Consider the following 72,089-nt stretch of genomic DNA (forward strand, 5'->3'; position numbering starts at 1 on the left):
ATCAAAGGCAGAAATGGCATCTGTGGGGAATTTCTGAAATGTTTTAGGCAAGTCAATTAAAAAATTGTGTCTTTTTGGCTCAACAAAAAAGCTCAGCGGTGGTTTCCTTTAAAAAAAGCTCAATGATTTTCAGGGTGTCCTACCTTTCAGGGTGTCCTACAATGTGTTACTTTGCATTTTGTTCTTGTACCTAGATTTAAGACTCTTGTGCAGTAAAGCTTTGGAATTCATTCTTGGGATGGAAATTACTGAGAAATGCTTGCACATTCAAAAAGCACTGCAAAGTATTATTGTTTCATTAAATTATTGCTCTATGTGTGCTGTAAACACTTCTCTGGATATTTGCAGAATGACCACACCAGCAACTGAGCTGGTCTGGTGTAGGAATCTCAAGCAGATTTAGATTTAGCTTTGTTTATCCATGCATAATTGCCCCCTCTCATAAGAGGACAGCTCAGGATCACCAAATCAAACTAATTGCCAACAAATTCAAACAAGATACAACTACAGTGGTACCTCAGGTTAAGTACTTAATTCGTTCCAGAGGTCCATTCTTAACCTGAAACTGTTCTTAACCTGAAGCACCACTTTAGCTAATGGGGCCTCCTGCTGCCGCCGCACTGCTGCTGCGTGATTTCTGTTCTCATCCTGAAGCAAAGTTCTTAACCTGAGGTAATAATAATAATAATAATAATTTTTTATTTATACCCCTCCCTCCCCAGCCAAGGCCGGGCTCAGAGCGGTACTATTTATGGGTTAGCGGAGTCTGTAACCTGAAGCATATGTAACCTGAAGCGTCTGTAACCCGAAGTACCACTGTAATCTATGGGGCTTCCTACTGTAAGATGTAGTGGCACCCACTAACTTTAATGACTTTAAGTGGATATTGTACAATTTCACAGAGGATGGAGCTACCCACAGTGATAACAGCCATAATAGTTGTATGGAACCTAAAGGGAATAGTATACCTCGGGACACCAACTTTGTACTTTGTACACATAGATGTATGCAACCCACAAAACAAGCCAGATTAAATTAAGCAACTCTCTTTTAAGTGCTGTCTGAATCCAGCTGCCCAACTTTAGTGGAACTGATCCACACTGACCTGGTTAAAGTGAAATTCTTGGCCCAAAGGTAGTTCAGGCCCATCACTGAAGTTAAGCCAAGCACTTCAGCTTCACTGGATTATGGAACAGGCTGTACATTAGTTTTGAACAGCGACAACTATTTTGCTTTAATCTTTTGCTACATTAAGTCTTGAACATTAATTGGAGCAGGCAGTTGCTGTGAAGTTGCTGGAAACAAATCCACTAACCAATGTATTGGTGTGGGAGAATTGTTCCATTTTAAAAATAAGAGAGAGAGAAATGATAAAGCATTGGTGTAGTGGAAGGAAATGACGGCTTCTGGACTTTTTCCCTGAGCAGGAGTAATTATGGCGTCTGCTGGTTGGTGGGCCCTCCTTGAAATAGGTGACAGTGAGGCTTCCAAATATGTTTGCTTTCTGATTGGTTGGCATCCATCTGTCTCAGGAGACAATGGAGGCAAACATCTTTGGTGGTGAAGTCAAACTGTTACGGTTGCAGTGCCTGCTGTGGCTGTAGAGACTGATATGGGAGAGACATGTTTTGTTGCAGCAGGAGCAGATGAAGGCATCCATTTGTCCTAATGGAGGTGCACCATGGCATTTCTTCTCTCTGCACTCCTCCCAACAGTCATTCCTCCTCTAGTCACTGCTATGGATACATGACCTGAATGTGTTTCCTGCTTGGCAGGGGGTTGGACTCGATGGCCCTTGTGGTCTCTTCCAACTCTATGATTCTATGATTCTATGTCACGTTTGCTACAGGTTAACATAAAATAAGTTGAAGAATGAGAAATATAAGCAAACAGAAACAGGAAACTTATTTCCTTTTCTCTGATGTGGTTCCCACCTCATACTAGCAATTTAAATAGTAACACTTTTTTTTTTTTTTTGCAAAATGGTTTGCATTTCTAATTAAGAGCCACAGATTATACTTCAGGTGCCTGAAGCTCTTTTGTTAAAGCTCAGTGTATTTTACAAGCTGAACCTATGCAGTTAGAAGCAATACTGAGTTAAATTGAGTTTACTCCCAGAAAACTAAGCATGTCATGCTGATCTTAATAAATTGGATATTATGCTGTTTTGCCATCTCTCTCTCTCTCCCTCCCTCTGTCTCTGTCTCTGTCTCTGTCTCTGTCTCTCTGTGTGTGTATGTGTTTGAGAGAGAGAGAATGCACATCAGCATGGCAGCCTACATTTTGAGTCTCTCCTTGAGGACATTGGAAGCTGTCATGATGAGACCCATTCACTTCAAAATTTACAATGTGTTGGTACTATAAGACCCCTACTCAAATTCAAGGTTGTCCCTTCAATCCCAGATATGTGTGAACACGTTGTGGTCACTTAGGGCTACATGGTAGCAGGGGCGCCTACTTGCCCCCCACATTTGGGGGGGCCGCATCATGTGACACATCATGTGATGTCACGTGACATGTTCCACTGAGGAATGGGGAAAGCAGAGCTGTTCCATGCTAGGCCTCCTTCTCTGCATGCGGCATCAGGCAGGGAGGAGGAAGCAGAGAGCAGAGCCCAGCTGCCGTGCACTGGGCCCGGGTGGGACATGCGGAGGTCGATCTTTGCCCTTGCTCATCCCAGCCCCCTCCTGGCTTCCGGATGGGGGCTGGGGTGCACAGAGGGTGCCCGGAGGCAGCAGGGGATGTCAGCCCCCTCAATATTGGGGGGGATGAGCCCCATGCTTCAAAATATTTAGGGGGCTTGAGCCCCTTGCACCCCTATTCCCGGTACTGGTGCATGGTAGAAAACCTGGGTTCCTCTCCAAGCATACACTTGGGAGTGCTATAGCCAACCTGGCTTTCTGATATGTGTGGCCTATACATGATGGCATCTTTCAATATGTGTCTTGTCTGGTCATTCAATATATGTCTGACCAGGGCCAGATTTAGGTTTGATGAGGCCCTAAGCTCCTGAAGGTAATGGGGCCCTTTATATGTCCAGCTGTCCTTTGTCAACAACAAATTGTTGCTGTTTTTTGTGTTGAATATATGCTATATAGTAATTTATGGACCTAATGGGTATCTAAAGCCATTTGCACATAACAAAATATGTATTTTATCAAAGTAATTGGGTTTTTTTATGATATTTATTAAAGTTTCAAATAAACACATATAAACACAAACACAAACAACAATAAAAACATACATGAACCAACAAACAAAACAAAAACAAGTATAAATTCAAACCTTATTTTCTAAACCTAATTTCACAGACCTCCTCACACCTCCCCCTTCTGTATTCTAATCTCATTTATCTTATCAGCAAATCCATTCCCATTTTTCCCATAGTTTTTGATAATTCTATTCTTTTTCCTTAATCAACGCCCCTGCAAACCACTAATTTTTAAACCCATATCTTTTTAGCCTTCATTAATTTTATAATGTTTATTAAGATAGTCTTTGAACTTCTTCCAATCTTCTTCCACTGTCTCTTTGTCCTGGTCTCGGATTCTGCCAGTCATCTCTGCCAGTCCCATATAGTCTGTCATCTTCATCTGCCATTCTTCCAGAGTGGGTAGATCTGGTGTCTTCCAATACTTTGCGATAAGAATCCTTGCTGCTGTAGTAGCATACATAAAAAAAGTTCTGTCCTTCTTTAACACCACATGGCTTACCATACCCAGGAGAAAAGCCTCTGGTTTCTTCAGGAAGGTATATTTAAATACCTTTTTCATTTCATTATATATCATTTCCCAGAAAGCTTTAATCCTTGGGCATGTCCACCAGAGGTGAAAAAATGTCCCTTCATTTTCTTTACATTTCCAACATTTGTTGTCTGATAAGTGGTAAATTTTTGCAAGCTTGACTGGGGTCATGTACCACCTATAGATCATTTTCATAATATTCTCTCTCAAGGCATTACATGCCGTGAATTTCATACCGGTGGTCCACAACCTTTCCCAGTCAGCAAACATAATGTTATGACCAATATCTTGTGCCCACTTAATCATAGCTGATTTGACTGTTTCATCCTGTGTATTCCATTTCAACAGCAAGTTATACATTTTTGACAAATTCTTAGTTTTGGATTCTAACAGCTCTGTTTCCAGTTTTGATTTTTCCACCTGAAAGCCAATTTTCCTGTCCAACTTATAGACCTCCAGTATTTGATAATAATGAAGCCAGTCTCGCACTTTATCTTTTAGGTTCTCAAAACTCTGCAATTTCCACTTATCACCCTCCTGTTCTAGAATTTCACAATACTTTGGCCATTTAGCCTCCATATTGTTTTTTCAAAGCTTTTGCCTCCATTGGTGACAGCCACCTTGGAGTTTTGTTCTCCAGCAAGTCTTTATATTTAATCCAGACATTAAACAATGCTTTCCTGACAATATGGTTTTTAAAACCTTTATGAACCTTAAACTTGTCGTACCACAAATATGCATGCCACCCAAAGAAATTGTTAAATCCTTCCAAATCCAAAATGTCTGTATTCTCGAGAAGCAGCCAGTCCTTTAGCCAGCAGAAAGCTGCTGATTTATCAAAGTAATTGTTGAACTGAAATACAATTAAGAAGAAGTATATTAATTGTGAAATAATTATTAATACATAATGTTGCTGTATGTAGGTTTTATTTTATTTGTTTTTTTATCTCATATTTTGGAAATATGCATCCAGGTTTTTTTGCCTTCAAATTTTTTTGGGGCCCCCAAGAGAGTGAGGCCCTAAGCTATAGCTTTTTTAGCTTATATGTAAATCCGGCACTGTGTCAGACTCATACCCCACTTCAGATACGATTGGGACAGACCACATTTAAGTTTGGCTCTGTATAATCAACCTCCCTGGTCTCCTTTGGGAGGAAAGGCAGGAAATAAATGTGATAAATTAATTAATTTTAACAAACACGTGTCCCAATGCACTTGGAAGGTGCATTTTTCATGGGCAGCTAGACCTCAGACGTGCAGACGCCATGGCAAGGCCAAGTGTGAAGCATACGAAAGGCGAGGAGCCCATTCTCCGAGGGCAGCTTGGGCACAGACCAGGGACATGACCATGATATGGGGGGGGGGCGCAGGCTTTTGTTAAGAGGGGGTAGAACCTCGAATTTGTATTGATTTGTACTGATGGGGGGCAGCTGCTCCCCCAGCCCCCTCGGCTACGCCCAGGGCACAAACCCCCTTCTTCTCCCCTACAACTGTTCCACGGAATTGCTCCGTGCCTGAGATATGGGGCTGAACAAGGGACCTGCGACCCAGCCCCGCTCAGCTTGGAGCGCACCAGTCGGAAAGCAACCAAGCAGGGCTAGCCAGGCAGGCGAAGAAGGGGATCAGGGGTACCAACTTGAGTAAAATACTGGGGGTGGCCAGGTAAGCGCCACCCCACAGAATCGATCGCAAGAAGCAGCACACCCACACCCTGTGAATGGCAACACCCATCAACTTGCGGGGGGGGGGCAGCCCCTTACAATATTTAGGGGGCTCCCATGCCTGGGATGCAAGGGGGCTCCTTTCTTCCTCTTCTTCCCGCCCCCGTTTCGAGGGCTCCCCAAGAATTAAGAGGCCCCGCTCCAGATGCCCGGAGCCCGAAGCCTCCTCTCGCTGGACCAGCACTGCCCTCGAGCGCATCCACACGTGCACCTCGTCTTCTGGCGCGCTACTTTCATCCGAAGTCGCTAAGGCCAGCGGGTGGCTATTGGCCCCGTCTCCCGCTCCTTCCTTTGGGGCTCCTCTCTTCGCGTCTTGGGTCCCCGCCCGGAAAGCGGAGGGAGGAGAAGCCGCTCAAACCTCCGCCCCGCGCCCAGCAGCCGGAGACTCCCGAGGCGGCTCCGGAGCGAGGGCCAGCCGGCCTGGGAAAGAAGGGCGCCCAGGCTGCGGAGCGCGGCGCGGCGCGGCGGGCAGGGGAGGCGCGTGCAAGCGGCGCGGCAGGAGAAGCGGAGCGGAGCGGAGCGCCCGCCCGCCCGGGGGTTAATTGAGCGCCCCGCGAGGCGATTGGCTGGAGTCCGGGAGGCATTTGCATGAGCGCCAGAGCCGGCGCGGGAGGCAGGGCGGGCGGGCGGGCGGCTCTCCCGGTTTCTCTTCCCGTCCCCGGCGCGCCTCCCTCCCTCCTCCCTCCCTCCCTCCCTCCCTTCCCCGCGCGGGGAGCCTCCATGCCCGCATTTGGAATGAGCAGCCGAGGGAATGAGAGGCGGCGCCGCTCGCCCCCGGCCCTAGGATCCCGCGGGCTCCCGGCGAAGAGGCACCGGCCGCTGGCTATGGGGCAGCGATCCAGCCCTGGGAGCAGCACCAGCGCCGCGCAGAGGAACCTGCCGGTACGCTAAGCGGGGGCGGGGGGGGCGGAAGGGGGGTCTGGAGGCTGCGCTGCCTGTCTGTCTGCACTTCTTTGGGATCGTTTTGGAGGAAAGGTGCGCAAGATGGGACGCTTCGAGCCTCTCGACCAGGAAGTGGGGCGGGAGCGAGCAAGGAAACTTCGCCCGTGGGGAAGCGGCACGACAAATGTAGCACTTTAGGAGTGTAGAAATGATGGTCAAAGGGGGTGGGAGGCGCTGGAGCAGGTGTCAAAAGAGAGGCGGCAGAAGCAACAGTTTCGGGAGGCGAGGCTGCTAGTTCTGCAGCTGTCTTTTAACGGCGCGATCCTCTAGCTATCCACAGTAAGTCACGATGGTGATGAGCGGAGGATTGATAACAACAGCTCAAGGCTGCAATCCTGTGCATTTTTGGGGGAGGTGGTGATGCAGGAGGATCAGATTATGCTGATTGACTTAGAAGTGTGTGCGCACTGGGTAAAGACCCTCAGCGAGCCCTTCTTGAGAGTCAGCGGGCACACAATCAGAGCTGTGCATGAGAAAAAGCAGATGAGGCCAGGAGGACCACTGTGTGTGCTCAAAGGAACTCAGAAAAGGATTCCCGCCCCCCGCCCCCGCTTCACCGAGTCCTCAAATTAAGGTCCGCTAGCTCCAAGAAGTGTGATAGTTCTAACAGAGAATGAAAGGGACCATGTGTGACAAAATTCTTCCAGTATTGTGGCTTTAAAAGGGAGCGAGGAGGATGCACACGTGTGGCCATTCCTAGTCACACATACTTGCTTATTTCAGTGGATCTTATTCTCAAGAAATTGTTCTTTGGGTTGAAGACATGTTTCTTTAACTTCAGGGGAAGGACCCATGAAGTCAAAGCAGCAGTGGCTAACATTTCTGTCAGTGCACAGGAGGCAGCGATGAGCTGTGGCTGCATATGGTTTTGTGTCATCTCCCAGTAGGGAAGGTGAAAGGGTTAATTTGTGGCAAAGGCATCTTAGATGACCATATCTGGCAAAGGACAGCCGTTCCTAGATGGGCTGGACAAACGGAGCCAACTCTATTACTAATCTGAAGAAGAGAGGATGGTACCTGCAGTCTTGCATAATCAAAAGCAATGTTTTTATATATATATATACAGTATATTGTATTTTTCACTTCTCTCTATATATATATGGAAGTGAAAAATACAAAATTAAACAGTGATGCATTTTATGCAGAGAACGATGGTTTATGCTTTTGTTCCTAGATGGCTGCCCACTGTTTTGTTTTCACTCACAATCTGTTTATGGCTTGACAAAGATGCTAATACATTTGAGATAGTGAGGAAACTGAAGATGAAGTTTAAATATGCTTCTGTTTCTCCCAGCCTTTATGGCATTGTATAGTGATCTAGACTGCAGCATGGGGATTTATAGGCACAAACATATGTGGTTTTGAGCATATACATATACTGCTTCTTTTTAACGAATTCTTTATGACTGTTTTATTGAGGAAACTAATAGTTAAGGGTAAACAGGATGACAACTCTTCATTTATTGATGGTGAGTTTGGGGACTTCATGTTTCAGGGCTGGTGGTTGTGTGCAACAGAAGGAGATGGTGATCTATTTAGACTGAAGACTGAAGACTGGCACTAAGTATTGGGAGGCTGTAGAGGTCAAAAATATGAGGCAGGTGGAAATTTTTCAGGAGGATGTACTCAGATGGTGGATTTGTTAATTCGGTAGGAATTCTGAAGATAATGGTCCAATGCAAATTCTTGCACAGAAAGACCTCTTTTGGGGGGCAAAATGGAGAGGGGGTGATTAAACTGATGCTCTCAGATGGACATGCCATTCGCTAACCTCACATGCATCTCTTTCCTCAGAACTTAATCATTTTCCTGCTCTTCCTTGGACCTTTCAACTGCTTTGCAAGCTATAGTCGTGCCACTGAACTTTTCTACAGCATCAATGAAGGGCTGCCCTCCGGGTTCCTGATCGGGAATCTAGCCCAGGATTTACAGGTCCAGGCAACATCAGAGGGAGAGGGAGAGGCCACAATAGAGGGGAAGCAGCAGCCTCAGCAATGGGGGAAAACCCCTCTCTCCTTCAGCCTTGCCTCCCAGGGATTAGGAGGTCAGTATGTGAACCTAGACAACCAGACTGGAGAACTGAGCACCTCCACAAAGGAGATTGACCGGGAGGCGCTATGCACAGAGGATAATGTTGGCTCTAGTGTGGTTGCCTCCTCCTCCTCCTCCCCAGTACCATCTTCTGAGTCGTGCTTGCTGTTGCTGGATGTTATGGTGTTGCCTCAGGAGTATTTCCGCCTTGTCAAGGTGAAGATTGCCATCCACGATGTCAATGACAATGCCCCGTGCTTTCCAATGCCACAGATCCACCTCTTTGTGCCTGAGAACTCACCAGTCAACACCCGTTTAGCTATAGAGCACCCAGCAGTTGACCCAGACATGGGGAGCAACGGGGTCCAGACATACCACCTGCAAGATGACTTTGGGGTTTTTACATTGGATGTGGAGGAAAATGAAAGTGGGGAAAGAACGCCTTACCTGATTGTCATGGGTGCCTTGGACAGAGAGGCCAGAGACAAATATATTACCCTCATAACTGCAGAGGATGGAGGAGTCCCTCCACTGGTGGGCAGTGCCACCCTCACTATTGGCATCAGTGACATCAACGACAACTGCCCACAGTTCAATGAGACCCAGATCAATGTCACAGTTTTTGGGAATTCTAGTATTGGGTTGCCCATAGCCTCTGTCCATGCTGTGGATGTGGATCAGGGAATCAATGCAGAGATCACATATTCCTACAGCCAGAAGGTTTCTCAGTCATCCCGCACTTTGTTTTACCTTGATGAAAGCACAGGTGTTATCAAGCTCTCCAAGAGGATTAATGGTGACACTCCTCGTCTCCATCGGTTGAGCGTATTAGCCAACGGTCCCGGTTGTATCCCTGCAGTGATCACTGTGTTAATATCCATCATCAAAGTCACAATGAGACCTCCTGAAGTGATTCCTCGTTTTATAGCTAATGAAGTAGAAGGGGTGGTTTACCTGAGGGAATTAGAGCCTGTTAACACACCGATAGCATTTTTTACCATAAAAGATCCAGACGAAAAATACAAAGTGGATTGCTATTTGGATGGTGACGGCCCATTCAGGTTGACACCATACAAACCATATCACAATGAGTACTTGCTGGAGACTACAAAACCATTGGATTATGAGGCTCAACAGTTCTATGAAGTATCAGTGATCGCATGGAATACTGAAGGATTCCATGTCAATAAAATAGTGAAAGTGCAGGTTCTGGATGATAATGACAATTCACCTGTTTTTTCTCAAACACTGATAGAATTATCAATTGAAGAAAATAATGTCCCCAATGCTTTTTTGACCAAGCTACATGCAACCGATGCTGACAGTGGAGAAAGAGGGCAAGTGTCTTATTTCCTAGGGCCTGAAGCCCCTTCATATTTTGCTTTAGATAAAGTCACAGGAGTTTTGACAGTTTCCACCCAGCTGGACAGAGAAGAGAGAGAGAAATACCGCTACACAGTTAAAGCAGTAGATTCTGGAGTACCAGCCCGAGAATCAATAGCCACAGTTACCATCTCTGTACTGGATAAAAATGACAACAGTCCAAGATTTATCAACAAGGATTTTAGTTTTTTTGTGCCAGAGAATTTTCCAGGCTTTGGGGAAATTGGAGTTATAAGTGTCACGGATGCAGATATAGGGCAAAATGGCTGGGTAGCACTTTCTGTTGTAAATGGAAGTGACATCTTTGTTATAGACACCGGCAAAGGAGTGCTAAGAGCTAAGGTCTCTCTAGACAGGGAACAGCAGAGCTCATACATCTTATGGGTTGAAGCAGTCGATGGAGGTGATCCTGCCTTGTCCTCGACTGCAAAAATAACTGTCCTTTTGCTGGACATCAATGATAACCCACCCTTGGTCTTGTTTCCGCAGTCCAACATGTCTTACCTCCTAGTCCTCCCTTCTACTCTACCTGGATCTCCTATCACAGAGGTTTATGCTGTAGATAATGATACCGGCATGAATGCAGTCATAGCATACAGCATCATAGGGAGAAGAGGTCCCCGGCCAGACTCCTTTAAGATTGACCCCAAGACAGGCAACATCACTCTGGAGGAGTCACTAATGCAAAACGACTATGGCCTTTATCGGCTTCTTGTTAAGGTTAGTGATCATGGTTACCCAGAACCTCTGCATTCCACAGTTATGGTGAACCTCTTTGTCAATGACACTGTGAGCAACGAGAGCTACATTGAAAGCCTTTTAAGAAAGGAACCTGATATTAACGTCGAGGAAAAAGAACCACAAATCTCTATAGAACCCACACACAAAAGAGTAGAATCAGCATCTTGTATGCCTACCTTAGTGGTCCTGTCAGTAATAAGCTTGTGTTCAATAACATTGGTAACTGGAATGGGTATTTACATCTGCCTAAGGAGAGGAAGAAAGTACCACAGAGGAGACGAAACTTTGGAAGTACAAATCCCATTAAATGGAAGAATTGATCTTCATATGCTGGAGAAAAGGCCTGTGGAAATTTCCAATATCTGATGGCTTCAAAAGGATAATCTCAACCAAAACCTAATAATTCTGAATAGTGATAAAGTTCCCAGATACAGGATTGTCAGCAGTAGCTACAATGAAGGACTACTGATTTATAACTTATTATAATTGTAAATACTGTAGCTGTCTACAGCTTTTTTCAGTGAAAAGAAAAAGAAAATCAAATTCATTGTACAGCTTTTTTTATGAAACCATAGTGCTAACAGCTCAAAACTTGTCTGTGTAGACTTGGTCATCACAAGACCCACCCATAAATTAAGTCAGTATTCATAAAGTGAAAGGTAAGACAATGACAAATTCATTGTTAAATTCTTTTTCATTCCTAAGTCATTTTTTACCACAAGAGGGCAACATCTGCCATTCCTGTAAATGAGTCTGTTTAAAAGAAAATGAAAAGTATATTTTAAAACATTGTTTTTCTAAAGGGGAAAAATAAACAAAATAAAAATATGGGTTTGAAGTATAATAATTATATGCTCTATTGTATATACAAGAAGTTGACAAGAAAATATGCACTGGTAAATCAAACAGAATGTTTTATTACCTCAGATGTTTAAATATATAAATCTCCCTCTATATAGGAACGGCATTAACAAGAAGTGCAATTTCTTGAGGGTACCCATTATCCCCTTGTGAGGTTATGGACAGAAAGTAGATGTTCACTTTCACCTCAATATGGAGAACAAACATTATAAATTGCTTCAGCAATATTTTGATCAGTATCTCTTGGAACAAATAAAAGAAATATGTCATCTGGGATGCAAATGAGTCCTGGTGTACACAGGGCAGAAAAGGGTTTCTGTTGCCAATTTCCCTGACATAACACTTCTTGAAACTTTTGGGATGCCTCTGTGCAAGATTTCCCCAAGCCTTCAAGAGGTTTGAGTACCTGCCACTAGAATCTAAAGTACAACAGCCTGTTCCTATGCGTAGTTACCTGAGCTAAATGAGGCTTTCTCCTCAAGTAAGAGTGCACAAGACTGTACACTAAGTGCAGCAAAGTGCAGGAACAGTGAAATGCCAGTTATTTCTAAGGATTAATTTCTATTACGTGAGAGTAAGAGAGCCTGATAACCACCATGCCGACTCCATCAAGACTATCTGCATGTGGAAAATGGTTTCCATGCATGCATTGTCCTTATGGGCCCTGAACCTTAAATACAAAAAGATGTGACACGGAGAAATTCTACATTCCGCTCATCCACTCACTACTAAACTGCTGATTCCAGACACCCCTCTTGCTCCAAATAGGTGAATAACAGTGTCAGAGGCAGAGCTTACAATCCTTCTCATCTACTGAGGCCTGCAGGAGACATCCTTGTGTGCAGTTCCCACTGCCTGCAAATATCTCTGGACTGGGGCCCATGATCAATATCCCTCCATTTCAGAATATTATAGTTCCATCTACCACCACCCAAACTAATTTTGTTGTTGTTGTTGATCTAGTGATCCCTAGTTGTTGTTAATAATGCTTTGTAGTTTCGATGATCTATCAGTAGTATTCCATCACTTTGGTTGTATAATTTTTCTTTTCTTTTTTTTTTAAAAAAAGCAATGTTTCTGAATTAGATATCTCATATTGAAACAAAAATTATTGGTCATATGAACCTTTGGTTTTTTTAAATTTGGGCTCTTGCTATTCTCTCAATGGGTATTTTGTGTGAGAGAACAGCAGCTAATTACTGACTCTTGGCTCCTTTCCTTTTCATTAGCTTAGTCTTTTCGATCATGCCCATAACTTTCCTTCCTAAAGCCAGTGACATATCTTCCCAGAAATGACACCTGCCTGTCTCTGCAGCTACACAGCAGAGGGGTTATCAGCAATGCACACCTTTAACAATGATTGCAAAAGCTGCAAAACTTTCATGCCAGATGTCTCCATCAAATCTAGCTGTGTAAAACAAGGCAAATGAGTGCTCTGCTTAGAACTGACACTTTTCTTGAGTTCTGACAATATGTCTGTACTGTACCAAAAGTGTTTATATGTCTGCAAATAAAAACTCTATATTTTCATAATATTTATCTGTTATTTTATGGAACCTAGATGCCTACCTACCTACACACTATGTATGTGGATATGTATACATTAAAAAGGGGGGATATGTATCTCAGAGATGCTCGAAAGGATGAAAGTTTGGTATTATGTTAGCTCAACATGTTTAAGTTCAAGGGAGCCTCTTCAGGGGCCCGCTCATCTGTTTCTTTATAGGTTCTCTTGAGCGGAAACATGTTGGGCTACCATAATAGTGAACATTCAGCCTTTCCAGCATCTCTGAGATACACATCTCCCTTCTTTTGTATTTACAGCCCTAGATGTTTCCTGTTTTCTGTGTGTGTGTGTGTGTGTGTGTGTGTGTACACACACACACACACACACACACACACACACACACACACAGGCATTTACAATGTACTTTGCAGTATATGAAATGTCACTGAATGCAATCCAATGTAACTTTCCATAAATATTATTTTCTTATACATCAGTCTGTGAAATCAAAGAGGTAGGTTTAGATAAACTGTCAGAATATTTACTATGGTCTTGGACAAATCAAGCAAAGAAAATATAAATATGCAGAAAACTGGATTTGTCAGTCATCTCTCTACACCATCCTACATGCTAGAGCTGTGGGGCTTATGAGTGCAGGGTAGCACTGAAACACCAGTAGGAATAGCAGCTGCTGGAGCAGCACAAGGTTTGGATGTTTCCAAGAGCCAGTGCACACATTCAGCTATGCCCCTTGATTTCCCATCACCTGAGAATGCAAAGCTGGAAGTATGAATTGATTCCAGTGAAAAGGAATTGTGTGCAAAATGAAGTGAGATAATTCAGAAGTTATCTCTGTAGTTTTTGACTCTGATGGTTCAGTTCACACATCTAAGTCACTGGTTTAGACTGCAGTTATGAAATGTTGAGCAATGGGCCTAAGTTCAATAGATTGCTCCTCGGTCCTTTTCAGTTCTATTATTCTACATGGGTCATGACATCAGTTGGTTATAAACGTCACATATGTTGACTGTGGGATAACTCTGTGTGCTGGGAGGCTTCCACGCAACTGGTTTTCTACTTGTTCAGGGTTCCAGCTTATGCAAAGCTCTACATTCTTAGGTCTTGATATGTGGACTTTGGGGTTGCGGTCAGTGAACCACACCCAATAACAGAGCAGAGCAAGCAGCAAGGCTCTTTCAGTGCATAGAGCCCTCTTCACACATATAATGTGTACAGGGAACTTTTCTAACTTGGCAATCCTAGATTCCTTTACTTGGGAATAAGGCTCACTCTGATCGGAGGAGCTTCCATGTAATTAGGATTGCACTGTTACTTACAGCTCTGCATTGGGCACCAGCATTGCCTTTGTTCCTTTTGTAGGTACTATTCAAGATGATCAACTGATCTTTAGCTAGTTTTCAATCCAGGGCAACGAGCTCTTACGCTAAGGAGAATGTTGGTAGGGCCTGCTATAGCCTGCATTGGGATACAGCTGTTCCTGGTATCAGTGGCGTAGCGTGGGTTGTCAGCACCTGGGGCAAGGCAAGTAATTTGCACCCCCTAACCTGTGGATTTGCGCCCCCTAACCCGTGGATTTGCACCCCCTAACCCTAACCCCCAGATGTTGCGCCCGGTGCGGCCGGCCCCCCCTGCACCCCCCATGCTATGCCACTGCCTGGTATCAGCATTTGCACTCTCAGGTGCTAGATGCTGGAGAGAGTGTTAAAATGCTGGGGGCCATCCACAATGCAAGTTTCAAACCAAGGGAACAAGGCATAGCAAAGTTGGGTCAAAGGAGGCACGATGCATTGGCTAAAATGGAGCAAAATGTGGATAGATAAAGTGGATAGAAGCTGTCTCTAAAAGTTGGCATGCTTTTGTAAATAGTCTGTTGTGTGGTCTATGGGAGAACTGTGGCACTCAGGTGGTAGCTGGACTCCATCATCTCTCACCACCAGCCATGCTGCCTGCAGCTAATGGGAGTTGAAGTCCAACAACATCTGGAAACCCAGAGGTTCCCCAGTCCTGGTCAACTGTGTTTGCTTACCAGTGTTCCCTACCCTCTCCTAAATCCCATGGTTACAATGAGTTTATATGGCCACAAGGTACAGAGCTGCAGCATGCATGTCTTAGTAGTGGTGTGGAAGTACCACCCTAAGTTGTACAGTTTAGACATTTCTCTGATGGTGACAGTGTGCTCAGTGCAAGCTCAGAGTCAATTGTATGATATTTTATTTCATAATCAGTTCTGTTAAGCAATGACTATTTCAGTTTACTTGGTCAACAATCCATAAACCTCCAATACAGCGCACAGTTATCAAGGCACCCCTAGTGAGAGGGAGGGCAAATTTTTCCCTTTAGAATGAGAGTATAACAGAACCAGTGAACAATCAGAAATAAATATTCAGACAATTTTGATTCAGAAATCTCTTTCATAATTGTAACCTATTTTTCTGTGATCTCAGGGTTGGAGTTTGCCATTAAAATTAAGATACAGAATTCAGCTGAGTTCTTCAAGTAGAGAGAAAATACTGGGGAGATAAAAAGGGGAAACTTAAATCCCTATAAAAATTGCAGTTCAGGAGAACATGGTCTAACTCTTCAACTAAACTTCTTTTGTAAGAAATCTCAGTTCCATGGCAGTCTAGTAAATCGATCTCATAACTGCTGATAGCAAAGCATTGAACCTAGCTGTGAAAATTATCTCCTCTGGGGATAGTTTGGTTAAAAATGGGCATGAGTACTGATGGGATGATGTTGTGCTAAATGGACATGACTACTAGACCTGCAAGGCAGCTCTTCTGTCAAATGTTCTTGCTGATTTTACTCGTGTTTTTCAAAGGTACACTTACATAAAGTGCTCGCCTCCTTTTAGGGGACTGTGGCATTTCTTACAGCACAGAAACATGTGACAGAAGCAAGGGATCCTGCACTTTTTTGAGCCAAAGCAATAGCAGAAATGCTGTGCCTCAATGCAAGAGAACATGCTTGCAAAACCTCCCAGCTTTGATCCCTGGCATCTCCAGTTAAGGCTCAGAAAGACTCCAACCTGAAATCCCACAGAGCCACTGCAGCTGATGGAGACCAGGGGTAGCAAGTGTGCTGTTCTCCAAATAGTGCTGGACTACAGCTCCCATCAGCTGCAGCCAGCACAGCCAGTGGCCAGAGGCGAAAGGAGATGAAGCTCAGCAACATCCAGGGAGCATGGTGTTGACTGTCCCTGATGCAGACGGCACTGCATTAGATGGACCAGTGGTCTGACTCAGTAAAAGGCTGATTCTGATGTTAGTGGTGTGAGACCCCTGCATCTGCAAAAATGGAGAATTGTGCTTATTCTATAGAAACAACAACAACAATAACAATAATATATCTGAAGGTCCAGGGGTTCTCTTCTGTAAAATACCAGTCCAAAAGCAAACTTGGGTACACTAATGTTCAAGCAAATCTGTTGGTAGTGTGAACATTGCACTTATCGCCAAGGTATAAGTTGATCAGACAGACTGCTTTGGCTGTGAGGCTGGGTTTTTGTTTTTTGTTTTGTTAATCTATACGAGTTAAGAAAAGCATTTACAGCAGTGCACTGGCAGGTCATGCAAACAATGGACTTATTAATAATAATAATAATAATAAAAACAATAACAACTATATTTATACTCCACCTTTTTCCCTGATGGGACTCAGGGTGGTTTACAGATAAAAACAAAAATTGTGGGGGAACTAGTTGCTTCTGTGCTGAATCAGGTTTCTAATGTTTAGTTTCTTTAGAAAACTGAATCTCCTTTAAACAGTATTGGCAAATTTGTAACCCCATAAAAGTTACTCAGTTTGCACCAGCTGCAGCAATGATCAAAGTTAATGTTGTTAAATCTAATGTAGCATGTTGTTATGGTGATCTTTAACAGAGGAAGGTCATCGTGACTATGTCTGCCTACTCATGTATAGTTCTTGCGTTGAATGTACTTTAACATTTTGTTTTGTTTTGATGTGGAAATTTATTATTCTGACCTTACTAAAAATAAACTGACTTTTTTTCTAATGAAAAAGAGAGGTCCTGGGGCTCAGACTGCCTGGCAGCTCTACCCTCAAATCCTGAATTCTTGCTCCTTCACCTTACAAGTATTTATTTATTAGAATTCTATGCTGCCCTTCCTCCCAAAGGAGCTCAAGGCAGCAAATGCATCAGTGATAAAACAATTAAAAATTGTTTCAAAACAAATAAAATAATCTAAAAATGATTTTAAAACAATTTAAATAATCTAAAAGACATGTAAAATAACAATGCACTCTCCCAGCTTAAAATTTCAATTGATTTCCACGCCAGGAACAGAAACTTTCAGCTATCAAATGCCTGAGTAAACAAGAATATTTTAAACTTCCTCTCAGAATTTAAGAATGGGGGAAAGAGACACACCTCACTGAGGAGGGCATTCCACAAATGGGGAAACTGCAGCTGAGAAGGCTGTCTGATGGGTGGGTGGCAACAGTGCCTCTCTGAATGATTTTTGGGCTGAGGTGGTTTATTCTGGAGAAGGTCCTCTTTTAGGTGCTTGAGTCCTCCTGAGTCATTAAGGTGTTTCTATGCTAGTTCTAATACCATGAATGGCAGAGGAGCTGGCTGGGAGCCAGAGCAGGGCTTTCAGGACCTCTGACACGTGGTCACATGGGTTGCCTTGGCTAGCAGCCACATTCTGCTCTAGTTGGAGCCTCAGGACTATCTTCAAGGGTGACCCCCCCCCCGCCACCCCAATACTGTACAGCACTTTACTGTAGTCACCAGAACATTTACAGTTGAGGCCGGATGAGTATAGCAATGTGGGAGGTGCATTCCATACATGCTCAGATGCTTTATAAAGTGGGACCATGCAATTCACAATAGGTTGATGCTCAAACTCAACTCAAATTATTATCTCCCCCCCCCCCCCCGGCATTCTCAATTGCCTGTGAAACGCAATAATAAAAACCACATTTCTCTGGACTTTGATAAAGTCCAGGGTGTCCTGACAGAAATTATTGTCCAAATGTTATTGTCAAAAGAGCACAGATATGGTAATGTAAGTTGAAAATCTTCCCACTCCCTGCTTTTAAGGATGCCTTGTGAAAGTGCATCTGCCAAAGCAATCTTGTTGGCTGAGTTGGCACAAAACTAAGCACACCATACATTAAATATCACAATATCCAGTTAGCAACCTGAGAGCTACCAAGCATGTTTTTTTTTTTTTTGTCTAGTTTAATAAAAAATGGGATTGAGTCAATCTTTGCACTGCAAAACACACTATAGCACTCCCATGCAACATTTATCTGAACCAGAATCTTTAATTAAATAAGAGAAACAACAAGCAGCAGGCTGTAAACCAAGTAATAGCGGACAACAGAAATTTAGTTCAGATCCTCTGGATTGTTGTTTTCTGCCCCCAACTCTTTACACAAGAGTTATATTCTGAAATGTATTCATCATTGTGATGGATTCACATGTGTGTCCATGCAAGCAAGTGCAGAGAGGTTTATATATTGTAAGAGGTCCTAGATATAGTGAATCTGTGCTCAGATAAAACTGAACATGCACATGCACACACCCATGATGAAGATCTCTGTGTCATCAAGCTCAAGCTTGATAGTGCAGATAGGTCAAGCACAGGAGACCAAATTCCTTGAGCATTCATGACTGGGAGTTACTGCAGCAGATACGATAGTGGCAAAGTACCTATATTTCAGAATGCAACCTAGCTAGAAATTTTCCTAAAGATATGTACAGTGGCACCTCGGGTTAAGTACTTAATTCGTTCCGGAGGTCCGTTCTGAACCTGAAGCACCACTTTAGCTAATGGGGCCTCCTGCTGCCGTCGCGCCGCCGGAGCACAATTTCTGTTCTTATCCTGAAACAAAGTTCTTAACCTGAAGCACTATTTCTGGGTTAGCGGAGTCTGTAACTTGAAGCGTATGTAACCTGAAGCATATGTAACCTGAGGTACCACTGTACTTACAGAAACCCAAGCAGAACTTTTCTCCTTACTGTACTTACCAAGACTCAATGGCATAATTTTGAGAATCCCCTGGGTAGACCTGCTGAGAAGTAGTCACTCAAATGGAGAGATCTGATGACAGCAATACGAATAATAGTAAATACATTTAAAATTGTTAGGCACAAAGGTTAGAAATGACACAGTCATACATTTTAAAGAAAAGACAGTGCACATTAGGGAGGAAGGGGAAAGAAAGAATCAAATGGGGAAAATCAGGGTAAATAGCTGTCAAGGAAAAATAGGCCAATGGAAAGGTAGGTTAAATTGCAACTAGCATTTCATCTGAACAATCAAGATTCAAAGTGATTCTAAAGGAATATGTTTTGCTCTCATCTATCCTCATTGTAGCTGTCACTGGTATGTGTCACAAAATCAGCCTGCAATTTTGACACAGCAGAACATAAATCACACTTGTGTGTTTTAAGGGTATTGGTCACTGCCCGATAGAACACTGGTTTTATTTCAGTGATGATACTTTGACAAAGCTGGGCTGTTATCAGAACTGACCTGTGATGGGCATGGAATCAAAATTTCTAAAACTCACTGGCATTTATATACAGTCATACCTCAGGTTGCAAACGTGATCCGTGCAAGAGGCACGTTCGCAACCCGCAGCGTTCACAACCTGCAGCTCCGCATCTGCGCACTTGCATGACATGATTCAGCACTTCTACGCATGCGCCGAAACCCAGAAGTAACCCGTTCCGGTATTTCCGGGTTCAGCGCGGTACATAACCCGAAAACGCGCAACCCGCAGCGTTCGCAACCTGAGGGATGACTGTACCAACATAATTCAAAACCTGGATTCCCACACATTTTCTTCAGGCACACACCAAATGATATGCAAGAGTGCCAACTGGAAAATGTGGAGCTAGCTGCTGCCCCACATTTGAGATCACGTGTGCCAGCAGTACTTCTGCGTCAACCCGAAGAGTTTGATGGCTCTTGATGGCTGATAGCGACTACTTACTGAAGCTACCCTGGTTGGGTAGGGGATGAAGGAGAACTGAGCAATTGGAATTTGGACAAAATAGGGTGACTTTCTGAAGCTCAGTTCAAAGGTATCCAGCTTTGGGGGACTGGGTGTCTTTTACTTTTGAGGAACTGATCCTGATGCATTGAAAGATGCTTTTACTCCTAATGTTTGATTGCTCTCCTATGCTCAGTTTGTATCTTTGAAAATTAAGAGATATAACAGAAGCATAAAAGGATCCAGTACTTACTCCCCTCTAGAGAACGGTCCTATAAATAGCTGTCATGAACCTTCCTGCTGCTTGGGAAAGGGGGACTCTGTTAAATGCTGCAATACATTAATCAAGAAAACTCCAGTAGAACACAAGCCAACACTTTTGACAACTGCAAAATAATAATAATAATAATAATAAAAAAAAATTTTTAAGCTATATGCATTTCCCCCTTGGCTCCACTGGAGTCTTTAATTATTACCAGCTGCAATTAATTCCCCATCTATTTTGGATCTAAGATGCAAGTAGGTAAAACCACATAATACAGCCTTCAGCAAGCACTCCTTTACTTACATTCTCCCTCTCCAAAACCACAGTAGAATAAATTTGCCAAACCATTGCTATCTAGAAGACCTTTGCCAACCCACAATCATATATAAGATGGGTATTGTTGTTGTTGTTTTTACAGTTGTCTGGTAAGAAGTCAGGCAGCTATCAAGTGATGATTGCCTACAGGTGTCAAAGTCTTTACTAAGCTTTATAGTTTTAATGAACACAGGTTGCCTGTAAAAAGATGGAAATCTGAGATGTTAATGATCTCATATGCTATAACTGAGGCAATGTTTTGGTGACTGATAGCTCCTTCAAATTGTCCTTGCTTGCTTTTTCTAATCTCAATCAAATGCTGATTCTATGACAGTTTCTACAGAATCAGCAATATTTTAAATATGTTGTTAAGGACTATCAGCTCCCAAAATACCATAAACCTAAAATAATCATCCCATTCCAGTTTATTATAAAGTGATACAATATGGCTTGGTTCTTCTAGTACAGAGAAGGAAAAGTATACTTATTTCTTAATGCACAGCATATCCTTCTTGTAGGATTATATCCAAGTCAATGGGCCTACTCTGACAAACACTGGCTGTCACCTATTTTTTTTATAACTATTTTAATAAATGTCAATTTCCTGCCTTTTCCTTGGAACAACCTGACACTAACTGTAGAATATCTAAATGTTTGGTTTCACATTCCTCTCCCTGTTTTGTATTGAGTAGAAGCTGAAGAGTATTTTTAAAGGTTTAGAAGAGTTCACCAAAATATTTTGCAATATGGTGAAACAGAAATTGGCTGAAACAAACTTATCCCATTAGGAAACACTTCCTTGGTTGATGCTGAGAGCTTAAAGGGCTTTTTATACTGAAACATTAGAACTAAATGTGCCAAGAATCCATTATTTAAATCTTTTATATCTCCTGAAATATCTCTTGCAAGCCAGGTACAATATCAGTGTTGAAAACTGCTTTTTCCTCAATTCTGACATAACCATTTAAGTAATCCATTTTTTAAACTTCCTTTGTCACATATGCTATCTACTCTGTATTATATATAAAAAAAGTCTTCTGTTTGGAATTCCACTGCAAGACCCTTGTGAAAGGAGATAATAAGCAATGCAGTGAATATTGCCCAGTTTTTATCTGCATGTAGAAAATGGTGAAATGTTTCTGAAAAATACTTTATGTGAATGTTTACCTTTTTAAAAAATCCTGCTAAATGCTGCCGACTCCTCTGGCTTGAGGGGCACTCCACACACCTGACTGATGCTTCTTTCACCCTCCGGGAGTATTTGCTTACATAATCCCAGCCAATCTGGAATCTTATAGGAAAACTAGGTGCCAAAGTCATCATTTTATAAAGCCAATCTGATTTGGCAACACTATGTTGTTGCTGAGAGTTAGTGAAATCAATTAAGACTGAGAGCAAGAGAAGGGAAAATAAACAAATAGGCACAAATATCTTTTCCAAGGTTGTGAAAAGTTGAATAGTGGCAGAACAACTGAATCTTTAAAATAGCAGAGCTGGACATAAATTTGGAACAAAATATGAGACAATTCAGACTCAACTCAATGGAGTTATGCAGGCACTAGAAATTTGTCCTTGCAGTTTCTGAACCGTGTTTTACTCCATCTCTCTTACACACACGCATCATTGTCTCTGAATTAGAGCAAACATATACAAAAGTTCAAGCAACGGTCTCTCATTTCTGATGCTGAGGTGGCGGCGTTTGCAGTTCAGGTAGATGGTGATATATGAAATAAAAATGAGAATTCAATGATATCTAGGATTTGGCATTGAATGAAGTTATTGTGTTATATGCAGTAGAGGCCATAAGCATTTGAGCACGTGCCACTGTAGCAAGCACTCTTCTTCCTTTGTTGGGGCTTTTGAGTTTATTAGAAATCCCTGTAAACCCACAATAGCAAGTGGATGGACACAGCACAAGCATGTCATAGAAATTGCTTAACAAAGAAAGAAAGGAGCTCTTTAACAGTGGCACTAAAAGAAACATGTAATGGTTACCAGTCTGGTGTGCTTGTGCTGTTACATTTTATTATACAGACACCAGGGGAGTATTATCCTGTTTCTTTTTTTGAAAAGCTTATAAATGGAGAACTATGTATTATTGACTTGATGTTGATGTGTTTGGTTTCTCTTTTATTTTATTTTTTATAAAAGGGATGAAATAAACTGCATCATCAGTGTAAATCTAATCTAATGATGTGTCCTGCCCAAGTTTTACTACTAATGAAGCAGGAAAGGAAAACAAGTGAGTCGTGTTAGAGACCCCATCACCTCTCTGCTGCCTGCCAGCCTCTCAAGAGGGCATCCGCTCTGAGATCTTCACACTCAGCCTTAGCCTGTGGACAAAATTTGCCACCCCTAACATTTGCTTTGTGCAGTGAGCACCTCACTCTGCCTCAGGGCAGGGCCAGCCATGGATCTAATGGTGTGTTCACAAACATCTTAGCGGTTCATTGAGAAGGGTCTGTCAGACAATCAGCTAACAGTGCAACTTTTGTGACAGAAATGAGAGGTCAGTGTGGTAGGACTGAAGGAACTGTAATTTATGGAGGGCGGTGGATGCCACCAGCTCCTGGCAGCAAGCCAAGGGGATCAGAGGCAAGAGGGGAAGGAAAAGCAGATCAAAGATGTTATAGGAAGCTGAGTGAGAAGGGAGCTCAGGAGATGGCTGGCTAAAGCAGAGGCTGATGAATGAAAGCTGGGCTGAAGTGGGGCTAAAATGCCTCCTAAAGCATGGCGTAGACAGGACTTTTGTGGGGGGTGGCAGGCTTTTGTTAGGGGGAAGCAGAACCTCAGATTTTTATTGATTTTTATATATTGGGGGCAGCTGCCCCCCTGCCCCTCCTTGGCTACACCCATGTCCCAAAGATTGATTCAGGCCTTTCTGAGGGTCTCCTACCTTAATACAAGGTGGATAATTGGTTCTTTCCCCCTTTTTGTTATCTTTTTTTAAAAGTGTTGCCTCTGTTTCATGCAGTGACTTAGATTCCTGCAACAACTCAACCACATTCTAGGCTGGAAGAGAGAGTACGTCTACAACACGCTCCATTCATTTAAAGCACTTCAGATTACATATGCTTCAGGTTACATTTAAAGCATTTAAAACACTTCAGATTACATACGCTTCAGGTTACAGACTCCGCCAACCCAGAAATAGTGCTTCAGGTTAAGAACTTTGCTTCAGGATGAGAACAGAAATTGTGCTCCAGCGGCGCGGCAGCAGCAGGAGGCCCCATTAACTAAAGTGGTGCTTCAGGTTAAAAACAGTTTCAGGTTAAGTACAGACCTCCGAGGTACAACTGTATATATATATAGAGAGAGATAGATATATAGATATATATATTGTTTTCATCTTGTATATTTCTGCTGTTAACTGCCCAGAGATCCATGGATGAAGGGCAGTATACAAATTAAATAAATAAATAAATAAATAAATAAATAAATAAATAGTAATGATTGGATCCCACTATGCTCAAGTTTTATTTGAGCCACTAATTATGAGCTTCCTTCACATAATATCCCTTTTTTCAGAGTTCCACACTGACTTACCATGTTCTGGTGCACCTGTCTTCAATGTCTTGCAATGCCAGTTGGGAATGCTAGCACAAGAGCAGCACAACCCCATCTCACCTAAAGATCTGTCCAATCTGTGAGCCATGGGACTCAATGCACTGCCTCTGGACTGGCTGTTGGATCATGGTGGAGATATCAACAGCTGAAATAGATCCCAGATGCATGAGGGACCTCCTTGTATTTAGCCACTTAGCAGAAAACTAAAGCATGCAAGGAGGGCAGTTTGTGAACAAGTGAAGAGTGTGAATTTTATGGGAATGCTTTTTGTAGACACTTTTCCATCTGGATGTTATCTCAGAGCTTGTTTTGAAAAACAGCAGCTCAGCTTGACCTTGATATGCTTGGATTTCCAAGTGTGATAATAACCAAGACTTTGAGCTCTATAATGGTGGGGAGGGGGGGATAAAGAGAAGATCTCCCTCTGCCCCCCACCCCCAACCCCATGTTCTGCTGGCTTTCAAAATAGATACTGGGATTTAACACAGAAGGCAATGTTCTACATTTTCATGGACTACTGACATTTGATCTATCCTGTTTTATTATCATATAAGAATATATTTTATAAATAAAGGTTAAAATAAGGAGAACAGTGCCTGTTTTTGAACTGTGTAGGTAAAGGTTTGTATAGAGCCATCTTGTCTGGGAAGAAAGTCTTTAAATGTCTAGGAACACTAGAAGCTTTAAATCTCACATCTTTTTGCAGAGGGGGAAATCACTTTGGTAGGAAGTCTCAATCTCTGCCATGTTCTTGTGGCACTGGGGGTGGCACCCACAATTTTACCTGCCAGGTGCTGGATAGTTACTTCACACCAGATCACCCACTTGTTCCAATGGCATGTGAACTCCCCCCCCCCACCAATCCATCTTCCCTTGTTGTAAAGGTAAAGGACCCCTGACAGTTAAGTCCAGTCGCAGACGACTCTGAGGTTGCGGCACTCATTTTGCTTTACTGGCCGAGGGAGCCAGCCTTTGTCCGCAGACAGTTTTTCTAGGTCATGTGCCCAGCACGACTAAGCCACTTCTGGCGAACAAGAGCAGAGCACGGAAATGCCGTTTACCTTCCCACCTATTTATCTACTTGCACTTTTTGGTATGCTTTCGAACTGCTAGGTTGGCAGGAGCTGGGACAGAGCGACAGGAACTCACCCCGTTGTGGGGATTCGAACCACCAACCTTCTGATCAGCAAGCCCAAGAGGCTCAGTGGTTTAGACCACAGTGCCACCCGCGTCCCTTGTTGTAGTGAGACCCAATGATAATAAGTGAAGGATGAAGTGGGTTTTTTGTTTTGATAACTCAAATGATGGAGCTGGGAAATGGAATGGGACAAAGGGTGGGTAGATCACTGTCAGTTTTTTATACTGGGAGTAGATCTCAGGGAGCTGGACATGCCTGCTATATACTACATTCATTTTTTTCTTTTCAATGACTGTCATGCAAATGGCTGGTTCACACAGTCATGCGTCGTTGGCCACATTATCGAAAGCTTTCACATTTCATTTTGCAGATTTGGGGGGAGTTTCTTCTAGCTTCAATATATTCCAGACAGGTTGACCAAGTTACCAACTGGATGGGCAGCTGCAAGTGCCATTCTCGTCAAAAGCCACAAATACTGCTTGGCATGAAATAGATAAATCTGTGCATACACAGAAAGACAAAAAGGACACAGAATTATTGTAACTCAAGAGGCATCTACTCAGTCCACAATTCTGAGATGTCTCTATGGTTCTGTGTCAAACTCTTCAGCGTGCACTTTAATATTCACTTTCAGGACAAGAGCAAAAGAGCTCCCAGATGGCACAAGCACATTGGGAGAGACCGTTTCCTGCAGATCAGCTGTTCCTGCCAATGGTCACTTCACAGTTGTGATGGAATATTAATCTGGCATGATCCCCCCCCCCCTTCATACTTAGAATCCGATATGGATGGAGGCAAAAGATTTGTATGACAGGTGTGTCTGCAGATTCCATATCTGGTGCTTTGGCTACAGTTCTTTGTTACCTCTTGGCCAATGTTAACTGCAATGATCAGCAGTTATTTGTTATTTCAGCTGTTTATATGCTAGTTAAGCATCCAAGTTTCTAAGAAGTGTACATAGAAATTACCAAAAGCATATAGCAGATAAAATCAATTAAAATTACAGTCATACCTCGGGTTACAAACGCTGCAAGTTGCAAGTTTTTGGGTTGTGGACCGCGCAGAACCTGGAAGTACCGGAACAGGTTATTTCCAGGTTTTGGTGCTCGCACATGCACAGAAGCGCAAAATGACGTCATGTGCATGCACAGAAGCACTGAATTGCATCATGTGTGTGCGCAGACGCAGCGTTTCAGGCTACGAACGCTGTGGGTTGTGAACGTGCCTCCCGCATGGATCATGTTCACAACTGGAGGTATGACTGTAATCCTAAAAACTGTCAGTAATAGAATCTTCTGAAAATCCTTTTACAGAACTTTATTTGATTAATTCAGTAACTTGTTAAAATGAGAGAAGAACACACGATCAGAATATTCACAATGGGAAGCTTTGGCTGGACTGTGTATTATTTCAGACAAGACGCAGAGGACTTCCATGTAAAAGGCTTTTGATTTATTCATACTAATTCCATGGGTGATGTCCAACTAAGTCATACTCAGAGTAGACCCACTGAAATTAATGAACTTAAGTATACTTATTTCAGAGGATCTACTCTGAGTATTACTATCATTGAATGTCACTCCATTTTTCTAAATAAAACACAGTGGCCAATGGAATAATTAACTAATTTTAAAAACCTTTACAATCTTAAAGTGACAGTTTAGAAACATAGCATAAAGATAATGACCCTAAAATACTATTTTTAAAATTAGCAGCTGGAAATAGACAATTGAATTGCCATGGCAGCAAATGATCTCTGAGATGAGAGAGTCTTTATGTTCTGCTAGCGGCCACAAGAGAGAGGAAGCAGGCAACCCTCCTGAATGGAGAATTCTAGAACCTTGGTTGAGTCTGCATGTAACCCTAAGTGAAATCATGGCTCAGGGGGAATGTGCTATTGTGCTGGCTCCCCAGTAGCAGATTGCTGCTGTTTTGCTCCTCTGTTTAACTCCTTTGGTTCTTGTAGCTTAGTGTGGCATGGCAGCTAAGTAAAGGTTTTGCTTAGCACATCATCCAAAAGAAGAATCATAGTTAAACTCTCTCCTCCTTAACCACAAGCTGTAGCCAACAGAAAATTTGGGCTTAGCTGCTGCACTACACTGAGCTAAAAGGACAGGAGAGGATCAAAGCAGGTATAAGCTCCTCTCCAGGAGCTACACATGCACTTGGTCCTGGCAAGCCATAGTTCAGCTTACCCATGACAAACAAACCAGGCCACAGTCACTTCTCAGGTGTAAACACAGAGCAGGACCCCTGAACCTCATCTAAGCAATTATATGGACAGATGTGACCCTTTGTGTTCCCTGGGCCAAAGTCATTTAGGGCTCCAATAGCCAGATCCTTAATAGTGTATTTTCCACTGTGCTCTTCTGTAAGTTTGAAATCAATGCAACCTTCTCAAAGAAGTACTGCACATTCTCTACATCTTGGTTGTAAAACTTTTGGCTTTCCTGCAAGCCATTATGACAAGTCAGGCTAAACAATCTGGGTTGATAATCTAAAAGATCATCATGGCTGGAAAAGTAATTTGTAGACTTGAAAACAAGAACTGAAATAACCTTGATAGACCAAAGGAAGTTCAACAACATTTTGACTTAATCACGAGCGAAAGTATTCACAGAGAGTTGCAGTGAACTGACACAGGGTGTGAATTGTGAAATAGAACTGACTTTAATTGTCAGCTTGTACACTGCAAACCACCCACCAAGTGTTAAAAGAAGGAAACAGAATTGATGATGAGCATTTACAGAATTTATGCTCTAAGGATGTGTGATGATATGAATGCAACTAATCTAATTCGGAAGGAAGATTATAGTTGAATGTAAACATGATCTACAATTAGTAAGCATTCTTTTTCGTCTCCAGTAATACATGTCTTAACAGGGAGACCTCACTGCAGCCAGTGCAAATGCCTAGTTCACCACACATTGTGTTCTGTAAGAATTTGCCCTACTTCTTTCTCCAGAGTAATGGCAGCTGCCGCTAATGGGGTGAGGGGAAAGAGACTTTGTGCTGGTCATCAGGCCATGGCATTTTCCACCTGCCTTGCTCCACCTTGCAGCCCTAGCTAGGAACACTTCCCAGATCATGACTTCAGGAACAGCAGAAGCAGCTAGAAAGATAGAAGAGTTCAGGGATATCTTGGGGGGGGGGGGGGCTAATAAATTTATAAGTTGTGTGTGTCTTTGTTTCTCAGTTTGATCCTTTTACATGAGTTTGCATGTATTGTGGTATTTTATGCATTGTGACTTACTGTTATTTTTATTTATTATAGTTTAGTAATTATTTATTGTACAGTAATTGTTATTGTCTGTTTAATTATTATTTTATGATATTTAATTTTATTGTGTACTATTATACTCTAATGGATTGTTGAATATACCTTTATTTGATATCAGTTGTTTATTTTAAAGTTATTTTTTTATTAGGACTTTTTGTATTGGATCAAATTGTTATAACATATGTGATCTTTGTTGTGTATTTTGTTTGTTGTTTCTTCAGCTTGTAAACAGCCTTGTGCATAGTAATATGGAAAGGTGGTATACAAATTAAAAGTAAAATGAAAATGAAACAAAAAAGGATGGAAAATAAGACCCCAAGGTGGTTGTCACCCATGGAGGCAAAGGCTCTGAAAAAACTCAATATGGAGGCCAAATGGCCGAAATATTGGGAGATATTAGAACAGGAAGGAGACAAAATGAAATTGTAGAATTTTGAGAAACTAAAAGATAAAGTGCGAGATTGGCTTCATTATTGTCAAATAAGAGAGGCCTACAATCTGGATAAAAAATTGGGCTTCCAGGTGGAAAAATCGAAACTGGAAACAGAACTGTTAGAACCTAAAACCAAGATTATTTCAAGAATGTTGAAATGGAATACTTGCTGTTGAAATGGAATACTCAGGATGAAACAGTTAAATCAGCCATGATTAAATGGGCACAGGACATAGGTCACAACATTTTGTTTGCTGACTGGGAAAAGTTGTGGACCACCGGTATGAAGTTTACGGCATGTAATGCCTTAAGAGAGAATATTATGAAAATGATTTATAGGTGGTACATGACCCCAGTCAAGCTTGCTAAAATTTATCACCTGCCTGATAACAAATGTTGGAAATGTAAAGAAACTGAGGATACATTCTTTCACCTTTGGTGGACGTGCCCGAAGATTAAGGCTTTCTGGGAGATGATATATAATGAACTGAAAAAGGTATTTAAATATACCTTCCTTAAGAAACCAGAGGCTTTTCTTTTGGGCATAGTCGGCCAATTGGTGTTAAAGAAAGATAGAACGTTTTTTATGTATGCGACAACAGCAGCAAGAATACTCATCGCAAAGTACTGGAAGACACAAGATTTGCCCACCTTGGAAGAATGGCAGATGCAAATAATAGACTATATGGAATTGGCAGAAATGACTGGCAGAATCCGAGACCTGGGAGAAGAAGTAGTGGAAGAGGACTGGAAGAAGTTCAAGAACTATCTGCAGAAATACTGCAAAGTTTATGAATGTTAAAATGAGGTTGGATATAAAAATAAGATGGCATTAGTGTTATAGTGTTAAAAATATGCAAAAATGTAATAGAAAAAGGGTGAAAGGCAAAAGTTATATTATGTCAAAAGCAAATAATATGTTAAGGGTGTTTAAATATAAGGGGGAAAGATCGGAGACATAATAGAAGGGATCTTAATAATTTGAAATGAGGCTTGAAAGAGGGTAAGGATTTGCTGTACCTGATTGAACAAAGAGGAACACAAAAAAGGGAGGCGCGAGGAAGTCAAGAAAGAAGGTTAATTAAGTATGAATATAAAAGTTGGTGTTTTTATTTTTTGTTAACCTGATTGGTGTAATTTTTTTCTGTACTTTTTTTGTTTTTTATCTCTTCTTTTCTAAGTGTATTGTTGATTATGTTTGTTTTTCTTTATTATTCTTGTTGTTATGTGTTCTCTTTTTTCTAAAAGCTTAATATATATATATATATATATATATATATATATATATATATATATTTAAAAAAAGGAATAGATACAGCATAATGATTCTGGGAAATGAGTTAAGTTGAACTAGGCTTAGTTCAAGGAAGAAAACTGTTTTCCTGTTTGTTGGCTTTTTGCACTGTCCAAACCACCCATGAAGGCACTGAGGAAGGCAGTGAATAACACACAAGACCCAAGTGTGGCTGAAACAGGCCACAACCTTTTAAACAGCTATCTGACTTTTAGAAGACATCTGAAGGCAGCCCTGTTTAGGGAAGTTTTTAATGACTGCTGTTTTAATGTATTTTCAATATTTTGTTGGAAGCTGCCCAGAGTGGCTGGGGAAACCCAGCAAGATAGGTGGGGTATAAATATTATTATTATTATTATTATTATTATTATTATTATTATTATTGACTACAATGAGGGAAGTGGGGTTTGTTGTGTATTAATCCACACAGAAATGTGACTCCATGCCTACAAATTACTTTTTTGCACTAACATGCTATAATAATAATAATAATAATAATAATAATAATAATAATAATAATAAATTATTATTTATACCCCACCCGTCTGGCTGGACTTCCCCAGCCACTCTGGGCGGCTTCTAACAAAATATTAAAATACAATAATCCATCAAACATTAAAAGCTTCCCTAAACTTTTTCTATTTCTCATGTTACCATTTCTTAGACAGGAAGCACTTACAGGAATAGCTTTGTGTTCGTAATTTGCCGTGGTAATTTGGACCAGTCCACAGACTGGTGCGAAGTTTGAGTCAGTGGTCCTGGGTCTCAGCTGGAACTGTCAATGCATACAGCAGTCACAACAGTTACTTTCAGGTGTCAGTGGGTATGGATATATTTTCAAGTATAAAAATATGTTCTTATCAGGTATGGATGGCAGGACCACATGGGTCACTTTAACAAAGGCAAAAGTTGTAGCTGTTTGAACTTTCCAGAGGCACTGGGTGCCCAGCAGGACACAAAAGCAGCCCATGGACTTAAATGGGAGGACAGATTGCCTTGAGAGTGTGGTATGATGGAAAAGAACTGAAGAATAATGTCTGATTTCTATTGACCTGAGTGGGTTTTGAACAGAAAACCCAGGGGTGATAGGTTAACTGTCTCACTAGCAAGCCTTTGAAACCTCCACTCCTCCTGGCAGACTATTTTTCCACTGCTCTGCTGCAATCTTCCTCCTACATACATTTTTATATCTCCCTGGAGACAACATTGAAATAAAGGTTGAAACGATCTTTCAAACTACTGTGACTTTAACCTTTCATCAGCCATCACAAATAAATCACCACTTTGAATTGACATGAAATAGATCCTGATCTTTTAAAGCCATTATAATACTGACCCTTAATATTTAATAAGTTAATTTTCTAAGTCTATTTTAAAATTAACTTTAGTGCCAGTCATGGCTGATCCCTGATTTGCTCCCTGTCACAGGCTGATACCTCTATATTGTTAAGGTAAGCAAAACTTACTCAGTGAGTTGCAAGAGAGTCACTTCTATTCAGCTCAACACTGCGGTTCTAAGACATTCCCTTCGAAAGTCCTTGAACTGCGTAGTTCTGTCCTGGAAACTGATAAATATTTGTCTCATTTCTCATTTCCCAGTGGGCAGTATTACATAGCTGATTAGAAGGAAACAGGAGTAAGGACACATAGAGACAGAAAAGTACCGTATAACATTAGGATATGTATTCCATACAGTGTTCTCAAGATGAGACAAATCCATAACTGACTTAGGCTGTAATCATGGGCACACTTGCTAGGAAGCCAACCCCACTGAACCCACAAGGGCTTACCTCCGAGTAATGAGCTTTAAAACACAAAACCAAGAAGCTAGGGAAGAAAAACCCTACAATAATGTGGACACCAGTTGGTTGAAGAAGTCCATGCTGATAGATATTGAATGGTCCAAGATCAGAATGGAGCCATAACAAATAGGATTTCATAGTCCAATGCTATCCAACATCTCTGAACAAAAAACAAAGAGCAGGTGGCATATTTATCTATGTCACAGATGGTGTAGCCAGTTTTTGGGCTAAGCTAAAAATCCAAAAATTAGCTGTGAAATTTGGCTGTGAAATTTAGCAAGAACAAGATAGGGGGAAATTGATGGGTAAGTAAACTTAAAGGTTATCGTGAAAAGAAACTGAGCATAAGTCAAAGTACGATCTTGTAGGCAAAAGCCCAATGTCATCCTTTTCCAACCTGGTGCCCTCCAGGCATTGTTGCAATGTAAGCTGAAACTGGATCTAAACCCCATTCAGTTCTGGGGCTACTGCTGCCTAAAGCTGGCAGAGGAAAAGCAAGCCTTTAAAATTGTGTATTATGTCAGGTTGCCAGGTCACATGATCCAGCCTAAGTCGTCCCCCCCCCCCCCCGGTCCCACCATATTACACCTCTGGAACAACCCTTCAGCCAGCTTCAGTTGGGGTGAGTAAATTACTGGGGAGTATCTTTGGCTGAGCCCGGGCTGGTGACTTAACCCTGACTAAGCCAGAAAGTTGCTGCATCCTAAGTTGCCCATCCCAACAGACCTTGCCATAGGATTGCCCCCAGAGTCATGTTGATTAATTTCAGCAGGTCTACTCTGAGTAAAACTTGGTTGAAAGCCACCCTCTCTGTTCAGGACACATTGTTGAAAAGTAAATGCATGCTATGTAGAGAGCAAAAGAAGCAACTTTCAGCAATGGGAAAGTCTGGTGGGAACAAATCCTGAGCGTAAATTTTATAATTAAACATGCTCTCCCCCCATTTTCACCCACAAAATTTTGAGAAGTATGAAGATGTGATATAAAAAATACAAATAAAAGTAAAAAGATTACCAAAGGGCACCATTACAGAGTCACAAAAATCAGCTGAGCATTCTCTTGCTCTTTCTGAAGCTTGTCCTTTTGAGTTCCAAAGGGCATTAACAGCTCACTGCTTCACTCAGCGTTCCAATTTGCAATGAAGTTATGACAATGAATTCTAAGCAGCTTGACTAGTATTGTTAACCAAATAACAGCAACTCCACCAATGTCACAAATGTCTTTCTCTTTAATTGTTGCAGAAGTCATTGACTACCATTCTAAGAGATTCCTCCTATCTTTTACATTAGACATAATTTAAATTTACAAACCAGCTTACAGGTCATGTCTACTTAAAATGGCACCTGAAGCCTGTTTGAAAGCCAGCAGCAATGCAGCATTTGCCTTTTAGGAGATCCGAAGGTGACTGAAGGAAAATAAGATAAGCGGATTCTAATACTATCATTTAGAACTTAATCTTCTATGAACATTAGATTCATTTTCGCAAAGGACCAGTAATAAGATAACAAGAACTGAAATATCTCCTTAAGTATGTCAGCTCTACACCTTGATAAAGATAATCAGAAATAATTTACAACCAAATTTGCTTTGTAATGCTTCCTGCTATAATAATCCCTCATTTTATTCCATTGTCAGTACAATGACATCCTTCACTTACTACATCAGTGCCATACATCTAATGCAACAGAATTAAAGGGTGTCAGGCTAGGATGGTATGAAATGGCTAGGAGTAGCTCTTCAGAAGACACATTAAAGTAAAGTAATTGTTAGGTGTTGCATTTATCTGATCAAAATGTACCAAACTAAAGTTTTTTGCTCTATCCCACCAAGGAAAAGAGGCAAACTGCATAGAAATAAGTTCTACTAATGAGGCTTACTCCCAAGTAAGTAGGTGGTATAGAATTGCAAGCTAAGTAACCTATGCTTAAAGTTCCATGGGAATAATACTGATCTTTTAAAATGCTATTCCTGACATAAGGACCTAACAGGACCCTCTGTGCGCAGTTATCTCTTATTCTCCATTGTTGGTGACAAGGCGTATGCTTCTTGTAGCATGTAGGTTTACCATGCGAAAAACTTACAGTTCCGTTTCTTGCACTGTGATGAACTTTGGATGAAAGGCTAGCACAGAGCGATCCATAGGCACCATCTCCCCAGTGCTCTGGGTGCCCAGGCTCCAATTTTTTTTTGTTGTGAGTGCCCAGCCTCCCCCCCCCCCCGGCCGCCGCAGTGGCTGCATGTTGTAGCTGCATACCACCTTTGCAGCTGCCTCCACACACCACCCACTGCAGCTGGCCACCACCACCTCTGCAGCCTCTGCCATGCATGCCACCACACCAGCCACCTCCATGCACCGTCTCTGTGGCCGCCTCCATGCACCACATCTTGTGTGCTGCTGGTGGCCGCTGTCTCCACATTTTTAAAAATGCCTCTGATTTTAAAAAAATAAATATGACCATTGTCTTCCTCATGTTTTGTTTGAGAACAAAAAGAAATTTAATTAATGAGATGAAAAGAGATGTGATTGAAAGGATCCTTTATAACAGGGGTCAGCAAACTAGGGGCTGCGGGCCGGATCAGGCCCAACTGCCTTCAGGATCCTGCCCACGGACTGTCCGTGAACCAGTGTGGGGATTCTGTTCGTTCAGGCTGCACCATTTCCCCCCCCCCCCTGTGCCATTCCATTCCCCCCTCACACACACCGTGGTGATGCCTCTTCCCTCCCTCCTCCTGGCTTCTCCTTGCCCTGCCTAGAGGAGGAAGGGGGCTGGGCTGAGCTGGCTGAGCACCATTTTAAGCAGCCCCTCTCTGGAGCCAGCCCTTTTGCACTGCTCATCTTCCCTCCTCCTCCTCCTCCTCCTCCTCCTCCTCCTCCTCCTCCTCCTCCCTGGTGCTCCTGTGGGCCAGAGAGCGGAGCAGACGAGCTTGCTCTGCCTACCCACGAGAAGCAGCAGCAGCAGCTGTGGTGGCAGCCCCTGGGAAGGTAAGCGCAGTGGCTGGGGGGGGGGACGACTACTTGCCCCCTTGCCTCTTATTCCAGCTCCCCCCCCCCCCCCAGTGCAGCTTCTCTGGCCTACAACAAGGTCTGAGGGACAGTGGACCGGCCAGCGGCTAATTTTTTTTTGCTGACCCCTGCTTTATAGTTTTGTTTCTTTAACTAGGATAGACTATGGCTTGGGAAGAGGAGACAGTTCTAGAAAAGTGGTTCTAATAAGTACAATTCTAACCTTCAAATCTGAAATCATAATGGGTAAATCTCAAAGTATTATGAACTTTAAAGTGCACTAAAACTAGCTAACCAATGGAGACATCCCAATTTGAAGGTGCTGTAATACAATTCAGGTTAGATAGTATGCTATATACTAGTTGGTCTCCTGGTAAGGAGAACTATCCATCCAGGAATTATACTGACAGTGTGCCAGTGCCTATTTCATCTGTTTGCAGGGAAACAGATTGCAGCTGCCTTTCAACATAGACTCCACAGAGCCCACCACATGCTGTGTTTTGTCTTGCTCTGAATAGCAAAAGCTGCATTGCCTAAAGGAACTTCAAGACCACCACATGGCACCTCAGAATGGAGGGTTGTTCCAAAGCCCCCAAATTCATTTTAGAGCTTAAATGCATGAGCAGACCTTTCATTATCTTGTGTTTTAGCCTTTTTCAAAAAAGGAAAAACAAACCTCTCTGTACTGTGAGAACCTTTGTTTTGGGCTTGCTGCTGCTGCTTTTAATAATAATAATAATAATAATAATAATAATAATAATAATAATAAATTTTATTTATATCCCACCCTCCCCAGCTGAAGCCGGGCTCAGGGCGGCTAACAACACTAAAACAGTACAACATTATAAAAACATTATAAAAATTAATTAAAATCAAAATTGATGGCAACCATAAACTAAAGTTTTGTAAAGATTGCCAAAGGAGGGAGTCAGGCTGCGCCCTGACCAAAGGCCAGGTGGAACAGCTCTGTCTTGCAGGCCCTGCGGAAAGATGTCAAGTCCTGCAGGGCCCTTGTCTCTTGTGACAGAGCGTTCCACCAGGTTGGAGCCGCAGCCGAAAAAGCCCTGGCTCTAGTTGAGGCCAGCCTAACCTCTCTGTGGCCTGGGACCTTCAACGTGTTTTTATTTGAAGACCGTAAGTTCCTCTGTGGGGCATACCACAGAGTTATGGCACTGTCCTTGGGGACTCCTGAGAGGTACGTTGGGCTCCATCTTTCTACTGTTGCCAACAAGTTGAAACACTTTCATTTAGGAAGACTTTTGAGGGAGAGTTGTGGGCAGATAGAGGCAGAGTTTGAATTTACAATTTTGCTGTCGTTACCTTGATATGTCATCTTATGTGTTTTGTGATATGTAGCTTTAGCTATTTTGGACAGATTTGGCTACTAAGCTGTAGGACTGAATAAACTGCCCTTTTAAAATCACAAAACATCAGCTCTGCTTAATAGCTTGTCTGTCATTAGTGAGGAGTAATGCCTGGCCACAGTTCATCGTAAGATAGCATACTGCAATCTTTATATATATATATATATAAATATTTATTAAAAAATTTTTGGATACAAATGCACAAATAATAAACAACCTTACTTATATCATAACGTGGTTTCATCACTTCTTTGGACTCCCTCACGTCTCCCGCTCCCATTTACATCGTTAAAAGGTTTTTCCAAGCAAATTATCAACTTGTTTACGATCTTATATCCACTCATTTAAATATAATCTAGCAATTCTCCAAAAGGTTTATGTTTTCTTTAATCTCACTTATCATCAAATTCCAGTCTAATTTAGTGGTGGCCAATTTTTTATAATCTAGCATCCTTCTTAACATTCAACCAAATTACAATGTTTTTGTAAATACGTCTTAAATTTCTTCCAGTCTTCCTCAATCCTCTCTTCTCCCAGGTCTCGGATTCTGCCAGTCATCTCGGCCAGTTGCATATAGTCCATCAGCTGCAGCTGCCACTCTTCCAGTGTGGGTAGATCTTGAGTTTTCCAGTTCTTAGCGATGAGTATCCTTGCTGCTGTTGTTGCATACATAAAAAATGTTCGGTCCTTCTTTAGCACCTTCTGGCCGACAATACCCAGAAGGAAGGCCTCTGGTTTCTTAGTGAAGGTATACTTAAATACCTTTTTCAACTCATTATATATCATTTCCCAGAAGGCCTTCACTTTAGGGCATGTCCACCAGAGGTGAAAGAATGTTCCTTCATTTTCTTTACATTTCCAACATTTATTATCAGACGAATGGTATATTTTGGCAAGTTTAACTGGGGTCATGTACCATCTATATATCATTTTCATTACATTTTCCTTCAGAGCATTACATGCGGTGAAGTTCAGCCCAGTGGTCCACAACCTTTCCCAGTCCTCAAACATAATGTTATGCCCAATGTCCTGTGCCCACTTTATCATAGCCGATTTAACCATTTCGTCTTGTGTATTCCATTTTAACAGCAAGTTATACATTCTAGATAGTACCTTAGTCTTTGGTTCTAACAATTCTGTTTCCAACTTCGATTTCTCCACCTGGAACCCTAACTTTTTGTCATTTTTAAAGACTTCTTTAATCTGAGCATAATGTAACCAGTCTCGCACTTTATCCTTCATTTTCTCCAAACTCTGCAATTTCCAATTGTCTCCATCTTTTTCTAATATTTCCCAATATTTTGGCCATTTGGCCTCCATATTGGGTCTTTTTCGGGCCTTAGCTTCCAGAGGCGAAAGCCACCTCGGAGTCTTGTTTTCCAATAAGTCTTTGTATTTTGTCCAGACATTAAATACTGCTTTCCTAACAATATGGTTCTTAAAGGCCTTATTGATCTTAACCTTGTCGTACCATAAGTATGCATGCCAACCAAAAGCATTGTTAAAACCTTCCAAATCCAGTACGTCAGTGTCTTCGAGAAGTAGCCAGTCTTTTAGCCAGCAGAAAGCTGCGGCTTCATAGTACAACTTTAGGTCTGGCAGGGCAAAGTCCCCTCTTTCTTTCGCGTCAGTTAATATCTTAAACTTAATTCTGGGCTTTTTGCCCTGCCAGACAAATTTAGAAATATCTTTCTGCCACTTCCGGAAGCCCTCCGTCTTGTCCACAATCTGTAATGTTTGAAACAAAAACAACATTTTTGGCAATACATTCATCTTAATAGCAGCAATTCGGCCTAACAGAGAAAGCTTCAATTTTGTCCAACTGTCCAAGTCTCTCTTAATTTCAGTCCAACATTTTTCATAATTATCCTTAAATAGACTCAGATTTTTTGCTGTTATATTCACGCCTAGGTATTTTACTTTTTTAACCACAGTTAGTTCTGTTTCCCTCTGAAACCGTTCTGACTCTGTATCTGTCAAATTTTTCCCCAGCACCTTGGTTTTCTGTTTATTTAATTTAAATCCCGCTACCCGACCAAAGTCTTGTATCAGTTGCAATACTCTTTTCGTACTAGATTCCGGCTCCTGCAAAGTCAAAACTAGGTCATCTGCAAAGGCTTTAAGTTTATATTGTTTCGCTCCGACCTGGATCCCTTCCACCAACCGGTCCCCTCTGATCATATTCAAGAGCACCTCCAGAACCGAAATAAATAGCAGAGGGGAAATCGGGCAGCCTTGTCGTGTTCCTTTTTCAATTTTAAACTCTTCCGTAACCACATTGTTAACTATCAATTTAGCCTTTTGTTCTGAATATATTGCATCAATCCCATTCTCAAAACCCCGTCCCACTCCCATTTCTTTTAGATTTCCCTTCATAAATTTCCAAGAGATATTATCAAAGGCCTTCTCCGCATCTATAAAAATTAACACTGCTTTTGTATTTATGTCTGTTTGCAAAAGTTCCAAAATGTCAATAATGTTCCTTGTATTAGCAAACATGTGTCTACCTGGGAGAAAGCCTGCTTGGTCTTTATGGATTACCTCGTTTAAAACTCTTTTAAATCTGCTTGCCAGGACGTCTGCAAATATTTTGTAATCCACATTTAAAAGGGAAATGGGACGATAGTTCTTGAGTTGTGTCTTTTCAGTTTCCAATTTTGGTATCAATGTGATGAAAGCTTCCTTCCACGATTCCGGCGCCCTCTTCCCCTCCATAATTTCGTTGCAGACCTCCATCATTGGTTGGATCAAGTAGTCTTTTAATGTCTTATAATACTTGGAGGTCAGGCCGTCTGGCCCTGGAGATTTGCCCAGTTGCATGTTCTGAATGGCTTGTTCAATCTCTTGTCGTGTTATTTTGTTATTCAGGATTGATCTGTTTTTTTGTGACAACTTTGTTAGTCCATTTCTTTCCAAAAATTGTTTAATCTCAACCTCGTCTTGCGGCCCTTGAGTATATAATTTTTTGAAATATCTCTGGAAGCACTTTCTGATTTCCATGGGGTTCTGAATGTTTCTTCCTTCAATTTCTAGATTTGTAACTGTATTTAATTTTTGTCTCTTCTTCAACCGCCACGCAAGCAGTTTCCCACATTTATTCGCCGATTCAAAAGTTTTTTGTTTCATTAATTTAATCTTCCACTCTATTTCCTGATTTATCAGTTTAGAATATTGTGCTTGGTAAAGTTTAATTTCTCTCAGAATCGGCTGTGACTTCGGGTTTGATCTTAACTTCTTCTCCAATTCTTTGATTTTCTGCAGGATCTTGTCTTTCCTTTCATTTTGTGTCCTTTTCTTTACAGCGTTCTGTTGTATCAAGAACCCCCTCATCACAGCTTTGCTTGCGTCCCAGATAGTTCTTTTTTCCACCGTAGTGTTCATATTTATCTCAAAATAATCCTTCAAAGCTTTTTGGGCCTTCTTAATAATCTCCTGATCTCTAAACAAGTTGTCATTCATCTTCCATCTAAAGGAACCGGTTGGCAGTAGTATCATGTCCATCTTCAGTGCATTATGGTCGGAGCAGGTCTTTGGGCAGATTTCCACTTTTCTGACCTTGGGTGCCAGACCTCTAGTTATCCATATTTGGTCGATTCTTGTCCAAGTCAGCTGGGCTTCAGAGAAGAATGTTCCCTCTCTTCCCAGGGGGTTCTTGGTTCTCCAAATGTCAATCCAGTCCATATTGTCTGTCATTTCAAAAAAAGTCTTTGGTAGTCTGCCGTCTTTTGTAACATTTTGGCTTTGTGACTTATCCATGTTAGTCGATACGACCCCATTCATATCTCCCATCATAATGATGTTGTTGTAGTCCAGATAATCCAGCATAATCTCATGCAACTTCTTGTAAAATTCCGATTTCCCGTCATTTGGTGCATAAATTCCTAGTATCAAAATCTTTTCTCCTTGATGTTGTATCTCAATTGCTAGAATTCTTCCATGTTCATCTTTAAATGAAAATTTAGGTGACAGGCTCTCTTTTGCATATATCACCACCCCTCACTTCTTTACTCTGTCCGAAGATATAAATTCTTGACCAAGTCTTTTATTTATTAACACCTTTCTGTGGAGCCTAGTCACATGTGTTTCTTGTAAGCAAATAATGTCCAATTGTTCTTTTTTTAATATATGAAAAATTTTCCTCCTTTTTTCCGGGATGTTACAACCATTAATGTTCCAACTCAAAAGTTGTAGAGACATCCTGAATAAATCTGGTTATTTTTCTGGGGGTGGTACCTTATTCGCTGGATCTTCGGGATCCAAGGGTGCAGGTACCTCTGGTGTTTCAGGCCCTGGAAGTAGATCAATTCCTTTGTGAAGGTCCTCTCCGTATGCGTTCAGAAATTTATCTCTATCTTCCAATGTTCTGATTTTAATCTTCTTCCCTCTAAAAGTGAAAGATAATCCTTGGGGGAATTCCCACCTAAAGATGATTGAGTTGTTCCTTAACAATCTTGTCAGCTCCAAATAGTCAGATCTGAGGTCCAACAGTTGTTTAGGAATGTCCTTGTAAATTTCAATTCTTTTGTCCGAAATGTCCAGTGACTTTCCGTAGTGTAGGCCCAGAATCTTGTCCCTTTCCTCCTTTGACCTCAATATTATCAAACAGTCTCTGGGCTTCTCTTTCTTTATAAGTCTTCCAAGCCTGAAAGCTGATACAATTTTAAAGTCCTTTTCCTCTAATTTCCAGTACTTGGAAAATTCCTTAGTCAGAAACTCAGCCAAGTTGCCTTCTTCCACTTCTGGCACTGATCTTATCCTTAAGTTACTCTCCCTATTCCGCAGTTCTAACATAGAGAGATAGGTCTGATGTTCCCCTACTTGTTTGCAGAGTGGCCTTACCTCTTGTTCTAATTTCCCAAGTTTTTGGCTGGTATCCTCAGCCAATTTCCGGTTTTCCCCTGTAGCCTCCTTCAATTCTCCAATTGCTTGTACATTCTGTGCTACTTGTCCAGTTAGTCTATTTAGACATTCTGTGTTTTGGTCAATTTTGTATGTTTGCTCATCAGCCTTTTTGTCCAAAGATTCCACTCTCTTGTCCAAAGATTCCAATTTTTCAAAGATTTTCTCTAAAATAGAGGTACTTGCCCCTGAGGCCATATCTTCCAATTGTAATTCCTCAGTTTCTCCCTCCCCTGCCCGTGGCAGAGAAGCAGCTTCTTCCTCAGAAGGCAAGGTAGGCACAGATGATCTACGTGTCTGTGAGGCTGCGGTTAAAGTTGTCAAAGTTGTTTGTCTAGCTCTTCCTCTCCTTCTTGCGCCACTCATTCCAGAGTTATCTAAAAGTCAAGGTCAAGCTGAGTTGTTCCCATGAGAAAGCAACGGCCCAGATGGTAACAGTCAGACAGAGGGCCGGGAAAAGGAAAGTGAAATAAAAGTCACTGCTGTAAGTCCCAAATCCTCTAGGGGGAGTTTAAAATGTTTTTAGGGAAGAGATCAATTCCAATAAAATTAATAAAGTCAAATTTCAAAGTCCAGGAACCTTCAGTAAAAAGTTTCAGCAGAGTTAGAATTTAGTATTTAACAGCAACAATGTTTCAAATAGTGCGTACTGGTAATCCAAATGCTTCAAAATAACAAGTTCAAACTCTCTCAGATTGTTTCAAAGTTCAGATTCAAAGTATCCAAGTCTGCAAACTGACAGCTCAGTTACTCAGGCAGCTCCAGCACCTGGGTTTCTTACTTAAAATGTAGCTCCAATAGAAGAAAGGTATCACCATACAGCTAAAAAGCATAAAGTCCAGCACTTAAAGTCCTTATTCCACTTAAAATAAAGTTCAATGGGTGCTTACCTCCACTCCTCCAGCTCTTTGCTTTGATGTTCAATGAGAGCGGAAGACGGACTTCCTGTTTTTCGTCGCTCCGCTTTCAGCCAAATTTCAGCCAAATTCAATGCTTTAAAGTTCCGAAATTATACAGGGTCTGTTATTACTCACGGGTTGTTACTTTCCAAATCAAAAATTTTCTCAGGAAGAAAGGTCAGCGCTCACCGGCAGCAGCAGCGCGGCTTCACTCCGATGGTTGCGAAACGACCCACAGCGCCGCTACCCCCTCCCCGTTCCGGAGCCCCTTACGGGGTTCCTTCAGTGATTCGGGGGTTGCTCCTGGCGCCCGCTGGGTCCCGAGGCCACAGGCTTTCGCTGCCTGTGGATTTCCAGTCTGGGTCTCCGCTTCGCCGTAGCGGACGACCCGTTCTCACCGGAGCTCCCTCTCCGCTGTTAGCAGAGGGCAGCCATTGCCGTTCGCGCTGCCTCCGGAAGTCGTAGCATACTGCAATCTATGTATTTTTATTTTTAAAAGAAAATTAAATGGTTAGGATTTAAATAATTTGTTTGTTGTGTTGCACTGGTAAACTTATCACTAGTTACTTAGCACACTAGATACTTAGCAATTTGCCAAGATTTCATCATAGATGAACAAGGTCAAGACTGTAAAGGATAAGAATTTCTGTCATTTTTGGTCTGTTTAAGAACCACATTACATATTTTTAAACACAGCTAAAATGAGCATGAAAAACATGTGTATATATTGTTGCACTCCACCCCAATCGCTGAGGGGTTCCAGGTGCTTACCCAAGGTCCATGTTTCCTTTTGTGAATGAGGCACCATGGAGAACGTGGTGTCTTTATGATAAATGGTTTATTTACACATATATACATCCTGAGCCTGCAATGGGGAGGTTCATAGCACCAGCACCCCATCAGGGTCTTGCTTCTCCCATAGCTGCAGCCTTTGATTCCAGAAGAAATCATCCATGGCTGTCTCTTTCTGCTTTTCATACCTGCAGCTTTTGTCTCCAGCTTCTAATTCACGTAAGTCGTCAGCTCTGGACTTTAGTCTTTCTAATTAGCAGACAGTTGGTGGAGGGAGGCCCACCCATTTGACCTCTGGCACAGAGCCACTCCCTTTGTTCCTCTATGGATCATTGAGCCAGACTGGCCTGGCTACTCCAGCAATTGAATCCAGGCTGGATCCAGGAATTAAAAGGGTCTTAACTCCACAACTCACTCCAAACTCATGGCACTATGTTATGCCTGGGCAAATATCAGTTGCTGTGAATTAGAGTGGCAATTGGGGGTTGCAAAGACCCACACAAACATTTTGATCTGCTATATCTCAGTCATTTCTTAGCTGATATTTGACCAGCTTGTGGAGCTTAACATGCTCTTATCCCATACAATAAGTTCCAGAAAAGTTTTGACAAATCTTCTAGATTCTGTTAATGTTTAGAGCGTCTGAGCTTTAAAGTGGTAGGATGCAGTTTGATCTGTGAAGCTTATAATGTGGTTCTTAAACTGGCCATTCCTGGCCGTGTTGAACATCATAGAAAGTCTTTACCTTTACAGTCTTAGCCCTGAGGATATCCATGTTCTTTTATGAGGAAAGCTTGCAACTAATCTGAAATTTTAGAATAATTAAATTGCTCTTTAAAAAATCAATTTACAACTGAACTTTATTGCTTGGCCCATTTGGAAAGTAGGTACTGATCATCCATCAATGTTATATGAAATCTCGGGTATAACCAGAAGGCAAAGGGGGGGGGCGGGGGGAGCATAAGCATGCACAATTAATTAAGTGCAAGAGTGACCTCATTACATTGATGGAGTATAATGCAGCAACGTGAAAACAAAAGCAAATTCGTTTTGATTAAATATGCATTGATTTATGACATTGAGCACCCCAGGTTATATGACTTTTAATGCATATGACTTTCATCTGTAAAGTTAAAACATGATTTAGAACTAAAAAAAAAGAAAGAACCCCAGAATGTTTTCTGCATTTCATTCAAACAAAAAATGACTTTCAAGAAACTCCTTAACATCACCTTCAGTATGAATGTATGACTCTCACAATTGTACTGGCTTATTACAACAGGGTTGCCATATTTCAAAAAGTGAAAATCTGGACACAAAAGTTGTTGACACTGCCGACATTTTCCCAGACAGTTTCCCAATTTTCGCCCGGGCACTACTGACTACAGAATTCTTTGAATGAGGGATGAGTTACAGTAGCAAAAGCAAACCAATAGGAAAGCCAGTTCTGTGGGCCCATCCAGTGCCCTCCATGCAATGTTCAAAATAGACAGAATCATAGAGTTGGAAGGGATTACAAGGGCCATCTAGTCCAACCCCCTGCAGTACAGGAATCTTTTTGCCCAACGTGGGGCTTGAACCCACAACCCCTGAGATTAAGCAGTCCAAGTTGATAGCTTACTTCCAAAGGCTGGGTGAAAGTGGGTTTTAAAAAGTGCACTGGCCAAAAGGCAGCTGTGCTGCAGGCACCCTATGGAAAGTTGGATATGTCTGCTTCCAGCCCACGTCAATCACACATCTTTTAAATTCAAACTTTCATTACATTACATTTCTCCAATAACCTCTACATTATTTTTACATTCCTCTCAAAATATGTCTGCACGAGCGCTTTCCTATCATCATGTGGTTCAGATATAGCGGCACTGTCTCATCCTCGCTTTTGGAGAATGTGTCTGAACAGCTAAAAGGTGAAAATAAATGCAAGGGGAGCGGGGAGGCAGAATTCATTAAACAGCACTACATAGATAAGTATATTATCCAGTCTTATTTAAGTAGTATGGTAATATCAGCAAGTGCAGATACTGACAAGAATATAAATAATGTGTAGAGGAGGGGCCTGGGCATTAAGGCAGGCAGTGTCTAAGAGAATTTGCAAGGATCAAATCACTGTAAATAAAATGTAAGGGTGGATGTAGTCCTCAGCTTTTTCATTCCAAAATATGTAATTATATATTTTAATACATATTTAAATGTGTCTTTTCTCTCAAAACGGGTATTTAAATCTGCAAGAAATGCAACATTTGAAGAAGTATGAAATCAGTATTTTGCAAAGATCGAATTCCTCAAACCTCCCTAGGGCAACCTAAAGAGGCTTGTGACTTTCCTTGGCTTCCTCTCCCTGACCAAGTCCATTCTTATCCTGCCTGCCTAGACCACAGTACAGCTAACAAGCTACGGCTCCTGCTGTGGATGAACTGTGTTATATTTTCAGTTGGAAAACTAGCAGATTTTTTAAGGCTGCTGCTTTAAAACACACATACAGAGTTATAATTTGCTTGGCGTTGCAGAGTTTATGCTTGAGAAAACTGCCCTGGCAGGGACAACATAATTAAAGTATCTCACTTTTAGAGAACAAATTCTGGAGGATTTTTGCCCCACCAACCCCAGGGTTAATATTAGTTTACCTCAGACAAAGCATTCTGGAAACTAGAGTATCTGAAATTACACTGAATTATTTAATTGTGTGGACAGCAAGTTGTTAGTATCATTCTTAGGAAGATCACGTTTCTACAATGACTTTGTTGTTCTATCCCTGGCATGAACAGAAACAATAACCGAGCTAATAAAGCAGTAGGTCAAGTTGCATGGGATTGAAATCATGATGAGGCCAATGACCTGGTTATGCTACAAATTCTGTCTCTCTCCCTCCCTCTCTCACCATCTTGTTTTTAAATAGCACAAACCTGCCCATCTCTGCTATCACAAATGCACACTCATTGATTAAGACAGAGCTTTCCATAGCTTGTTCTTCTGGGGATATTTTTTTTAAATCTATTTTTGTTCTTGTTGTTCTAGCTAATTCAGATATCAATAGTTTCTGATCGTTAATTACAAGAAGAACAAGAAGGGTCTCCTTGGGGGAAAGCATTCTTTTTAAAGCTGAAAACAGCCTTGTTTGTTTATTCCTCTATTCTTGCTGGATGCACAGATTGAAATGATACAGTTATCACTGCTGGGAGATGTAGTACTCTCATGTCCTGAACAGAAACTTAAAAATAATAATTTATAAAGAGGAGTTTTATTTTGATTTGAGCAAGGAGCACAGCTGGCTCTGGTCAAGGACCCAGTCTTGTGGAAGACAAGACCAATACAAAGAGCTTCCTACAAATTTTTGTCTATGGGTGTGTTCCCCCCTGGAGTATTTCACTGCTCCCCCCACCCCCACCCCTTCACCCCCATAGCTGTTCATAATAGCTTCATTAGTGTAAGATTTGTTTCTGTTTGTGTACACACCAGGGGGCATTAATGAGGGGGCAGGGAAGTTAAACTGTGCATAGCTGTCCACACCTTGTTGGGGATGAATTAGGAATGGCTTGAAGACTCCAATCTGTGTGAAGCTGGTTTGAGAAACAACCCCTCAAACAGTCGTGTTTTGCAACAAAGTACAGGATGTTGTTGTTGTTTAGTCGTTTAGTCGTGTCCGACTCTTCGTGACCCCATGGACCAGAGCACGCCAGGCACTTCTGTCTTCCACTGCCTCCCGCAGTTTGGTCAGACTCATGTTTGTAGCTTCGAAGACACTATCCAACCATCTCGTCCTCTGTCGTCCCCTTCTCCTTGTGCCCTCCATCTTTCCCAACATCAGGGTCTTTTCCAGGGAGTCTTCTCTTCTCACGAGGTGGCCAAAGTATTGGAGCCTCAGCTTCACGATCTGTCCTTCCAGTGAGCACTCAGGGCTGATTTCCTTAAGAATGGATACGTTTGTTCTTCTTGCAGTCCATGGGACTCTCAAGAGTCTCCTCCAGCACCATAATTCAAAAGAATCAATTCTTCGACGATCTGCCTTCTTTATGGTCCAACTCTCACTTCCATACATCACTACTGGGAAGACCATAGCTTTTACTATACGGACCTTTGTTGGCAAGGTGATGTCTCTACTTTTTAAGATGCTGTCTAGGTTTGTCATTGCTTTCCTCCCAAGAAGCAGGCGTCTCTTAATTTCGTGGCTGCTGTCACCATCTGCAGTGATCATGGAGCCCCAGAAAGTAAAATCTCTCACTGCCTCCATTTCTTCCCCTTCTATTTGCCAGGAGGTGATGGGACCAGTGGCCATGATCTTCGTTTTTTTGATGTTGAGCTTCAGACCATATTTTGCGCTCTCCTCTTTCACCCTCAATAAAAGGTTCTTTAATTCCTCCTCACTTTCTGCCATCAATGTTGTGTCATCTGCATATCTGAGGTTGTTGATATTTCTTCCGGCAATCTTAATTCCGGCTTGGGATTCATCCAGCCCAGCCTTTCGCATGATGAATTCTGCATATAAGTTAAATAAGCAGGGAGACAATATACAGCCTTGTCGTACTCCTTTCCCAATTTTGAACCAATCAGTTGTTCCATATCCAGTTCTAACTGTAGCTTCTTGTCCCACATAGAGATTTCTCAGGAGACAGATGAGGTGATCAGGCACTCCCATTTCTTTAAGAGCTTGCCATAGTTTGCTGTGGTCGACACAGTCAAAGGCTTTTGCATAGTCAATGAAGCAGAAGTAGATGTCTTTCTGGAACTCTCTAGCTTTCTCCATAATCCAGCGCATGTTTGCAATTTGGTCTCTGGTTCCTCTGCCTCTTCTAAGTCCAGCTTGCACTTCTGGGAGTTCTCGGTCCACATACTGCTTGAGCCTTCCTTGTAGAATTTTAAGCATAACCTTGCTAGCGTGTGAAATGAGTGAAATTGTGCGGTAGTTGGAGCATTCTTTGGCACTGCCCTTCTTTGGGATTGGGATGTAGACTGATCTTCTCCAATCCTCTGGCCACTGCTGAGTTTTCCAAACTTGCTGGCATATTGAGTGTAGCACCTTAACAGCATCATCTTTTAAAATTTTAAATAGTTCAGCTGGAATACCATCACTTCCACTGGCCTTGTTATTTGCAGTGCTTTCTAAGGCCCATTTGACTTCACTCTCCAGGATGTCTGGCTCAAGGTCAGCAACCCCACTACAGTACAGGATACATATGCATTGACTAAGTGTGAAGGAATGGTTTGAAAAAGAAAAAGAGGGGAAAGTTAAACACATCAAAAATGCATGTCAGGGATTAAAGATGGTATCTCTCTCTCCCTCTCCCTCCCTCTCTCTCTCTTTCTCTCTCTCTCTCTCTCTCTCACACACACACACACACATACACGGCTGTTTCACACATACAAATTCATTATTTGATCATTGTAGCTTGGGGGAAATTGCCCAGATTTGAAAATCATGCCATTTTTTTACTTCCCCAACACAGATACTTCATGTGCATACATTGATTTGTAGTATAAATGCAGCAGCTTAAACTATTTTCTAGATGGCAAAATTTTTAATATTAAATATTATATGCTGAATAAATAAATAAATATCAATAATCTATTGTAGCTGAACGACATCAACAAACCCTTCTGGTATCATGAGTTTTGTGCTCTGATTACAGTACTTTCCCCTCCAGTATGACCTGCCTATGCAGCGCAGAACAGCAGTGGATCCGAGTGCTGTGATCTAAGGGGAAACAATGTTGCAGGAAACAAAGCAAAGCCTCACAGCTTCTGCTCCACTAATGATGCTGAGCCTGTTTTAAAAGGACAGTAATTGCTATGGCCAGGGCGATGGGGGAAATGCATTGTTGTTTTGTTCCCCACAAAGTTTTAAAGTTTTAATGAAGGTCTCTAACTGCAGCTTGTAAAATGTATTAGATACAGATATCGATGTATATTGCAAATCAAAAACAGTTTTGTGTTAACTGAGAGTAGAAAGAGATGCCATATCTTCATGCAGGAAAAATACAATATGAAAAAACAAACAAGGATTTGCTTACAAGCTAGTAACTGACATGCACTGTCAAGAGAATTGTCTTAGGGGTTGTGTTTTGCTTTGCTTGAAAGGAGTCATCTTAGCTCCAGCTCAGGAAAAAATATTTATTTATTTTCAAAGTTTAGTTTGGAAAATCTGCATTATTTCCTGTTCCATATTCTGTCTGTAAAGTCTGTTAATAAAACTTCTTTTCCATATCTGGTCACAAGAAAAATTAAATACTTATTAGCATAAAGTAGGTAATGAAATGAACTCTACCTGGGTGAATGCAGTTGTTTAGTTACTCGGGGATGAGGAGCAATTTTTTAAAAAAAAGACCACTGCTTCTCCTTTTATGTTACCTGTTTTTCTGGGTTGAATTTTGGCCTTGACATTTGAATTGCTTCCTTTCATTCTTCAGTAAATGTAAGATGTGAACCAATGACAATGAGTTCACCAAGCTAAAAAATACAGACCAACCAAGTTAATAACAGAAACATCCAGAAAGCATTTGCAAGTTGACAGCTGCAAAGAACGCTGCCAAGAGAGATAAATAGGTATCTCAGCATTTATGTACAGCTCTGGCATTTGAGGCCTGCATTTGAGTCAACATACAGTGGTACCTCGGGTTACAGACGCTTCAGGTTACAGACTCCCCTATCCCTGAAATAGTACCTCAGGTTAAGAACTTTGCTTCAGGATGAGAACAGAAATCGTGCTCCGGCAGCAGTGGGAGGCCCCATTAGCTAAAGTGGTACCTCAGATTAAGAACAGTTTCAGGTTGAGAACGGGCCTCCAGAATGAATTAAGTTCTTAACCTGAGGTCCAACGTTCTTAACCTGAGGTCAAGAAGATCAAACGTATCCATTCTTAAGGAAATCAGCCCTGAGTGCTCACTGGAAGGACAGATCCTGAAGCTGAGGCTCCAATACTTTGGCCACCTCATGAGAAGAGAAGACTCCCTGGAAAAGACCCTGATGTTGGGAAAGATGGAGGGCACAAGGAGAAGGGGACGGCAGAGGACGAGATGGTTGGACAGTGTTCTCGAAGCTACAAACATGAGTCTGACCAAACTGCGGGAGGCAGTGGAAGACAGGAGGGCCTGGCGTGCTCTGGTCCATGGGGTCACAAAGAGGCGGACATGACTAAAGGACTAAACAAAACCTGAGGTACCACTTTATTACTGAAACCATGGTTGTTGTTAGAGTGCAGAGGAAAGAGAAGGGGAAGGGGAAATAGAGTTTGGTTTTTATCTTTGTCTATAGATCCTATTAATTTACAGGCCTGAACACTCTATTCACTTCAAGGAAACAAGTAAATGATTCAATGTGACAATCTAGTATTCAAAATTCAGGAAACTCAGATGTGATGCCCAGCATTCTTCCTAAGGTTGCATCTGTCAGAACTGAAAAGACTATATGTTTTATTTTATATGGTTTATGAAGAAAATTTTACATACTTGGCAAATGGCTCACCTGGTGGCTCATCCTACATCTTAGGGGGTGAAATGGAACATATTTTTTATTATTATTATCTTAAGCAAGACAGGAAATTCATTACATCCTTACTCTATATGCTTGGGGATACAACACAAAAATGCCAAAGGCAATCTCGATATGGCAAACAGGCAGAATAGAAGGTGACATTAAGGACTGACATATCAGGGACTTTTAGTCACAGCACCACCTGATACTCTATGTTTGAAAGGAATAAAGAATCCACCAGATTACCATGCAATATTATTCATGATAGAGCATTATTCAAGCAATGCTCCTGCTATGCACACAGCTATGAAGCCTGCTTGCTGGTCTCTCAGGTTCTCAGACTCATTACTGAACAACATACTTTTCTTCAGGTGACAAAATCTGACTCGTGCAACCTTCTTATTTATGGTTCACAATAATTATATCGTTACTGGCCATCCCAATCTCTGCCAAATGATGCATGAGGTTCCAAGGGTCTTGGCACTCAATCAGGGTCTATGTTCCTTTGGGGGAAATGAGTTGCTTTTAGTGGAGAGAGATTTCACAGTTTATGATCTGCAGCCAAATTCCATATGAAATATGTGCATGCTTTTAAAATGAACATCACTTTAGTGTTGGATATATCTATTACACAAAATACTTATAACAGGCCCTGTAATATTTGTCTAAGGGAAAAGCCTCTCCTTTCCCAGCTCACCTCATATGGGTAGACTGCAAAACTGGAGACTTCTATATCACCTTCATCAAGCTCTCATGAGTTATCCAGACATGGAATAGATTTCACAAGAGCTGACTGCCTTCGTCCAAGATATATAATGCACTGTAGAGGAGGAATAAAATATTATATAATGGGGTGACTTACAGAATGAAAACTTATTCACTGTGGTAGCTTGCAGACAATCAGCCCTGCCTCTGTTCTTGCCTGCTAGATTCATAGGATACCTAACTAGTGTATCCTTCCAATGCCACTCCAGGAACAGCTTCCTATAAGAGAGTTAACCAACGTGGTCAATTCTCACTCTACACCTAATGCTTTTGTAACTTAAAAAAAACACACCTAGCAACACTTTGCATTTGCATACCACTCTAGACAATTCAAAGCACATATATTGTCTTAGTGAGCCTGATGTAAAATAGAAGTTTTACAGAACAGCTTCTAGGAATGTACTGTTTCAGATAGCAGGTGCTGCCTATTAATTTGGAATACTCACTCTTAGAAAACTGCCACATCAGAAAGAAAGGTTCCAGGACAGTCCTTTGCCTGCTATGCTGATTTTTGTTTTGTAGAGTTGCACTCCAGTGTTAATTTTGGAAACTGAATACATACAACATTAACCGCAATCCATATCAATCCAGTAGTTTCTTCATAAATACTGCTGTTTGGTGCATTTTTCCTCAAACCAGCTTCAGTCTGGCTAGAAAACTTAAATCACATTTACTTTGTACTTAAGTCTGATGTGTACATTTGAGAAAGCCATCCCACATGCTCAGATGACAGTTTTACAAATAGGAGTTCTGGAGAGAGGGGGCTGCAAGAGTAGGGAAGCAAAACAGGTCACGCACACAGATGAAGACATCCATGTCACCTCTCTGTTGTGTACATCACCATGCAAATATGATTTGCAAGCAGTTGGGGGAGGGAGGACCTTGTTGAGTTTTAAGCAGCTAATGTGTAGACAGCTTAACATGGAGACCACTCAGAGCTTCCCCGAGCTGGTCCACTTCTTCAAAGGTTATACATATATACACATATTCATTCTGTTTGTCTGCTTACAGTCATTTATGGATGTGTATATGGGGGGAAATGTCATGCACAAACCAAACTCTGCCAAGATACACAGAATGCCAAGATACACCTAAGGCGTTCATAGGTCAGAACAACAGGTACAATCATGATTCACCTCCACACATTCAAAAGAAATGCCAGCACTTCTAATCCTATTAAAATATGCACTACGTTAAGATACAATGCAGACTTCTGAGTGCCAAACTCTCACACACATAAAAGTAAGTACTATTGACTTCTATTGAGCTTATTTTCAGGTGAGTATGTTCAGAACTCCACACTCAGAATAACAACATAGAGAATTGCAGTCTTATTATATTTCAATTTAACACAGGAATAACAAACTGAGATAGTTTTGTCCTCAAATTCATACACAGGGAGAAAATGGTTTGCTCAGCTGCTGAGTGTGTTTGTTATTAATCCTGCATTGTTAAATTTAGCAGCACTAGAGTTTTAAAGGCTTTAAGAATAATGATAATAAAATTGCTAGAAAGATTATGCTTGGTTGCATTAAAGAAATCTACTTACCTAAAGCACTATAAGCTTGTAACAGACACTGGCGCTCTGCCACACTGACCTAGTAAGTTCACGTTGTCCTCAAAATGCGAGGCTAATTCACTGATTTGGGTTTTTTCCTATAGTGCATGTGCTTACCTAAGAGAACAATGAAAGTAATAACCAACCATGATTTCAGCTCAGCTTGATATTGCATTTGAATTAAAGTATAAATTTTTCAAAAGCTAAGACAGAAAATATGCTGATTAGATATAATGTATGTAAGACATTAAGGAATTTTGGCCTGCTTGCAAGTGAAGTAAATTGTGTGAAGGAAGACTAGATTCTGCTGAACACCCAGTCAACAAAGACACAGCGGTGCAAAATGAGAAAAGGTGACGATGGCTTTGGCTTGCTGCTTGCCACCCCAATCTCTGAGTGGTGCGAGATTCTAGTGGTTCCAGGGCCTTACCCTGGGTTCAATTTCCTCAGAAGGAAGGGCTCGGGAGACAGTGGCATCTTTATGATCTGGTGGACATCCAGGCAACAAATTCTGTTGCATCTCGTTGCAAATAAATAAATATACACTTCCACATTTAGGGCAGGATTACCCTAAACAGCTCCGTCAGCTGAAGTCTTGCACAAGGACATTTGCTTGCGCAATGTGGATGACTCCCCTTTTGTACCCCATGCACTCCCAGAACAGCCCACGTGAATTATAGCCTTAGAATCTGAAGACATCTTAACATTATGCTCCAAATTTCAAATTCCCATTTCCTCAGATTTAAATTCAGAGGTTTTATTCTCTTCACCATTAAATTTCCATGACAACAATATTTTGCAGTGAAATTATGTGATAAAATCATTGTTATCTCATGGCAATATTGTGTGGTTAAAAGTAGTGGAAGCATTGTAAACAGTGGAGGGGGCATTATTCAGATGGAATGACTCTTTTCCAAACAAAGGCTTGAAGAAACTGGAAGCACAATCACTAAGAGAGAAACCATCTGAAAGGCAAATTCAATGGATTCTCCATATAAAAGCTCTCATTACACAATTATATTTTCTAGGAACAAAGATTAATTAAAACCTAATAACAAAAGAGGCCTGAAGGGAGAGGCTAATTGTTTCTTCTGCCAGTGGCCTGACACTGAACCAGACATAATCAATTAACAGATGGCCTAATTTATTTGTCTGACTGATGCTACAAACCAAAAGCTTGCTGAACCAGGAAATAAGCAATTGGGGCCTGGGTATGTTGGTCATAGCGCTGTGTGATTATGCCTCAACAAACTACTTCCTGCAAACAGTAGCAAGCCTAAAACACAAAGTTTTATTTAGCCACCCATTTTGACTTCTGAGATTCCAGCAGGTATCGTCCACATCTATTCAGAGCAGGGCTCTCAGTATGCATGACTCTATTCTGTGGAACACCATTCCTCTTGAAATATGTTGTGCATGTTCTATCAGCACTTTCCAGAAACAGTCTATTCTGACAAACATTTCCAGAGGGGTACATAGGTCTCTGCCATGGATGTCCACTTTGTGTTGTTTTAAAGTTCATCTACTTTTATTTTTTGTGCTTTTTTGCTATTTTTAAACTGTTCATTATACTTTGTACAGCACCTTAGAACATATGTGGAAAATGATCAATTGTTTTTATTATGATTAACACATCATTTGCATGGGAGCTAAAACTTGAGGGGGTTGGAATCAAAAGCTTTGATTGTCAGGAAGCTGACTTGTGTGCTAAATACCGTGCACTGCATTTCTTCCCTGTGTCAAAGAAACACTGTTTGTACTCAACCATGGCATACCCTCCAACATTCCTCAGATGCAAATAGAAACACACACCCCAACTGACCCTCCTCAACACACTCCCCAGGACACAGCACACATACCCTTCACCATCCTTAGAAAACTCCTTCATCCATTTTTTAAAAATTATTATTATTTTATTCTTTGGTAGATTTACAAAAAGGAAAACACACACCAATAAATAAAATTTAGAAAGGGGCAGCTATCTATCTATCAGTACTCCTTGCCCTCCACTCTGCTCCCACTTTCACTCTGCCCTCTGCCTGCACCTCATGGCTCCTGCATCACGCAAGGTTGAGCTTTGGAGGTGGCAGTCTTTCTTCCAGCAGCCCCTGAGCGCTGCCCAAGGGGGGAGGATGGCAGCAGCGACCATGGAGAGGTCATGGAGAGGCAACAGGATGCTTCCTCACAGCTGCCACTGCAGCCACTGCGGTCACTCAGGACAAGCGCTGGCTCCTCCTCCTTCCTGAGCTTCGTGCTGACATTGCTGGGAGGGAGAATAGGGACATTCCAGGATCAAATCAGAAACCAGGATGGGTTTCATAATTCTGGGGCTGTCCTTGGAAAATATTGAAGGTATGCCATGGACATCACGATATATAGTGATACACATAATGACTGCACCACTGAAAGGGACACATTCATGTGTTGCTCTACTTACAGCCTATTCAGCTGCAAATGTGCACCCGATGGGTACCTAAATACCTTATCTGCTATTAAGGTAAAGGCATACTTTGAGAAAATGTCCCTTGTGTATCTTTCCCTTTGCTATTAGCACACTTGGACCACATTCAATCACCGTCAAGAAGACTCCTGCAGTTATTCTACAATGACAAGAACTCTAATTTCAAACTCTCGTTAAAGAAGTATTGATTTAAGGTGGCTTCTTGCATCTCAGACAGGCCAACATGTAAAATATGTCTGATGTGCCGACAAAGCCCAAACCATTAAAAAAAATTGCAGCTAGCTGCTTTGAAAAAAAAGAATTCTATTATGTAAGAAATAGCATTCTTGGAGGAGTGTACAAAGCAATGAACATCTTTATGGATAATTGCTTTCTGAAACAAAGAGGATGGGTTTTGGAGCCATTTGCCACTAGAAAATTATTTGATTACAGCACAGTAATCAATAAAAGTACAAGCTCTTCGGTAGCATTCAAAATCCAGTTCTACCCAGCAGCTGATAAATGCCTGCTCTGCTATGAAGCACAATATTTTATGTCTACAGAAATGATTTTTGGAGAATATTCACTGTCTGAATAACCTCTGAATCAGTCACATTTGAGAAAGAACATTACACACAGCAAGAAATGGAGATAAGATATTTAAGATTAGTCCACACAAGCAGTAGCATTTGATATTCTCCATGGTGGGAAATAATGGAGCTATTTCTCCCTCTCCTTCACCATCCTCACTCTGATACACCTACGTTGGGGAGGGCCGTAGCTCATTGGGAGAGCATCTACTTTGCTGGCAGAATGTCCCATGTTCAATCTTCAGCATCTTTAGGCTAGACCGGAAATGCCTGTGCCTTGGCCAGTCAGGGTAGACAATACGAAGCTACATGGACTCAGTATATGCTATCAGTTTTCTGATGCGTAGTGTGACACCAAGAACATCAGGTGAGGAGAGCATTCCAAGCTACCCAGAGCTCCCACCTATTGCCTCAGGACAATAAGTCTTAAGCCCAATCTAACCTTCCAAATATCGATGCTTGGCTAATAATTGCTGGTCATCTGTTTGTGGGTTGGTTACAAAGGCAGATGTCTCAACTAGGTTTCACCTGCTTCCTGTCCTGACCCTGTTTCTGTATTTAGCCACATAAAAACATTGTCATGCTCAGAAACAGGGTATAAACAAGTAGGATCAATAACAACATGTTCTAGCGTACCCTTTCTCAGAAAAGGATTTCCAGTCAGCCATTTTCTCCAAGTAGGGCACCCCACTCCCCATTCCCAATGTCCTGTCCTGCCCCCCAACAGTGTCCTGCCCCCAAGAACAGTGACCATTGGGCATACGCAGACCTCCTTGGGATGGTGGAGGAGGGAGGATCAGCTCAGGTGTTTTAAAAACTTTTTTTTGCACTGCAAACTTCCAGGCTCCCCCCAGGCATGTCATCCTGCTGTTTCTCAGTCATCCCGCTGTGGCTTCAGTGCTGTCAGCAATCACCTCCTGATTCAGCTATTAAAAGGACTGATAATTAATCTACTACATCACATATATTAGGTGGCAGGGTGAAATCAGCAGCTCCGCCTGTACACTACGGGGCATGTTTAGTTTGAAATACAGTGAATGCCACATTGCTCAGTGGGGATTTCTCTCTAGTAAGCAATTCATATGGGGAGTTCACTTCAAAGCAAAAGCAAACAGTTACCTTTATTGAATCTTCCAAAGAGCCCCCTATCCCCACGTCTAAGAGGAAAGGAGAGCAGGAACACACACAAATCCAGCACTGCGCTTTGCCTTCTACCCTTTTAACCAGGGCTTTGGACATTTGACAGCCAGGCAAGGGAGGAAATGGAAAGCCTGAGTGGACTTTTACTTTCCACTTGTACTCCTGGAGAAATGTGAAAAGGAAGTGTGTGTGCATCTTCCCCAGGTAGATACTCAATATCTAAATCATTATAAAAAATAATCTGGCATTGTGCACAAACCATTTTGTTTATTATGCAGAAGAATGGAGTCAAGAAGAGAAAGTTCACTCACTTGTCTTTTACTTCCTCACATAAAGCCAAACTGAGGGGTTTTTGTCACTGGCATGTCATTGAGCCGGGTCTGTATCACTGTGGACGGTGGATGCAGTTCAAATGATCAAATACCTGGATGAAGAAACAAAATCACTGCACATAGAAAAATAGCCTCTTAGAAAGAAGGCTACACTGGAAGTCCTTTCTCTCAAGCATATAGGAAAACTGGAGGTCCATTATCTTCTTTTTTTTGTTATCAGTCTTCTGGAAAATGGAAATGCAGACACACAAGGATGCAAGCAAACAATATGAGTACAAAAGCAACGGGGGGGGGGGATGATTTTGATAGCAAAAATGCTCTGTGGGAAAAGTATTAATTACTCCTTCCCCTTATGCTGTAATTAATTTCATAGACCCCTGAGCCTGGATTTCCGTTTTATAAAGTGTCAGGTGATGATGATATCTGATCTCCTAATATAGGTGTATTCTGAAGCTAAAGCAATATGATTGGGAGGAAACACACATTTTCTTCCCCAGCTGCTTTTCATTTAAAGGTGAAAGCATAAAGGTTTGGGCAGGTGCAGCTTTTCATGCAAGAATTCAGAAATCCACAGCTGCTGAAAATCTCTCTTTGAATGGGACAGGACAAGGGCTTAAGCAGTCCAGCAAAACTGAGTCTCATCTGGCAAGAGCAATGCAGAAAAGAATTTGCATCTGAATCTGCCATATCTGTTTCTGCCCTCACATATATGTTTAACATAATTATCGCACCAGAATGGGATTACTAATGCAGATTATGTTTCCATAATAATTAGGAGTTAAATAAAATAAGTTTTCAGAACTATTGAAACTTCCAGCAATAATAATAATGTGTCAAATAAATAACATTTACATCGCAGTTTAAAAAACCCAGAAATATATTTCTGGGAGTTACATGAAGAAAGACTGATGGCTGAAAGGTCATGTGCAAGGTTAAGACTGTGAAGCACTTGGCCTGTTAAGATGGCATCCAAAAATGATTCCAGAACCTTCCCCCAGGCTATGTAGCTAATGACTTGCAAAGGAATGCTAAACTGGCAGCTGCGTTTTATTTTTAAAAAATGATATTTAAAAATATTATTTCTTATTCCACATGGCTCTGCTGATCAGAACACACCAGCTTACAGAGAAAACTCCAGCATATTGCTGTTCCCTTGTACAAGAACAGTTTGCTGGCAGCTCATCTCCCTGACTATGCAAAGGAGATGGAATTATAGCATGAATTACGGGCGAGCTGGTGGGCTTGCATCCTCTGCTTCAGAAATACTGAATTACTGCCCTCCCTCCTTTATGTTATACACCGAGCTGTTGATTCTGGGAAATCCCACTGAGATAGATGCACATACGTTCCTCCCCACCAAAAGTATAATTGCAGTCAGCCCCTCCACCTCTGCCAGTCCTACTTTATAACTGAAAAGGGAAAGGATCATGAGCATCACCCTCTGCATGAAGCCTGCAAAGTGTACATCACAAACATAAAGGCAACCTTGACACTGAATAAAGAAAATGAAGAAAGATGTGTGTCAAAGGCACATGACTTAACATAGATAATATGAAGATAATATGAATTTTCGTTGTTTACTACAGGCTAGATTGTGCATATATATTTGTCATTTCACTCATGAAATATCAAAGGATGACTGGAATATGTGGGCACCACAGACAAAACTTCCATTATCTCCTTAAAAACAATGGGTGATACCTAAGTCATACTCAAAGTAGACACATTGAAACCAATGGATTTAAGTCACTTTGATCCATTGATTTCAATGGTTGTAAGGCAAAGGACCCCTGGACGATTAAGTCCAGTCAAATGCTACTATGGGGTGCAGCACTCATCTCGCTTTTCAGGCCAAATGAGCCAGTGTTTGTACACAGACAGCTTTTTGGGTCATGTGGCCAGCAGGACTAAACAGCTACTGGTGCATGGAGGACTGTGACAGATGCCAGAACACACAGAAGTACCATTTACTTTCCCACCACAGTGCAGTGGTACCCTACTTATCTACTTGCACTGGTGTGCTTTTGAACTGCTAGGTTGGCAGAAGCTGGGACAGAGCAACGGGAGCTCAAACTGTCACACAGGTTCAGTTATCAAGGGTTGGTTCATTTGTGATGTATCATTTGTGATGTATCAAGCAGTAGTTAAATGGTCCACTCATGAAGTGCAGAGAAATCAAGTGATGCATCTAGGCATGGACCAGCCTATGCATCTCATGAAAATGGATGCCAGTTCATAGTTTTGTTTGGACAGGCTTTCCCAACTGGATAAATAGGCATAGCAGTCAACTTTTCCCTTTTCTTGCGAGGAATCCTATTCGGAATAAGGGAATTTCCCTTTTAAAAAGGGAAATGTTGACAGCTATGTAAATAGGACTTTGTTTTAGTTTAGTTTTAAAGGTATCTGCTGGTGTGTTTTTTCAATTTTAAACTGTTTTTTGCCATTTTTATTGCACATAACCTTGAGACAATTATGAAGAAGACAATTATTAAAGTAATACTAAAATAATAATACTATGCACTAATGGCTTTCCTAAATATTCAGATATTACCAAATTTGTTAATGTTGACAACACAGAGGTTTCTCCACGTAGTTCTTTATAGGTAAGCTGGAAGTGAACTGAACAGCAAACAGCTCAGCCGGCCTGCTTTTATAGGCAGCCTGCTGTCAACATTGTAACAACAACAGCCCATGGTTTTCTGCCTAAATTAACTTACGTGGACCTGAGTGAAAACTATATACACACTACCCCCTGGTGGCCAGGGTGAGAACTTCAATACATAACAGTCTGCCTGCTTCAATGGATGCTTGGAGCTCAGAGTATCACTCGACAAGCGGACTGAACTACTGCACCAGGCAAAAGCAAATGCCATTGTAGCGCTGTGGGTTAAACCACAGAGCCTAGGGCTTGCCAATCAGGAGGTGGGTGGTTCGAATCCCCACAGTGGGGTGAGCTCCCGTTGCTCGGTCCCTGCTCCTGCCAACCTAGCAGTTCAAAAGCACGTCAAAGTGCAAGTAGATAAATAGGTACCACTCCGGTGGGAAGGTAAATGGCATTTCCGTGCTCTGCTCTAGTTTGCCAGAAGCTGCTTAGTCATGCTGGCCACGTGACCCAGAAGCTGTATGCCGGCTCCCTCGGCCAGTAAAGTGAGATGAGCACCACAACCCCAGAGTCGGTCACGACTGGACCTAATGGTCAGGGGTCCCTTTACCCTTTACCTTACACCTGCATCAGCACAACCAGACAGCTTCATCTGCCCCAGCTGCAACAAAACATGTCTCTCCCATTTCAGCCTCTACAGCCACAGCAAATGCTGTAACTCTCCAACGGTTTGACTTCGCCCCCATAGGTGCACTCCTTCATTGTCTCCCAAGACAGACAGATGCCAACCAACTGCCGGGCAGGGTTTGGATCATCCTGTCTAGCTGGAATCCAACCCCACTTACTTGGGAGTAAACATCATTGAATTCAGTAGGACTTACTTCTGAGTAGGCATAATTAAGATTGTGCTAGAAGGCTAGATTACTATATTGTACCCACTTGCTTGTGAGTAGTCTCCATTGACCTACCTCCATGGGACTTATTTCTCAGTAGACATAGCTAGGATTGCATTGTAATTGTTCTGGATTCTCGCTGACCCAGGTCTTATGGAAAAAATTAGTTGCTGAGAATAAAGAGAAGGTCAAGTGTGTGGTAGATCTCATCTGATGAGTGTCTATTTCGGAAAAGAGCTCATAGCTCAAAGCCAATGCATGTTTTGTTTTTTTCCTGAAGTGCTGAAAGTTTACATTTAGTAGGATTGCCATATTTCGAAAAGTTGAGCTTTTCAAAAAAAAATCTCCACTGATGCCATTTTTATACCCAAAAACCAGGACATGTCAGGAATTTTCCTGACATATGGCAAGCCTAACATTTACTGACTGCCACCTCACTTTCAGAATTCATTTGTCTATTCTAGGTACAAACTTTCAAAGTGGCTACATCAGAGAAGAGTTAGAAGCAAGGGGGAATTCTCTAATGCAGTACATCTGAATGTCTCAAATGAACATCTTCAAACTTCAGCAAAGGTACTTCCTAAGTTTGGCTGAACGTTGACTACGGATTCAACCACCAGAACTTAAAAGAGAATAAGGGAGAGGGAGAATTCCAATTTAAAACAGCAGTGTCCAATTTAGCTGTACTGGGAAGTACTTTAGAAAAGCATAGAGTCAATTTTTTCCAGGTGAACTCTTAGGAACTTGGTTTAAAAGAAAACTTAATGGAACTGGTACCAGGATTTTTTTTTAGTGTGAATTCCCAGGAGCCTGCAGCTATAGACAAGCAGCACATTCACAGAAAGTGGGCCGTGCGGGTGGAGGTGAATAGATTTCTACCACATTCACACAATTAAGACTTTGCCTCAAGGGAAATTATTCTACCACAAATTTCTCAAATGTATAATTTATACAAACAGGTAAGATAAAGGATTTCAAACAGATTTCACAGAAACAGATTGCTTTCTGTCAGTCAAACTATCCAATACAGTTGGACATGGTGTAGCTTTTTCTGCCCCCAAGATGCAGATGGTTCACAGTACTACCACAGTAAAGAGTTTATGTTATAAAGTACATTCAGTGAACATATCCTCCAGCATTAATCTATATGAAAATAGGATGTTGTATGTAGAGTAGGTGAATCTATCTATTTTCAGTGGACTGTTTGAATGGGTTCTGTTTCTGCATTAGTCTGACATTTATAAAATCTTCCCAACTTACATGATTTAAATGACAATACATTTATTTGATGTCCATGTTCTATTATAATACAGTTTGAATGCATATTTGATATGTTTAAACTTCTGAAATTTAATCCCAACATTTGAAGAAGTGTGGAAATCTTGTGGACACTAGATGCAAGGTGCATTTAACTTTTATAAAACTTCCACTTGGTGGGGAGGGAGGACCTGGAGAGCCCTAGCAACTTACAGGGGGAAAGGATAAAATAGGAACGGATCTAGGGTTACCATATGTCCGGACATATCCAGAACACTGCGGTGGACAGCAGTGTCCGCGCGGAAATCGGGAAAATGCCTGGGGAAATCTGGATGCCCATTTCAACCGTTTTTGCCATTTTTCAATTTAAAAATGGCATTTTTAAAAGCGGTCTTGCCCAAATGCACAAGAAGTTTGGGCAAAACCGAAAAAAGCTCAACAACTGTTTGAAATATGGCAACCCTACAAATACCAGAAAATAATAACTATTCTAGGCAAATGGTGGCAGTTTTAACTATTGAGGGTAGCAGGAAGGGAATTTACAGCAAAAAGCTGTAATGTGTCTGTGTCAGGAGCTGCCATCAACAGCTATCTGCCTAGTGAAATCAGAGATGCAGAGAGAGCATATTCAGTTCTTTTAATTTAATCCACCGAAACACAGGGAGACATGGAATGTACACCCTCACGCTTGAACCTACGTTGCTGCTCCACCCCCTGGCAGGTATTTCCTAGCCCTCAGACCCCTCCTACTATTTATGGTTGCTGCTCAGGAAATCCCCCTGTCTCTGTTTGACTTTCTGCTCTGAGATACAAAGGGTTCTCGGGGAAGGAGGGGGCTCTAGCATACTCTCCAGAGACACTGTGTCACTTGGCCGCTGCACTGCTCCTAACACATCTGATTCCTGTCTCTGTTCAGGGTTGGTGCACCTGCTGTCTTGCTCCTGTTCTTCAGCACCCGTTATCTCCCAACTCCTTTCTTCTTCTGGGGTGTGTCCAGGGCCAGATTTAGGTCTGACGAGGCCCTAAGCTACTGAAGGTAATGGGGCCCTTTCTATGTCCAGCTGTCCTTTGTCAACAACAAATTGTCACTGTTTCTTGTGTTGAATATATGCTATATGGTAATTTATGGACCCAATAGGTATCTAAAGACATTTGCCACTGTTGCTGCATGTAGGTTTTTATTTTTTATTTTGGAAATGTACATCCATTATTTTTCCTTTAAACTTTTTGGGGGCCCCAAGAGAGTGGGGCCCTAAGCTATAGCTTGTTTAGCTTATAAAATATACTCTGAGTCGAGAGTGGATTTCATGCTCTTTATTCAGCTTATAGCGGTGAGGAGGAATGGAAGTTCCCCCAGAATGTCTGCTTTATATACATTATTTACACAATGGGCCCCGCATGATTGGCAAATTCCGGGATTCTCATGTAGGCCAATCAGGTTGCGGATTCACTTCCACCTGGAGCTGGATTGGGTGGCTCCTGTGGACCAATCAGACTGCTGCATTTTGGATCCTGTTCAACTCAGTACATAACAGCTTATAGGTAAATCTGGCACTGGGTGTGTCCCGTCTCAAGCCACCACTATCCTGGGTCCATACTCTCTCCCTCTCCCTCCTCTCTGGAAGGCTGGGGGGGGGGGTTCCTGCTCTTCATCTGCCCAGTCCCTGACACTCTACCAATCCGTATTCAGTTCAATAGAGGAAAAATCCCCACCTGGAAGCTGATCAGACCATTCACACTGACCTTTCCTCCTCTCTTTCCAGACAAAGGTCCATGCTGTCCCGCCCCTTTTGTTCCAGAGCTTTCCCCATGAAAGCTGAATTGGAGCAATCTGCAGAAAACCCAAACACTGCTCCAATTCAGTTTTAAGGAGAAGAAAGAGCAGGAAGGAACAGGGCAAAAGGTCAGTGTGGATAAGCCCCCCCCCCCACCATTACAACCCCCTCCCTTTACCATACTGTACTAGGATAAAAATCATGACTGATTCACATTTTGGACTTAAATTTCTTGAACTTTCTGACCATAAGAGCTGTTCAACGATGGAACAGTCTCCCTTGGGAGGTTGTGGGCTCTCATACAGGTTTTTAAGCAGAGGTTAGATGGCCCTCTGTCATGGATACTTTACTTAAGATTCCTGAATTTCAGGGGGTTGGACTAGATGGTCCTCAGGGTCCCTTCCAGCTCTACAGTTCTATGAACTCCCAGTCATGCATGGTTATCCTATTTTTGAAAGCTGAAGAATTTATTTCTTTAAAACATTATGAATGTTGTCATACCATGACAAGGAACATGACAGAGAAGTTCAGGATTCCACCGGGTATATATGAACACTAGGGATCACTCAAAGTAGCTCTTTGGATCTTAGTCCTAGATTATTTATTGACTCAGAGAAAGCAAAAACTCAAAAAGCAAAATTTATTAGATGTTTACAGTATACTTTTCATTTCATTTTCTCCTTCTGTGTGAAATACAGTGTTTACCTTTCCTTGAATGTTCATTCTTTTTTCTTTTCTTATTTTTGAAGGCTAAAGCATTATGTATTTTCATTTTTTCACTTGATTAACTGTCTCACTGTCAAACATTTTTGGCTACTGTGTTTCACTTGATGAAGAACCAAGGTGGGGGAAGAGAATAATTCAATACATTTTTCAGGGTCAGACGAATGCAGTGTAAGAGCACTAATTCTGCTACTTTTTATTAATTTGTTAAATTTGTATACCTCCCTTCATCCGGAGATCACAGGACAGTTCATACTATAAAAATACAAAATGAGAACACCACTTAGGGGAAGTGGGAAGGACACTTCATATGACAAAAGAGTAATTTTCAAATAGTGCCCTTGAGAAGACTGGGCAACTTGGAAGATTTTCAGATTTTTAGACTACCTTTCCCAAAGACCAGCTTATCCTCTAATGCAGTGATGGCCAAACTTGGCCCTCCAGCTGTTTTGGGACTACAACTCCCATCATCCCATAGCTAACAGGACCAGTGGTCAGGAATGATGGGAATTGTAGTCCCAAAACAGCTGGAGGGCCAAGTTTGGTCATCATTGCTCTAATGCTTTCCCCTTCATTCTAGAGTTGCAGGCAAGTTGTGATGTGTTCTTAAGGCATACGTTAAGTCACATAGAGGAAGTTGGGGTGGGGCAGCAGAGCTCACCACATCTCTGGTTAGTCACATCCCAGCTGCTTACCTCAAGCTCCCAGCCTTTTCAGTCTTTTCCCAAAAAGCAGCAGTGACATGACAGACCACAGATCTGGTCAGCATGCCACCTCACCACACTGCTTGCTATAGTTTGAGTTCATGCAGGCATGAATCGTATCATAAGCCTTGTGATGCAATATGCGTATAGATCTTCATTTTGAGGGGAAGGGTCTTTAAATGGAATTTATCCCAAACATCATTAACTCACCAGTTAACTCAAAAACCTCAAAGCAGCTTCAGCTTGGGCCAACGTCAGTTAAAAATGGTGATGGGTGAACTAACTCCTGCAGGCTTCAAGTTGGAGCTAACAGCAAACCAAGCTTTTTTTTTTTTTTTTAAAGAGGGAATATAGATTCTCTAAAGTCAAAAATCCTGTCACGTGTCTGATGATGCCATCACAAATTTGAAACTATTTCCATTCATGCCCCTCCCCCACCAATCCACATTAATTCTCAAAGTTCCATTTTCACCACCCTTTCTTCCCCTTCAGAGCTACCTGGTGATGGGTCCAGAGGCAGCAAAACTTTATCCAGGGCTCCTGAGTCTGTTCACCCTTCCCTGGTGTCCCCTCAAATCTGCTCCAGAGAGCTTAGTGGTGTGGAGAAAGGGGGAAATCAGTAAAATTTACATCCATCATGTTTATACAGTGGTACCTCCAGTTACAGACACTTCAGGTTACATACGCTTCAGGTTACAGACTCCACTAACCCAGAAATAGTACCTCAGGTTAAGAACTTTGCTTCAGGATGAGAACAGAAATCGTGCAGCAGCAGTGCGGCGGCAGCAGGAGGCCCCAATAGCTAAAGCGGTGCTTCAGGTTAAGAACAGTTTCAGGTTAAGAACAGACCTCTAGAACGAATTAAGTTCTTAACCTGAGGTACCACTGTATTAACGGAAGTCTCCACTATATCAAATGCCTTTCATTCCCAGAAAGTCTCCTTCTATAAATGAGAAGCCATGTGGATACAAACAAATCTTTCAGGCACAAGTGTGTGGCTATTATTATTATTTATTGAATACGGCCCTATACCTGGAGTTCTCAGGGCATTTCATAGAACAAAATCAAAATGTAAAGCTACAAAATATATTATCAAAATAAAAACAACAAGCCAGTAACCCCCCCCCAATAACTTCTGGTTCACAGAGAAGAGCTTGTTTTTCTTCTGGTCCTTCTGCTTTTGCACTCCATTCAGCTAAGCAAGGGTTTAGCTTACCGTAGTATGTCATCGAAACCCAGATCTGTGGTTTGGCTTGTTCCAGACAAACTAAGAGCTGTAGTCAAGGATTGTTCTTGGTTTGCCTAAAGAAGATAAACAACATACTAAGACACACCTACCCTTGTGTCTTATTTAGTGCAGGTAAATAAATTTAACCATAATCATAGTCCTATTTAGTCAAGCTTGGCTCGCAGCAGCAGCCTAGCCAGAGAATGAGCAAAGTCTCTGCAAGCTGCTCTCCAGAACCCTGCACATTCATGCTAAGCCATGGTTTGGCTTAGCATTATGTGCTAATTGAGCCGTTTAGTCATAGACTAATATTTGCTTTAAAGCAAGCACTTTTAAGCTTAATTTGTCTGTTGATGACCACATAAAAGCTTCCCTTCTCCTGCCTAGCTTTGTTTCCTATGATATACATCGTTTGTAGCAGAACAGCAGGATTTTTAAAAATGGTATTTGGTGATGGTATAGGGGAGTTTCATTCAATAAATTCCTCCAAGCCTTCTGAATTTCCAAGGAAATGCTTAACTGGCTAGTAAGCAAGAAGATTTTCATCTAGATTTTCCCATAATAGTTGCAGAAACATCTTTAGTAAATGTATGTCCAGGCATACAAATCTGTCTGCATAACTAGCAAGTAAATGCATGATTAAAATACTACAAACCAGATAAACAAGGCTGATCCATCTATGTGATTTACCATATGCCAGGTTCTTTACTTAGTGTGCCCTGGAAAGGGGATCTATCAGAGATTAAATCCTCAATACCCTTAGAAACATTTTATCAGATAATGGTGTCCCATTTACAGGGAAAATAGATGACACCACTTTGATTCAAGGCAAACTTTGAGGATGTATAGTATATCAAACTGATAAAAACATATTGGACTGCACTTCCTGAAGTGCTGACTTAGATCCTGGAAAAGTATATTCTCCATCAATAAGGAGTTGCTGAATAAGGAAAACCCTGCAGTGCCTCTATATATCTCCACATCATTTACAAATATTGTTTACTTTTTACATGACAAAGACTAGCTTTCTTTTCATGTGACAGTCTAAAAGAGGGAGCAGCATGGATAGTCTAGTGGTGTGTTAAGGCTGTTGGTATGGAGACAAGGTGGATAACAGGCAAGAGAGACAGAGAGCGCTCAAGACCTCCATCTGTTCTGAGAAACTTGTTGCTCAGACTGAGGAATTAGCAGCTTTATAGAACCAGGTGGGGCTGTCTTGGCTCCTGGTGTCATCCAGCTCAGCTGAAAGCTACAATTCCTCTCAGTGAAGCTCATACATCAGCAGCTCCCTCTTCTGACAAGCTGCCATGAAGGTGAAGAGAATAAAGTTCCTGTGAAGCATCTTTCTGCCAGAGGCCTGGCATCTGAACATAGCTGCAAAACAGCAGCCTGGCTTCTAAAGATTAGAGTAGGTCTTGTAGAGCCTAGGAAAGCATAATGGCAGCTGCAACAATAAAGCCCATCTTCTCCCTTTTTCACGACTTTAGTTCTAACTCACTTACTTGAGTGTAAGCCCCATGGAATTTGAAAGGACTTACTTCTGGGATTTATTCTGTGTGCATCCTTATTCACTTGCACAAAGTTTATGTGGTGTCTGGTTGTTACCAGATTTGTTTATAAGATTCAGATTTGTTTATAAGGCAGTTCTATGACAATGAGCAATCATCCTGATTTGCTTGTGAGGTACTTATAAGTACTCCCATAGATCATTCATTCATTCTACACTTTCCAATGGATTTTTCCTGTCACTTTCCAAACCTCAAAAAACCCAGAGTGTTCCCCTCTCCCCCACCAGTGGATTTCTTGCACTAGGATTTGTGGCTTCATTCCCTTCCACAAAACACTGACAGCCCGGAGGCATCCATGGTTAGGATTGTACGTAAATAACAAGCAAAACTGAGAAGAGAATTACCAAGAAGCAAAAACTCAACCTTGCCAAATTGTCATTCTGAATAGCTTCCGCTCTTGCCACTGCCCTCAGTATTCTTTATTAGCACATGAGATGCAAATGTTAGTAGCCATTTGTCTGCATTCAGCCATATGTGAACTTTTTTTAAAAAAAATTGATGAGCTCTTATCAATAAATGCAGAGAGAAATAATCTCCTAATGTGGAAAGTAAGAAGACACTTAACATGAGACAGATGAGAAAGAGGGATTTCAGAAGTTATTTTTGCCACAAGCCTCTCAGTTGGGAGAGGGGGGAGTACACAGAGTTTGAGTGCAGCGTGGATTTATTTATAACCTCATCTAAATCACAAAATAACTCTGGAATGTTCATAAACTACCCCAAACATGCTGCTGCTGCTGCAAACAGTAGCTCTGAAGAAACATCTTGTTCTATCCAGTCCAACATCAAACTGTTTTTTTTAAAAAAAAAAAACATTTTAATTATGATAAACTCATATTTCTTTTGCATACATGTTTTTAAAGTCCATATTTACTTTTAAAATTAGAAGGATTTTTTTCACCATAGCCAAAATGTAAAAACTAGCCAAGAGGAAAGAAATTTTAAAATGTGTCCTAGAAAAAGGGAAGGCAGAAGAAAACACGTGTCATGGATAAGAAGCCAACAGTAAATCAGAGTAAACTACTGAATATTACTGAAAGAGGGAGCATGGCAGAAAAAATTCATTCACATGAATTATTGTCCTGCTTTGTCCAGATAACTGATTACTAAGAATTTAACATCTATTGCACTTGATCATTCATTGGTGCTAGCAAGCACACAACTCTTAGAGACCACTAAGTATTGTTGTGAGTTTGGAATGGTTAATGCTGGGTGCTCCTCTGTTGTAGGCTCAGGTTATATATACGTGTAAAGAAAACATATACCGTATTTTTCGCTCCATAAGATGCACTTTTTTCTTCCTAAAAAGTAAGGGGAAATGTCTGTGCGTCTTATGGAGCGAATGCATGGTCCCTGGAGCCGAATTGCCCAGGGGCGAAAAGCAGATCATGCTTTTTTTAAATAAAAAAAGGGGGGAGTGTGTTTTGAAACAAAGCCACTGATCGGCAAGCGACCGGGAGGGAGATAAGGGACGGTAGCAATAAAGGAGGCTGCTTGGGAGGGGGGAGGTAAAGACAGCGAACTTGCAAGAAGAGGAGACAGGAAGACTAAAGCAATGAGGAGAGAAATTAGAAGAAAAGGAGGAGCTAAGGAAAAGACACTAAGGCAAACAAGAGGGAAGGGAGTGTTGAAAGGAAACAGCTAATCGGTAAGCCATCGGGAGGGAGATAAAGGAGGCTGCCTGGGGGGGGGGAGGTAAAAGCCCATGGATCCTCAGGATTTTTGCATTGGCTCACCCCAAATTCACCATCAGATCACATAGCATGTCCATGGCTACAGCCTGCACCAAAAAAGCATGCACCCACTGTTGTGTGGGGCCGCAATGGTGCAAAAATGTGGTTACAAAGCACGGATCCACATGGATTCTCAGGATTTTTGCATTGGGTCACCCCAAACTCACCGTCAAATCACATGTCTGTGGCCGCAGCATGAACCACAAAAATCATACATCCACTGTTTCATTCAGAATATTTTTTTTCTTGTTTTCCTCCTCTAAAAACTAGGTGCGTCTTATGGTCAGGTGTGTCTTATGGAGCGAAAAATATGGTAACATAGAGACACCACAGTCTCTGCTGTCCCCCATTCTGAGGAAACCAAACCCTGGGTAACCCTGGAATCTTGCACTGCTCAGAAATTTGGGTGGCGTGCAACAGTATTATTAGTAGAGTTAGGAAAACTAATCAAATATATTAAAGCAATGCAAATATACAAAGTTGGTGGCATATACTTCCTGTAACTAAAACAAAGCTCAGTTGTTGGCAGGAGTGAGGCTGTTAGCATATTACAACTTAGCTCAAAGATATGCACTGGCTACTGATTTGTTAACTGGACCAAATTCAATGAGTTAATATGAGAAGTACAGACCAGCTAACTTGAAGGATCACCTTATTCCATATTTGGCTACTTGCCCATTTTGATCTCAGTTCCCACATACTATCTTAAAAGGGATTCACCTTTCAGTGTGGCAGCACCTAGGATCTGCCATTTCCATCGTTTTTAGGCAAGCATACTCAAGATGTGTAATTTTATTACAAACCTCTGTTATTAAACTCTGCTAATCTTAGCTATCCTTTATTATGAGGATTTTATTACATCTACTTGTCTGTTGATGTTATCAGTATTTTCTTATAAACATTTACATTATTGATGTAAACTGCCTGGAGGCTATTTTTATTATTATTATGGGGTGTGTAGGAGAACGGTTCTTTGCACAGGAAGCTGGCTGAAAGCAAACTAGTGGAAGTTACACCAAATCCAAACTCTGCTGCTGCTGCTCTGCCCAGGGGCGCCAGCTCCAGGGGGCTGAGCTCCCCCCCCCCCCAATATTTTAGGGAAGGGTCTGAAGCCCGCAATGTCCAAAAAGCCTGGAGGCAAAGTGCAGAGCCGACCATGGTGTGGCTCCTGTGGCTCCTCCTCCTGCCACAGAGGGAAGAAGGGTCGAAGCAGCCTCCCTTCAGGGGCAGAGGAGGAGGAGGAGGAGGAGCCACTGGCCATTGAAGCTGTGCAGCCACCATGTTTGGCTCTGCCCCAGCTTGTCCTGACATCACGTGAAAGATGTTGCGCCTCTCACTCACCCTCACAAGCTGGTGCCTCTGGCTCTGCCTAAGTGTAGCAAAGGGAAAAGAAGCCTTTTAAATTCCTGGGAGTTTATCTTAGTGAAGACCTCACTTGGAAAAAAAATATAACTCAGGTGGTTAGGAAGACCCAACAGAGACTCCATTTTCTCAGAGTCTTGGGAAAGAACAATGTTAGACAACAATTGATGACCGGCCCACAATAGAAAGTGTCCTCTTACATTGTATCACAGTGTGGTACGTTGGCTTGACAGCCATGGACAGAAAGTCTTTACAGAGGGTGGTGGAAACAGCACATGATATCATGGGCTGTCCCCTGAGCCTGCTAGATGACATCGCAAGGGATCGATGCCTTAGGAGAGTGAGAAAAATTCTCAGGGATGATTCACACCATGGCCAGCACCTCTTTAATCTTCTACCATCAGGCAGGAGATAGAGAATTATAATTAGTCGTACCAACAGACTAAAAAACAGCTTCTATCTGTGGGTTGTTAGGCTGCTGAATGGAAAATAATATAGTGCAATGGACTTTCGGGGTTGGTGTTTTGTGCGACAAGCACACAGAGTGCAATGAGACTGAGTGTTTGTGGGGGCGGGGAGGCTCGGTTAATTTCATTGTACACAGGTTGTACATTGACAATAAATGCATTATTATTATTATTATTATTATTATTATTATTATTATTACATAGCAATCTGTGCTGGGTTACCATAAAACATGGCCAAGCTGAATGGGCTTAGTGTCCAACCTTAGTTCCCTCTTTCTGGTCCCACCTGCACCATACTCTCAGGATGGCCCCTATTCAGCCAGCTTCAGCTCAATCAGGATGAGCAAATGATGAGCCAGGGCTGAGACCAAACACTGGCTGGGAATTGGCAAGCCAAGCCAGAGATGTAGTGCATCCTAAGCTGCTCATCCTGGCAAAGCTTGCTAGAGGATTGTTCTCTCAATCTTGTCAATTAATAAAATAAACCTGGAAGAAGTTGTGGAGTGGGGGATCCTTC

At 41.7% G+C, this 72,089-nt stretch overlaps 1 protein-coding gene and 2 long non-coding RNA genes across 3 annotated transcripts; 1 reads left to right on the forward strand and 2 right to left on the reverse strand.

Moving 5' to 3' along the window:
* Positions 1-6,183: 6,183 nt before the first annotated feature.
* On the forward strand, positions 6,184-12,957 carry PCDH20 (protocadherin 20). The gene is made up of 2 exons (XM_081858069.1): positions 6,184-6,346; positions 8,201-12,957. Exons 1-2 carry the CDS (start codon positions 6,185-6,187, stop codon positions 10,925-10,927), a joined length of 2,889 nt encoding a protein of 962 aa, XP_081714195.1. The 5' UTR covers position 6,184; the 3' UTR covers positions 10,928-12,957.
* On the reverse strand, positions 12,488-15,717 carry LOC309339969. The gene is made up of 2 exons (XR_014155713.1): positions 14,605-15,717; positions 12,488-14,427 (listed from the first exon to the last, which is right to left on the reverse strand). It is a non-coding gene; the product is annotated as an uncharacterized lncRNA (long non-coding RNA).
* A 5,760-nt stretch (positions 15,718-21,477) lies between these two features.
* LOC309340338 lies at positions 21,478-32,537 on the reverse strand. The gene is made up of 3 exons (XR_014155944.1): positions 31,678-32,537; positions 31,264-31,405; positions 21,478-21,790 (listed from the first exon to the last, which is right to left on the reverse strand). It is a non-coding gene; the product is annotated as an uncharacterized lncRNA (long non-coding RNA).
* Positions 32,538-72,089: the final 39,552 nt, after the last annotated feature.

The sequence above is a fragment of the Podarcis erhardii genome (genome assembly GCF_964252035.2).
Source record: "Podarcis erhardii genome assembly, chromosome: 4".
Taxonomy (NCBI): Eukaryota; Metazoa; Chordata; class Lepidosauria; order Squamata; family Lacertidae; genus Podarcis; species Podarcis erhardii.

Excerpts from the sequence above, each read along its gene's own strand:
- PCDH20 (XM_081858069.1), top strand. The coding sequence starts at position 6,185 with ATGCCCGCATTTGGAATGAGCAGCCGAGGGAATGAGAGGCGGCGCCGC. Across the intron at positions 6,347-8,200 it reads CCGCGCAGAGGAACCTGCCG|AACTTAATCATTTTCCTGCT; the intron begins GTACGCTAAGCG and ends CTCTTTCCTCAG.